The 60,948-nt window shown below is 32.8% G+C and overlaps 1 protein-coding gene and 1 long non-coding RNA gene across 2 annotated transcripts; one reads left to right on the top strand and one right to left on the bottom strand.

Moving 5' to 3' along the window:
- Positions 1-1,731: 1,731 nt before the first annotated feature.
- On the top strand, positions 1,732-37,172 carry LOC129001602 (cyclin-D1-binding protein 1 homolog). Its single transcript, XM_054428956.1, has 9 exons — positions 1,732-1,913; positions 11,237-11,299; positions 13,621-13,778; positions 18,724-18,824; positions 21,814-21,961; positions 23,516-23,602; positions 24,133-24,306; positions 25,606-25,799; positions 36,843-37,172. The coding sequence occupies exons 1-9, from the start codon at positions 1,847-1,849 to the stop codon at positions 36,853-36,855; spliced, it is 1,005 nt and encodes a 334-aa protein (XP_054284931.1). The 5' UTR covers positions 1,732-1,846; the 3' UTR covers positions 36,856-37,172.
- A 3,401-nt stretch (positions 37,173-40,573) lies between these two features.
- On the bottom strand, positions 40,574-43,766 carry LOC128999249 (uncharacterized). Its single transcript, XR_008491260.1, has 3 exons — positions 43,133-43,766; positions 42,348-42,403; positions 40,574-40,782 (listed from the first exon to the last, which is right to left on the bottom strand). It is a non-coding gene; the product is annotated as an uncharacterized LOC128999249 (long non-coding RNA).
- Positions 43,767-60,948: the final 17,182 nt, after the last annotated feature.

The following is a 60,948-nucleotide window of genomic DNA, read 5'->3' as shown; positions in this document are numbered from 1 at the left end:
AAAAATTTATAACTCGGGTTGTTAATACGACACAAAGTTTTTTTGGTCTCAAATTACTCAGACAATTTTAAAATGAGTCATGGACCATAATTTAACATTAAAATGTATTTATTGAAATTTGTCTTTAGTTAAAGACGTAGTATATCCCCAATTCTAAATAACTCCCAAAACTCTTTATAGTCTTAAATAATTCGCCAAATTATTGACTTTTATTTAAGCTATGGATTACTTTCCGGGAGTTATTACGGTTGGGGATATATGTCCTTAAGTAAAGACAAATTTCAAAATAAATACATTTTAATGTTGAATTAAGAACCATGACTCATTTTAAAAGTGTCAGATTTTGTTTAGTGATTAATAAAATCAAAGCTAAACATTCACTGAGTAATTTGAGACCAGGGGCCCATTTCATAATCAACTACAATACAAGTTACAAGTTACAACTTGTAACTTGTAATTTCCATTAGTTTTGCATTGGGCGATCAGCTGATTTACTAATAATATTAGTTTGTACTTTATTATGAAATGGGCCCCAGAAAGAACTTGGTGACGTATTAACAACCCGAGTCATAAATCTTTTAGTAAAAATATATTTCTAAAAAGTTAAATTTAATATTGTTCTGAGGTTCGTAGCTGGTCTTTAACTCGTCTGATTTTAATGATCAAGAGCTAAAATGAAAGCCCTTACATTACTGAATATTTTAAGCCTAGAACGAACTACAAGCGTCAATAAGAACTGGAGATATAAGAAAAATAATTTTAAAACAATTATCAAACTACGAAACGTCCATAAGAAATGTATGGTGGAGAGTTTTCGTTTGAATATATCTTCTAAATGAATAAAGATATTTAAAAACGGATTTCGGCATTGAAATCAGTGTAAAAATGTAGTTGGTAATGATGTGTCACAACACTATCATTACATTGAAAAAAAATTTTCTATGTCCAATATGGCGGATCCAAGATGGCGGCCAAAAACATGATCCCTATCAAAATGAAGTACTAACCACCCAATAAATACAGGCGGTGGTCCCAAGTCAATATCTCAAAAAATGTGTATAACAAATGCATGTGAAATATGTTTTTTTAATTTGTCCACTGAGCTAAAATTATAACTGGAGGTAGCACTGCCATGGCAGAAGTCTGTCAAGAGCGTGTCGCTGATTTTGTTAGGTTGGTATAGCAGTGAGTTTTTTCATCCAATAACATGGCTTCTTTATAACTCACACCTCACGCAAACATGGCGGCTGGCGACACGCATCTTTGACATTCAGTGCTACCTCCAGTTAGAATTATAGCTCAGTGAATTTGTCCAATGTTGGAAAAAGCCGCCATTTTAAATTGTGATTTTAGTGGTTTTCTCGTGCACCGATTTTTGGCAACTTTTAGTATGTCATTCTGCAAACCCAACTCTACAAAATAAAACCATAAAACGTTTTCTTGCAATTTTTTAACGATCCCTATGTAAGTTTGTTTAGTTTGCTTGGACGTCAATCAGAAGCCTCCAAATGACACTGTTGGCAAAATGAATCCTGAAAAACAAATCGTGCCCCCGCAAAAAGCGTTTGTGGCGTCCGCAGGCGTACCAACCCGTTAAATTTGAAAAAGCGCCGACTTCAACTTCACGACCCGACGGTCTGCGTCTGCACTGCACTCGCACTCGCACCTCGCACTGACTCTGTATTGGTATTCTGTAATGTCAAGTTGTTGTTTGTTAGGTTGTTAGGTTAGGTAGGAAGTACCGAAGTACCTAATCTTTTATCTTTTAGGTTGTTTTAACATTAATTTAATCATAGGGTCGTGGTGTGCACGTTTATGATACCGTGGATATAAGAAAATCTTGAAAATGTCCGGGGTAAATCTGATTAATGCTGTCTGCGATCGTATAAAATTGGACAAAGAAAAACTTGAACGTAAGTAACCTAGACCTAGGCATACATAACTTTAAAACCTTGATTTGAAAATTGACTTGGACCTTCTTTCTAAAGTCTAAATGAATCCCTAGAAAACCATTTAATAACCTTTATATGATTATGGTCCATTCATAACCTAAAAATCGTAAGTTTAAGCCTTAACTTAAAGGTTATTTGACTGTATTATAAATTGTCTGTTTAACGTCCTCTTTTGTAGCTGCAGTTCCGTATAGAGACCCTGACGACTGACGGTTTATTATCTGATGAATAACGATATATATCGAAACTTGTTCGGTTAGATATATCGATTAACTAACCTGTAAATTATAATTTTTCTATTATACACATTGATTTCAAAATTTTTTTGTTTATGTTTTATTTGTATATTATATTATAAATATATAACTTTAAAAACAAAAACACAATTTATCACCTTATACCTCCTCCTTCGTCTTTTACCCACAAAGTGGAATTGACAGCGTCATTTAACACGGTTACGGTACTAATCAAAAAACATTATTTACAACTAACTTAAGTTAGCCTATTTATAAAGTTTTTTATGAAAACTAACAAAAAAATAACCAAAACGTAAATCAACGATAAAAAAATTTAAGAAATAGGGTATTAACTTAGCCTAAGTAACTAACATTATTCCGATGCTTGTTTGATTTTGAGATTTGATTTTGTATTTCAGTCGCGAACACGGCTCCTCATATTGGTTAGTTGGCAGATTTTGTGACGTAGTTATCGTTTCACCTGGGGGGGGATGGTTTTTTGGGGGTAGTAGGCTATTCTGCATCCCCGTTTTTTGGTCTGCTATGGTTGGTTCAAGTGGAGGGGATAGATTTCTTTTCTTCCCCCCAAAAAACGCCTACAATTTTCAAGCAAAATTCAACAATATTCAAATCTCTTCCTACATAGTTGGAATGAGTTCACTCATTATGCATACCTACTAAACATAAACAACTACAGTACTAAATATAAACAAATTATACACAGCGATTACATAAGGATAAGACCAACAAGATTGCTGATTATACATGGATACTTTGATACTTAACTTTTGCCATACAACTACATCACTTGCGACTAGCATTTTTATTCCAGTATGATAACAAGAGTAATGTAATTACGCTACTGGAATTTGATCTGTAATACGATACTTGCATAGTAACTCGCTCGCTATATGAAATGCAAGCTAGAATTAATATAAACGTTCCTTTATACTATGAGTTTGGGCCAGACCTTCACCACATCAGCACCAAGATATCTGGCATTCTCGAAATGATCTGCTCTGCAAAACACTGTTTGAGCATCTATGCGGATCCATGCCTGCTGGATCCAGTAATTTATTAGAGTACTACTGACCTGTTTATTCTGTCCCTCATTCCCCTTATTTACCATCTTTGCCCCTATACGGGAAGAATGAGCGTACACCTAGTACTATTGATTCAAGATTTTTTATTTGGTCATTGAACATGAAATACAGTAATATCATAGACCATGTCAGATCATTAAATAAGGCTACATATAAAAATATCACAATAAAACAACTACATAGTGAATAGACATTTTAAATTGATTAGATTTAAGTAGGCTATAAATACTAGCTGTACTTAAGCTTTAAATACTAGAAATAAGGGAAATAAGAACAAATAGATTACTAGAAATAAACGATAAACATGTGAAACACTTTTAGCCTACAGTATTTTAACAGAAAAATGATTTTAATTAGGATGAAAGTACATAAAAAAATCTTGGATATTATAAAATAGCCTGGATACTAAAACCTGCAAAGAGTACTTTTATATCTGCTTTGTCAAGCATTTTCTGGTAGCCTATTTAAACATTTTTATACTGTCCAACCCACTATAGTGAGATTGTAAGTTACAAGAGGAAACCGTTTATGAAAATAGATTTTGATTGCCTCTGCTACTTTTAGTAATAAGTTGATTGATTAAGTTGGATTTATGGTACAGGTAACTCACTCTGTACATGACAAGATAATACAATTGACAAATTTAATTAACAGTAAATAAATAGTTTTTTCACCTAGCCTAACAATAACTTCTGTCTCAAACAAACATAATATCTGAAAGGTAAATGAGTATTGCATTGGAATGAGTATTCCATGTGCAACTTGCGCATGTGTCCTGTCCAGGTTAGATTAATTTAGGGGGATGTTTAACGATTTAACTTGTGTTAAATTATTTCATAGGCTGCCATAAATTAATTTGTCAATACAGTGGAGTCCCGATAATCCGAACTTCGGTAATCCAAAAGTCCGCTTTAATCCAAAACCAAAAATTTAAATTTAATTATTTAATTAATTTTTTTTTAACTCTTAACACAGTTAGCTGTACCTGGTCAAAGTATTCTGTAGCGGCTGGGCGAGATAGACTTTTTTATAGAGTATTTTTAGTACATATTTCGCCCTTTTTTTAATTACCGTAATTTTTTTTAATTTTTGACTCGGGTTCCAATCTTGCCAAATCACAAATGGATTTTATTTAAGTGATAATGCAGCAGTCCCTAAGTCTAGCCTAAAGTAATGTGAAAAACAACCCCGAGCTCGTGCCTAGCGTCCCAAGAAACAAAATCCAAAAAAATTAAAAAATAAAAAAAACCTTTAATTCATAATAGGCTTATTTGGTACTCCAAAATGGGTCCGGTTCCAACCATTTCGGACTAACGGGACTCTACTGTATTTACATATACAGGGTGACAAAAAAGTCTGGAAACGGTTTAATATCTTTTAATATCTATATTAGGGAATTGGTTGTTGGAATTAACCAAGTACATTTGATTGATTTTGATCATTTTGAACGGAAACATTTTTCTAGACATGGTATGCATCTGAATAATAAAGGGAAAATAAAGCTGGCCTTTTCAATAATTCAATTTTTAAACACACTGCAACCAAATTCCAATGAACATAAAATAAAAGTAATTGAATCCCACATGAATCAGGTAATAAGACAAGCTGGAGGTGACAAGCAAACCGCTTTTGCTCACTGTATTTCACGTGACCTCTCGAGTGAGAGGTGTATGAGTGCTGGTGTCGCAAGAAGCTTCAAACATAACTTTGGGAAACCTCTGCTTTCTGACCGCATCAACTCACATTTAACATGCCAAAGGTCAAATAAAGGTGTTTTTGTTTATGGACTAGCTACTAAAAACAAGTTTTATGAGAAGCCATCAAAATTTGACTACCAGCTTGCTTTTCAACAGTTGATAAAGGATTTTAGAAAAAAAGGATTAAAAACATTATATTGTTCACCAATGGGATGTGTCAGGGACTTGATTCCACCCTCCATTTTTATTGACAACATAAAAGAATTTTTAAGGTCTACCGGTGCTAGCATAAACGTCATAGTTTATGAAGAAATGTCAACAAGAAAACTAAGAAATGGCCTTTCATATGTTGAATTTGTTAAGACGCTACAACAATCCTTGGGTGTCCCAAGACAGTCGCATAATTCCAACAATCAAGAAACCTGCCCAAATGACTCCGAAGCTGTTCGTCTTGATGATTCTGACAAGGGAGACCATTCCTCAAAAGATCTTTCCCAACATAACATCATGTCTTCTGAATCTCTTGCAAATTCTGCTGATCTAGCCAACATAGACACTGCAAACATTACATCCCCAACTACTGAGCTGCACCCTGCTGTCTCCGGGTGTTCTCACTTACAGTGAGACACTAAAGCAGAGTAATGGTGTTTGTGCGGGGGTTGCTGTGATCAGCCCAAGTGTAAATATTAAGGAAGCCAGTAAATCGAAATGTCAAATTAATATAGAAAATACCACTGTAAATAGTATTATGTTAGGTGAACAAATTGAGGAAGTTTTTTTAGAAATAGCGAAATAAATAATACATTAGCTGTAAGTATGGATGATTTTGATTGTACTGTAAATAATAATGCTAAAACAAATAACAATGCAAATCAAGAATACTTAAAAATTTTACAGGTCAATATCCAGTCTATTAGGAACAAAATATTAGAATTAGAACATTTTTGTGCCATAGAGCAAGTGCTTGTAATATGTGTGTCTGAACATTGGCTAGAGGAGCTGGAAGTTGAATTCTTTGTCCCTAAAGATTTTATTGTTGCAGATATCATGTGTAGGAAGAGTATAAAAAATGGTGGGGTAGGAATATTTTTAAGAGAGGGGTTAACGGTTACCAAAATAGATGTTAGCTTATTTTCCATTGAGCTTCATTGTGAATTTAGCTGTATCAAAATAATTGATTATGCTCTTATAGTTTTAAGTGTTTACAGATCTCCTAATGGTGATATTGGTTTGTTTCTGGAAAATTTTGAGCTTGCTGTAAAAAAGCTGTTAAAGTCATTTAAATTTGTTGCTATTGTAGGGGATTTTAACATAGAAATGATAAAAATGGTAAAAAAGTCATCTATTGAATTTGCCAATCTGTTGCGAAGTCTAAATTTAGTTTGTACAAATAAAAAACCAACTAGGGGAAAATCATGCATAGATAATATAATTGTAAACTTTTCATCAGATTTATATAACATAAATACAGTAGGAGGTTGTTTTGCAGACCATGAACCTTTAATATTAGATTTTTTACAGAAAACTATAAAACAATGTAACAACTCAACAGGAGGAACAAAACAAATAATACGAAGGCAAAATGAAAGTAATATTAAATACTTTGTTGATCAATTGGTACAAGAGAAATGGGAAATGATAATGGACTATAAAATGGGTAGAATAAATGAGAAACAACTATTTGATAATTTTTTTAAGAGAATAGTATCTTTGTGGCATTGCAGTTCCCCATTAGTTAAGTGTAAACAAAACAATAGACATAAGAAAGGAAAACTTAAATGGTATAATGAAAAGTTAAGGAAACTTAGGGAAAAAATGCTTGTTTGTCATTCTATTTATAAGAGCTTACTCAAACATAATTCAAATAATTTGGAAAATGCCTATAGAACCTACATTGATTGTAAAAAGGCCTACAATCGTGAAATAAAACTAGCCAAAAAGCAAGCTTTTGAAAGGTATATTGATAAGGCCCCCAACAGGTGCAAGGCTGCTTGGGAAGTTATATCACATTAATTTTCTCCTACATCAACTAAATCTGAGGTTTTGGATGCTGATAATCTAAATAACTATTTTATTGAATGTGTTAATGAGCTAGAAAACAAAATTCCTCTCACCAACACACCTGCGCATGAGTTGTTGGGGACTCCCCCTATAGGACAATTACATTTCCAATGGAGGGAGGTATCATGGCAAGAGGTTAACAATGTTGTAGCTAACTTTTCCAATTCAAAAACTATGGATCATTACTGGTTTTCAAATTACAGCATCAAACAAATAATTCATTTCATAAGTGAACCTCTGGCTTTTTGTATTAATCAATGTCTGAAAATTGGTTATTTCTCTGACCTTCTAAAAATTTCTAAAATTACTCCAGTATATAAAAAAGGCGATAAAAATCTTCCTAGTAATTATCGTCCTATTTCAATAGTGCCAATCTTTTCCAAAATTTTTGAATGTCTCATGCATAAACAAATTAATGAATATTTTGAAAACAACAATTTATTGACAAATTCACAGTTTGGATTCCGTGAGGGTAAATCAACAACTGCAGCTGTCTTAGAAGTAGTTAATAAATCTTTAAATGCATTTGAAAATAAAGAAACTGTTTCATTAACTTTATTTGATCTTACAAAAGCATTTGACTCTGTACCTTTTAATATTTTATTCAAAAAACTTGAATTTTACGGTATTACAGGTGAAACTTTAAACATTTTAAGATCCTATTTAACCAATAGAAAACAGTATGTATCTGTTGGAGGCAGTCATTCTGACTTAAGATTGGTTGAAGTAGGTGTTCCACAGGGCTCAGTTTTGGGACCCTTCTTGTTTTTAATCTCGATAAACGACCTGCCGAAGAATGTTGATGTAGACACTGTTGTGTATGCTGATGACACAACTTTGATTGCAACACATAGAGATATCCATGAGCTTGATTTAATTACTAATGAATCAATAACGTCAGCACTAAATTGGTTTTCCTCAAATAAATTGATGTGTAGTCAAGAAAAAACACAGAGAATTCTTTTGAGTCTATCCCCACTTGATAATGAATTAAAATCAGTAAAATTGTTAGGATTCCAAATTGATTCAAAATTAAATTGGCAAGAACACATAGAAATCACACGTAAAAAAAAATTCCAGAGTAAATTATCTAATTTGGAAACTCAGAGATTTTGTTAGTAATGAATACCTTCGGACTACTTATTTTGGTTTTTTTCAATCGCATATTTCTTACGGGATTATACTTTGGGGACACTCCCCCCACACCCATGAAATTCTTTTATTGCAAAAAAAAGTTATACGAACAATCTGTGGGGTTGGCCCTGTGGATAGCTGTAGACTTCTTTTTATAAACCTTAAAATTTTGACTGTAGTAAATTTGTATATTTTTCACATACTCCTCTACACTAAAGCTAATCTACATCAATTCACTTGTAGACAGGGCCGGTTTAACCCATACGCGAACTACGCGGCCGCATATGGCGCCACGAAAAAGTGGCGCCGTGGCGCCAACGGAACAATTTTTTGTTTACGTGAACAACGTAATTTTGTTTATTTTTGCTCAGAGGTCAAGTATTCAAAGCACCACAATAAAGGCATTTATTCTGTTTGTACCAACAGCACTTGAAAAATGTGTATATTTGTACAGCACTACAACTGAAGGACTCGATGCCATTTGCAGTTTCGATTTGTAGTGAGCTGACGCTCGGCAAGTCGGCAGCGTACAGCGCGGCGCCTGTGGGTTTCATTTCACGACTCGCTCATGCTCGAGATAAGCAAGCGCGTAGCGCCACCATCGATGTATATTATACATCGATGAGCGCCACTTGTCACGGATGGGCATACGGGAGGGACGATGGCTAAAGGTATGGTGACGTCATATCTCTAGTGGCTATAATGTCTTCTCTTGAGGCGACATGATTACCGTAACGGGACAATGTGATTCCAGTGGCGTTCGTGGCATAATTGATAGCGCATCGGACTAGTGATCAGGAGGTCTCGAGTTTCAAGACCCGTCGAGAGGCTGACTTTTTGTCAAAGATTTTACTTTATTTGATTTTTATCTTATATCTTTTTTATATTATCAGCAAGTTTGGTTGGTTAGGTTAGGTTATGACAGTTTAATTTTATAATTAAAAAGTTAATTTTATTACTAAAAATTATAAGATTAATTAAAATTTTTCGACTTAGCGGTTCTAGCGGCGAACGCTGGCTGACACTATGTTAAGCCATCGTCCCTCCCGTGTGCCCCACCGCCACTTGACACAACATGAAACTTCCCTTCCCTCCCTTCTGCCTCTGGCTCTGATCCTAGAGCAGAGCATTACGTTGTATTGCACTCTTTTAGTTGTATACGTATACCGTATCGGTATCGTATTGGCATTGTTTTGATGATTCATGATTGTTGATAAGTATATGATTACGAGTGGTTAAAGTTTAATATATAATTAGCGCATTAAATAAGAAGAAAGTATAAACTGAATGAATGAGTAAAACATCTTGCGAGCCGATAGGTACTAAGAAAACAATGGCAGAAAAAAAGAAACCGTCTGGCACTTATTATAGGAAGCGTAAGGCGAATTTGGAAGAGGAAGATAAAAAACAAGCCAAATCAATGAGTAGATTTTTGTTTAAATCATCTGGTGGCGACCCCATTCAGCCCAAAGAAGTCACGATAGAAGACGGCAATGATTTAGGTATTTATTTATTTTTTTTTTCAAGGAAAGATTAACACAAGCAGCTGATCACAAACGGCAAACATTACGTCATTGCCGTCTTCTATCGTGACTCATGCTTGATTAGCATTAAAGCCTTTTTTTGTATGGCCTTGGTTTTGCTAAAGTTTATATGATGAGTAAAATTGTAAAAAAGTTAAATTTCTGCGAATAATAAACAGTCTTTTATTGCAAGTACTCTTCTAACCTAAACTTATTGAAAAATTCTTCCCAAAATTATTGGGAAAAAATTCACAAATACGGTTAAGTTATGTTCATGGTTTGGGGGGGGGGGAGGAATTCTAAGTGGCGCTGATTCGGGTGTTCGCTTAACTCTGAAAAATTCCTAGAACCGGCCCTGCTTGTAGAGATAGTATACACTCTTACAATACAAGAGGCAAATCCAATCTAGAAATCCCTGCCCATAGATTGGCCAAAACACATAACTGCCATAAAATAAATTGTAGGCCTATACGGTTTTTTAATAAATTAGGTCTGGCAGCCAAACTGGTTCCTTTTAATAGGTTTAAGTCAAAAATGTTTGAGTGGCTCACCAAAAATCCATTTTATTGTATAACAGAATATTTACTTTCTAATGTTGACATTGATTTTTAATATAGAACCTACTACTGTATTTTTTATAGTTTTTATAGTTTTAGTTTTGACTATGTCTATTCCTTGTAAAAGGTCAATGACAATAAAGTTCTTGATTCTTGATTCTTGATAACTAAATTCGTTAGAAATTTCAAACTTTCCACATCAACTTACATGTATAAAAACTACTTTTTCCAAGTTTTATCATTTTTTTACCTCTACCAGGGGACGACCCATGAGGAGTAGGTACATAATCTTTAATGTAAGCATAGGTTGATATGCACATCATTTTAAAGGTCTGGTCAAGTCGAGTTCATTGCCGGAAACCACGCCAAAAAAGGTTGATCCGTTACAAAATGGCGGCTGTCCAAAGTTCTTGTTGAATATACCTGCACAGGCCTTACTATTGGTAAATACTCGTATTAAACATTAGCTTGAGAGCTGAAACTGTATTTTAAAGTCAACTAGCTCATAGACTAATATTATTCAATCTTCAAAACAAATTTAAACGGGTTTCAGATTTCCCGGCTAATGTTGAATACGAGTATTTACCAAATCTAAGGCCTCTGCAGGTATATTCCGCAAGAACTTTGGACTGCCACCATTTTGTAACGGATCAACCTTTTTTGACGCGGTTTCCGGCAATGAACTCCACTTGACCAGATCTTTAAAATGACGTGCATATCAATCTATGCTTACATTAAAGATTGTGTACCTACTCCTCATGGGCCGTCCCCTGGTGAAGGTCAAAAAATAGCAATGCTTGCAAAAAGTAGTTTTCATACATATAAGATGATGTGAAAAGTTTTAATTTTCTAACAAATTTAGTTAAAAAGATATCAAGCCGTTTCCAGACTTTTTTGTCACCCTGTATTTTAAAGTTGTTCATCATAATTTTAATTAATATAAACTAGGTTTAAAATCATGTGATTCTTTCAGAAAATGAACTGGGGAGGATAGAAATAGAGAATTTCTGCCTGTCTGAATTTTGGTCACAATTTGGTAAGTTCTGCTATTGCAAAATCTTTTTAGAGGTTTTTGTAAATCCTTAAGTAGGCTACAATTACAAAATTAGGGATGTGCAACAAATCCAAATTGACCTCTACAAGATGGGGAAAAACTGGAAAACTTATTAAATTTATAAATAGCAATTCACTCTTTAACTCTTAAAATTAGTTGGCCCTGTTGTCCTACAAGTAATCTGTTCTTTATAACTACCCCTCCTAGTTTAGCTAACAAAGATTCATAGAACCGTCTATTTCTGAGATCTATCGTAACACTAAAGCTCTGGGAGCAAGCTGGTCTACAGTACTGTTTGAGCACAAGACTATACAGGGTGTTCATAAAGGGGTGTCACAAAATTGAGGGGCTGATAGTTTTCATCAATCTAATCAAAAAAGTTCATATAGGCCTAAATATAAGACAAAAAAATTTTATGCAGCAGTTAGGCGGTTTCTATTTTTTACAAAACAATTTATACCTCAATATTACAATTTTTAGTTGTATAAAATGGGGTAGAATAAGGCTAGGCTAGTCAGGTTTGCCTTATTTTAAAACTAAAAATCCTGATATTTCAGCTCTTCTTGTTCGATCTTTTTCTACTTGGTTTCATTTGATAGGAGAAAACACGTTTGAAAATGCTAAATAAAAGTGTTCTTGTCATTTTTTCATAAAACCAGCCACGCTTTAGTAGGTAATTTAAGTTTAACGATTTTAAATGGCTGCCATTTTGTTTAAAAGGAAATTAGATATTTTTTTTTTGTTATTGCCTCTTGACACAATAAATGTATGTGCAAAGTTTGGTTTCTGTAGCTTAAATAATTCTTGAGATATAAATTGTTTTGTAAAAAATACAAAATGGCAGCTAGCAGCTAAACCATTTTTTTACTTATGTTTATGTGAACTTTTTTGTTTAGATTGATGAGTACTATCAGCCCCTGAAGTTTGTGACACCCATTTATGAACAACCTGTATGTCCTCAAGGTCCCTGAAACCCCACCTATCTATCACCAATTGACTTTATCTAAATGATATTGCCGCAACCCCCAGTACAGCCACATACTTAGTGCTTGTGATTTTTTACTAGACAAAATATACATACGTAGGGTCTTTTGTCACTATCTTGATGAAAAAATCAAAGAGTTTAAAACAAACACTAACCATACGTTGATTTAAGCTGAGTCACAGTAATAAATAATAGCTTGCCAGATGAGCCCTCAGAAAAGTTGTTAGCTTTTTGATTTTCTTAAACTAGAGCCTGCTGAACTTGATCATTAGGCTTTCAAATTTTTAGAACAAAACTTGCCGCTCATAAAAGAAATCTCGCTTATTAAACCCTTCTAGTGTATTACAACCCCTTCTGCAAACATGACAATTGTTTGTGATAGCAAAAATTATATCTTACAATTGGAGCAACATCGGTGGTGAATTCCAGCAACCTTGGAAAAATCCATGAAGATTTCCCACAATTGCGGCCACACCCGTTATGATTTCTCACGATGTCGGACATCCGTGAATGTATCTTAGCGTGGTCGTGGCCACGGTTGTAATAATTACTTGCGGTCACTAAAACGCAAAAATTAAAGCATCGTACTGAGTACCTTAGACGATTGAGGAAAAATTAGTGAAAGTTTGTTGCAATCACGGCACTACATGTGATTGCAATTTTGCAACTACGGCACACACGTGATAATATCTTGGGATCGCGGCAACATCCGTGATCATCTCAACACCCGTGACTATTTTTGCGATTATGGCATAATTTGTGATTTTATTTTCAAGAGTTGTTAGCCTCCGGATTACGTTTGAATATTTATAATGGTTTAAATACCTGCATTCAGTAACCCAAACTGCTGCTTGTGGCAACTATAGTTTCGGATCAGCTAGGAACCATCTTCAGGCCATACCTTATTTACAAGGTGTCGCTTATGAAGGTTGTCATTTAAAATATAAGTACATAAAACACACACGAACACGCACACTGATTGACGAACATTTAACATTTAAAAACAACCGAGTACTCAGGGACACAAGACAGGTGATTTTCAACTATACAAAATGAGAAATAATCTGTAATTTTGGGCAGGTTTTTCCGCTACTATTTCAAACATTTAATGTTTTTGGTTCTTACGAATTGTACCATTTACAGACTTTTAAAACAACTGTTTCTTCTTCTCTGCAACTTTAGTTACAAAGAGTTTGTCAATACACAAACGAGTTATCATGTTTAATGATAACGGTTGGTAAAAAAAAAACTTCCTTAAATGTTGGTTTTAAACATTTGAAGAATTAAACCTAGTTTAAGTGAAAGTTTTTCTTAACAGGAGCTGCAGTACAATCGTTGAATAATCAAGTTACGAAAATAGGCTTCATATGTGGTAAAAAGCCGTTCCCATCAAAGGTTGATCTGGACTCCATGCTGCAGACAATGTCCCAACATTACAACATGGTGAAAGAATTTTTCATGGTGCTACCACCAGATGTAAGTTCAGTGCGATGTCAGTGTTATGTAATATGATTCCTTTTGTACTGTCAAATATTTATTCAGCTGTTTTATTTAAGACTGTTTTGTTTATGTATGTAATGTTTACAGTTTTGTGCAATTCTCTCATGTAAAATGTAGCTGACTATTAAGTTGAATAAAACCATATAAATTTGGTTTCTAAACATTTCTTTTCATAACAATTTATTCAACTTAATCTTTTAACTATATTATTACAAGTTCTTCTATACAAGTTGTATTCTATCTTTTCTATTCAAGTTTATTCCAAGAAATCTAAATGGATAAATTCTTCAAGCCGGAGCGCCTATCTTTAGACCCTAATGATCCCCATTCTGATCGTCAGTGGAAACATTGGAAAACCACTTTCAAGAATTTTGTGGAAGAAATATGTGCTGCAGAAGATGATCTACTAAAACTTCTAACTAATTTTGTGGACTACAACATACATGAAATAATCTCAGAGGCTGATTCTTATACTGAAGCTATATCTATTCTTGACAAACTCTTTATAAAGCCTACTAATGAGGTATATTCACGTCATCAACTGGCCACTAGAAGACAGGAACCTGGAGAAAATATTGATCAGTATCTTCGAAAACTAAAAGAACTTAGTAAAGCATGCAACTTTAAATCTGTCACTGCTAATGAAAATCGCAACGAGTACATAAGAGACGCTTTCATTCGAGGACTAATATCACAGTCCATTCGACAAAGACTTCTTGAAAATCTAACTTTGACTCTTGAAGAAGCTTATAATCAAGCCATTACCTTGGAATCAGCTGAAAATCAGGCGGTTTCATATATTTCAAGCCCTTGTAACTCTATATCTCAGTCAACTCCTAAAGATGTTGATGTTACTGATACAAATGTTTCTCAGGCAGCTTCTGATTCGTCTTCACACCAATTATCCTCGATAAGAAGAGAAAAATGTTTCTTTTGTGGACGGTCACGACACTCTCGAGCCAACTGTCCTGCCAAAGACTCAGTTTGTAACATTTGTGACAAGAAAGGCCATTGGGCAACAGTTTGCAATTCTCGCAACCAAAGTAGGACATTTAAGGGTAAAACAACTCAAAGTGATAAGACAAAAATAAACTCAATGTCTTCTTCTCTTGTTGCTGCCTCACAAAAATGTCTTTCAAAAGCTACAGTGTCACTGATGTTAAACGGCAAACCAGTAGATGCACTCATTGATACTGGGAGTTCCGACAGTTTTATATCTGAAGCTACTGTGAAAAGATTCAATATTTCTAAATACCCAACAAAGCATGAAATATCGATGGCATCAACAAGTCATGTTTCATCAACTCTTGGCCACTGTATTGTTGACATGGTGTACGATGGCCACGAATACCCACTGACAAAGCTGCTCATCTTAACTGATTTATGTGCCGATGTTGTAATTGGACATGACATCCTTCGGCAACATTCTGCTGTGGAGCTGAATTTCGGTGGTAAACGCCCACCCTTCAATGTTTGCAATCTACTTAGGGCTAAAGTATCACCACCACCACTGTTTGATAATCTAACTAATGACGTCAAGCCTGTAGCCATCAAGTCCCGCCGCTACTCTGAAGATGATAGTAAGTTCATAAAAAGTGAAGTAAGTAGGCTTATATCAGAAGGAATAATTGAACCGAGTAAATCACCTTGGAGAGCACAAGTGATTGTGGTCAACAATGGGCACAAGAGACGTCTCTGTATTGACTACTCTCAAACCATCAACAAATTCACACAGCTTGATGCCTACCCTCTACCTCACATTGAATCATTTGTCTCTAAGCTTGCTCAATACAAAGTGTTCAGTACAATCGATCTGAAGGAGGCATATCACCAAATACCTATTCGGAATGAAGATAAACCATTCACTGCATTTGAAGCTAATGGGAGACTTTACCGATACACTCGAATTCCTTTCGGCGTAACTAATGGTGTGGCGTGTTTTCAAAGAACTATTGATCAGATTATAGAAAATGAAAATCTACTAGACACGTTTGCTTATCTGGACGATGTAACTATTTGTGGTCGTAGCCAAGCAGAACACGATCAAAACCTACAGAGATTCATGGAAGCAACTAAAAAGTATAATCTTACCCTGAACAAAGAAAAATCTAAGTTTTCGTTGACCAGCATTCCAGTTCTGGGGTACATTGTAGAAAACATGTCCATGCGTCCTGATCCTGACCGCCTGCAATCACTCTTGAATTTCCCCGTTCCAACTGATAATGCAAGCCTTAAAAGAGCTCTTGGCATGTTGTCCTATTACGCAAAGTGGATTCCTAAATTCTCTGAAAAGGTTCATTGCCTTACTACAGTCAAATCATTCCCAGTAGGCAGTAAAGAAATATTGGCCTTTAAGACATTAAAAGAAGAAATAGCGAACTCCAGTATGTCTGCAGTTGAAGAGAATATTCCATTTACTGTAGAAACAGATGCATCTGAATCAGCTATAGCGGCTACCCTTTCACAAGCTGGAAGGCCAATATGTTTCTTTTCAAGAACCCTAACTAAGAGTGAACAACATCTACCTGCTGTGGAAAAAGAGGCCCTCGCAATATTCGATTCAATACAGAAATGGAGGCATTTCCTGATTGGAAGACGGTTTAAATTAATTACAGACCAGAAATCTGTGTCATATATGTTCAATCAGAAACACGCGGGAAAGGTTAAGAACAACAAGATTTTAAAGTGGCGATTGGAACTAGCACCTTTCTCTTATGACATAGTGTACCGTTCTGGCAAGGAAAACGTAGTAGCAGATGCATTTTCACGAGTTTCATCTTCCATCTCTTGTAGAGATTTCGAAAAACTCCGTAGAATTCATTGTGACATTGGGCATCCTGGAATAGTACGGATGGTTCATTTCTTAAAAAGTAAAAATCTCCCTTACTCTATCGAAGACGTCAGGCGAATGACCGCTTCATGCTCTGTTTGTGCGGAAGTGAAACCTCGGTTCTACCAAAAAAACCCCATCAACACTCATCCATGCAATGGCTCCTTTCGAGAGACTTAACATTGATTTTAAAGGGCCAATACCATCTGTGACAAGGAATAAATACATACTCACGGTTGTTGATGAGTTTTCAAGATATCGTTTGCCATTCCTTGCTCGGACACATCAGCATCTTCTGTTATCAAAGCACTTACATCAATCTTCACCATCTTTGGTATGCCTGCTTTTGTCCACTCCGACCAAGGTTCTGCTTTCATGTCAAAAGAACTGAGTGATTTCTTACACTCTAAAGGAATCGCCACTAGCCGATCTTCACCTTATAACCCTCGAGGTAATTCTCAAGCTGAGCGATATAATGGAACGATTTGGAAGACTGTATCTCTTGTTCTAAGAAACAAGGGACTGAAGACAGAACAGTGGGAGTATGTTTTGCCAGAAGCTTTGCATTGTATACGCTCGTTACTATGTACAGCTACGAATGAGACCCCACATGAACGACTTTTCAAACACCAGAGACGATCATTTTATGGCACCTCTCAACCTCAATGGCTCATGAATCCAGGACCAGTATTAGTGAGAAGGCATGTAAGAAATAACAAATATGAACCTTTAGTGGAACAAGCTCAGCTGATAGAGGCTAATCCAGACTATGCTCGCATCAAGTATAGAGATGGTAGAGAGGCTCTGGTATCGGTGCGACATCTCGCTGTTCCTCCTGAAGCTATCCAACAAGAGGATGAGCCAGTGACTTCGGAAAATCCCAGTCAAGAACTAGATCCTGCTCTTCAAGACCTGAGACGTGAATCAAATCTGCTTCGACCTGAAATTGGGAACTCTATTCAATCTGAAATCGAAACATCCCCTCTGCATGAGACCGTGACCCCAACTTCTGTGAGGGATAACGAAGAAACAAACCTGCGTCGTTCCACTAGAGTCCGAAGACCTCCCACCTATCTAAGGGATTACATTTAAAAAAAAAGATGGGGTGAATGTTATGTAATATGATTCCTTTTGTACTGTCAAATATTTATTCAGCTGTTTTATTTAAGACTGTTTTGTTTATGTATGTAATGTTTACAGTTTTGTGCAATTCTCTCATGTAAAATGTAGCTGACTATTAAGTTGAATAAAACCATATAAATTTGGTTTCTAAACATTTCTTTTCATAACAGTCAGTACGCCAAAAGTTAATTTCAGCTATTAATTTTGGTTTCTTTTTATTGTCTGTAAAGTTTGAGTTATTTTTATGTATTTTTCAAAAGAATTTTTTGCTCTTTAAATAGCCATAGGCTATGTTTTTTTATTACAGTTTTTTTTTATTTCAGGCTTTTTATTTCAGTAAGATAATACTGTTAATACTGTTCGATGAAATGGCGACCATACATAGTAGGTATTTTAAGCCAAGTATGAATGGAGATGAGTGTAGGATGAGTGGCGCGATCTTGTAGTCTTGTTAGTGACTAAGGCCGACATTCTTTAGACACAGCTGTTAATTAATAGCCCATAATGGCAACTAAGGGACCTACAGTTTATAGTGGAATCCGAACCACATTTTTTCCTTGGTATACGTATTGGTCTAATTATCAGGATAGTACTGGGGATAGTCGTAGTACTCACTCGTGCGGACATTAATCCACACCAGGGAGTATCACATCCACAGTGCATGCCTATAAATATCCACAATTCGTGACCTCCTAGTAGCTGGATTACAGGACGACGCCACCCGTCCCAGTCAAACAAGTAATACAACACATAATCAAATAAAATATACGCTTAAACATGAATGTAATATGTTTTACAGTGTCTAGAAAAGAAATAATGGAGTCTCTGAACAGGTTTATCCATTTAAAGTTAAACTGAGCATCCTACAAATCATTCTCTGCATTCTCCAACTTATTGTCTAAACAAGATCCTTGACTATGGGTAAAAGCTACATATTTTGTAATTTGTAATTTGAATTTGTAATTTCAGGAGGGAGCTGTTTTATACAAAGCTGTAACATCATCTCTGGTTTCCATTATGTCTTCCTTGTTTGACTTTGTAAAATCGTTACACAATCTAACAGAAAAAGGGTGAGTACAGTGTTATTTTTGTATTTGAGTACAATAACAATAACCTGATAATGATACAGCTGACACACCTGATAATAAATTACTAGTGTACATGTTGCTCGAATTCGAGCAATTGCAAAGTATTAAAGGAGTTTGTTATGTTTTGGCTGTAATAACCATATACAAAAAGAAAGAGTTTATAAGTGGACTGTATAAATATTAACTGATGTTTGTTACCTTGATGTTGCATTGGTTTTCACTAGGCCTAATCCTCTTCATGTATTTTCCATTTAAAAATTTATTGTCCAGGGGCCCCTTTTTGTGGTTCTCTTCATATTGCATACTGGCAATTTAGTTAAATATATCTTGCTATTTTACTTTATATGTATCTTGCACTGCACTTGATATTAAATGATATTAATTTTGCACTGTGAACTGATCTGATGCTAACTGGCATCAACATGGTTAAAGTAGCACAGTTAAAGTGAGAGAGTGATTGAACTGTACTGTATGATTTTTGGACTGCTTGCATTTACAGGACTGACAACTTAAAAAATGAAATTATCCTGCTCATACCAACTTGGTATTATAAGAAATTAAATCAACTATTCTTTCTTGCTTACTAATTATAAATTAGTAATTTTGACAATATCTTTTGTCATGTTAAATAAAATAAATAATAAAGTAATAATTACATGACAGAGTTATTTCAAAACGAATATCATATTCACAATGAGTTTAAAAGAGTCAACTCAAAGATTACCTGTGTGTAACTCAGACCATGTTTATCTTCGTTATTGATAAACCTAAAGCATTCCAGCCGGTTTTCTCCTTCTCAAAATGCACACAGGCAACACAGGTCATTGATAGAGGGCCAATTGAGAACGAAAAGTCGTTTTGGGGTAGTGTTAGGGCGCGTTTGTAACCTAATAGTTGAGATTGTCTAGGGTCAGGTGCTGACTGTGATGAGTTAAGCCTATTACGCGCCACTGTTCTGTAGCTGCGGTCACATATCACGATTACGCCTCCTGTCTATGTTTCGTTGTCGTCGCGTTGGAGGCATTTAAAAGAAAAAACAACAAATAAACTAATTATAGCTACACAAAACAACGATAAACGCACAAATTTAAGTTATAATCATGCTAACACGATCCTTCATAGCGACACAAAACAACGATAAATACATAAATTTAAGATACAACCATACTTAACACGATCCATCTTGGGGGTTATGTTTACACAAACTCAAATAGTAAATAAATGTACTCAATGCGTTTCATTGAATTGAAAAATAAATAACAGCAATTAAATTATACAGCTGATCAAAATGTAAACAATTATGTTCTCCATAAGGATAACATGGGAACTTTCAAAGCCACTGGGGCAGAGCCCAAGGGACGTTTTCAAAAATGTAAGGCCAGTTTGCAAATCTACGCGACACGCTCTTTCCAATGAGACGTCAATGGATAAAATCGGTTAAGAAATGGTGGAGGAGTTCAACCGACAAAGTTTCATGTAGCGTATTAATTATTTAGATCACAATCTTTGCTCTTCATCCTTCATTATCTATTTATTCCTGTCCTTGATTGTTGAGCTTTAATTATTTAAATTAGTGATCTGGGCTAGAGAAACAGCTGATCTTAGTTACATTGCTATTAGCTCTACAAGTCATCCACTCAATCATGCACTCACTCTTCATTCAGCTTAAAATTCGTACACAGTGATGTGATGCCGCAGTGAAATGAAATGATTAAGGTAGCCTATTTCATTATTTTATTCTTTGATATGTTTCTTGTAGGGATACCAATCAATTGTAGTTTCACTCTGGATTTGTTAAAAACAGAATACAGTGCTAGGCCTACGTCGTTAAGTCGGCTCCCTTTAAGTCGGATCTGTGGTTGAGGATCAATTTCCAATAGATTAACATCCACATGAAGATTATTACAAGATTTGCATTTTGGTGGTGCTTAATGGTTGCTGATATGAGTGCACGAGTGAGCATTGATTGTGCTTTTTCTATTTTTTCACAACCGATTTTGTTTGACGAGACTAAATGGTGAATCAGTGGTTCAGTCGGTAGCGCCACGAACTTAGGAGGCCAAGGCAGTGATGTCGTGGGTTCGGATCCTGGTCTTGCCGCTACTTTTTATACGTACAGTTCACCCTTGTACTGTACCAGCTCACCCCTTGCTTTGCTAGATATGTGCCATAGCCATAGCTTTGGACAGGGAAAAGCAAGATTAAAAGAGGCTGCCAACCTCTTGCAAAAAAAAAAACAAAAAAAACTCATCTGACATTGTTTTTTATATTTTTATTGTGGTATGTAAATATTTTTTCTTTTTCTTTTTATCGTTTTTCTCTGGAGTTGGGGAAATTATTGTGAATGTATTGATGATTTTTATTCGCTTTTTGCTATTAGTCTGATTAGTACGGATTTTCATTATGACAGATTGGCTGTGGTTCCAACTGTACAAACTTAACAAAGACCTTCTAATTTTTAAAGTTTTTTAGTCAAGTTTAACATTATAAGTACCTAGAATAAATATATAGGCAATGGATGATAAGGATTACCTTATTTATAAAATTCATATTTGTTACATCAGTTAGTTAGTATTTCTATATCCTTGCAGTAAAATTCCGATTAATTAAAATAATGAGGGTTAAGCTGTTTTGAATAACCTATTTTTCTGCTAACACTTTCGCTACCGCTCTCCAAATATTTGCGACATGTATCGTTTGCTCCATTTTACTCCCTTGGCCAAGCCGAACCAAGTAACTGTGCCAAACCAGACACTCCACATTAACCAGCTAATTTGAATTTGAATGTTTTTGAATTTATTTCAATTTTGTAATGGGTACGATTAAGCTGAATTTAGGTTAAACTTTGTGCAGTTAAAAGGTTTAGCTGTATTTCTGGAGGTAAATGAGAGGTTTTATTTTTAAAAGTAAATATCTGTTGTCAGTTAGGCCTATAAGGCAGAGAAGATCTATCCATCCATTTTAATTTTAGGGCGAAAGACAGACTGACTTTGACCGGTCAGTTCTGGGACGCCTGCAGTGCTGTTGACATCCTTCCCAAGGATAACTTACAAGCCACTCTCCAAGTTTTGGCCAATGAAGTAAACTTAGCCTCAGACGCCAAGGAGGAGTTGGAAACTGTAAGACAATTCTGTTTCCGCTAATTTACATATTTTAAAACTCTTTTTTGGTCACACTACTCTGTTCAAGTTGACTTGCCGAGCTTGGATTTTGTCTAAAAAATTGCCTGCTTAGTCAAATGGGTTTTTATTAACTTACATATTAGTAAATGTATAGATTTATGAATTTTGCCGGACACCAGCTTATTAATATTATACAGTACTTATTTTTACTTATTGTTTTGTACTAAGCACATGGTCTAATATTTTAATAACAGTGGAAATATAAATAACTAACCTAACAAGATTTTCAATATACTTAGTTTTATAGAAACAAATCCCTATATAAATACTAAATATATGTCTAATTTTCTAGTGACAGTGATTGGTTATTAAACAACAAATAACCTCTCAGACAGATTATTAGTTGGGATTGTTAAGTGTGTATGTCGGTGACATCATTATATACAATTATTCTTTTTTTTTTGTTAGGTAAAGGTAATATGACAATTGACAAAAAAACTGTACCTGTATAATAATCCCAGAGACCAACCACACTCATCCGGTAAACACATAATAATTTCCGGACTAGTAATGTACAGTAGGGTGTTGATTATGCAATACAATTGGGGCAGAGAGGTGTTCGGATAATCGATCATTCGGATAGTCGAACCTTAGTGTAAAATGGCATTATTTATTTGTTAAGCGTAGTTAGAATCCATCAATATTGGCATAAAGTTACAATTTGAGCTACAAACAACATTAGCAATTATTGTAGAAGATTTAATTTACTATTATGCAACTGTCATCATCAGCACAGGTGATATCAACAAGATCTTCGTCATATCTGACCATATCACAATGATCTTCTTTAGATACTGTACATAGAGCAATAAAGCATAGCACACTTAGCATTGCATATAAGCTCAGCATTGAGCATAGTATACTATGCTAGTATACTTTACAGGCTTTCATCCTCATTGTTCAGCACAGACGCAAACTTTGTAATAGATGCATTGTTCTTTTTAATATCAGTGATTGTCGAGTTCTCAACACCAAACTCACAAGCTAATCTTGAACCACTTGCACAGTTTTTTAGTCAATCTAATATTATTTATTTTAAGTTTGTCAAATATCCAAAGAACAAAACGTCCCCTTTTTGCTGACATTGCTATAGCCTACTGTATCAAAATGCAAGCAAAAAATGCCTCTTCCTTGAAAAAATTATCATTGATGTTACTATCACCATGTGAGGTTATGTGTATAGATTTGTGATACCTACAAGACAGCACGAGCACTGTTTCACTGAGTTTTGTGCAAAGCGTTGCGCTGCTTTCCTAACATGGTGTGGCGGTAAATTTGAATTTACCATATTTGGCAACAGTTTTGGTTTACCCACGTTTTGGAAGACCGGCATTTGGATAATCGATGCTCTAATCTCTAATGTAATATACTATTACGAGAGTACAAAACTCTTAAAGCACCTCCAGAGACAACATGCAAATGGCTGCTTGTTATGTTGCTCAACTTACATCAGTAATATAGTATTCATATTCTACTTAAATTTTTTTTCAGACATTAAAAGAAGACGATGAGGGGAATGATGAGTCATGGACAGACTCCGAGCGAGAGCTGGCAAAAAATGCATTAGGACTAACTAAGGTAACAAGATAGTGCTTGTTTAAAAATGATTTATGTACTGTATACTGATATAAATAACAATCACTTGTTTTGTTTGGTTATGTTTTTGATGTTTGAAAATTATTTTCTTGGCTAAATACACCTTACAATGCAGGATATATAAACAAAAAAACACACATAGTTACAAATAGAAAAATAGTGGATATTTGCTAATACAAATAGAAAAACAAATCTGAGCTTGTATTCTTATTATTTCGACACAAAAAGAGTGTGCATATAATGAGGGAAGAATGAGTGTTGAATGGATTGAGATGACAGCTTTGTTACTAAGATAAGCTTATTTTTTAGCCATGACTAATTTAAAGCCCAATTATCATGTACAGCTGGGTCCAGTATTGATCTATCAAACAGTTTTTGACATTTTCAAGATTGAACTTACTACAGTACTTTTTCATTACTAGACGAGTACTAACCCCTCAGCTATCCAAGTGTAGAAGATTTTCTAAAACCTGTTGAATTTACAAACTTGTACAAACGTGTATCATTTTCAGGTAACACATGTTTGTGTCAAATGGTTAAGAGATGCAGTAAGAAAGCAAGGATCATTAGCAAGCACAGATGACCTGGATGTCGCGGCCAGCATCGGGTCTACAGTGAGCCCAGCTTTGGACAATTTTGTCTCAGAACTTTACCATCCGGTGGATTTCCCAACAGTTTATGAAATGGTGAGGGTTTTATAAAAAAAGGGGTGAGGATCTGTAGTAAGTTATAGAAAGCTATTTTAGATTGATGTACATTTTAGCTTGGTCCGAAAGTCAAAAACATTCTTTGGTCAACTGGCTGTTTGGAAAAATGTCAATATTTTAAATGAAGATTAGATTTGTAATGACATTTTTTTGGCTGGATAAAAAGGTATATTATATGGCTTAAGTTTTAATTTTGTGTTCTAAGTGTGAAATGAAATTTTTTCTATTGTTAAATTAATATATTTTTAAGCACACTGATTTATTATTTAGAATAATAATAATAGATATTTTTGTGTTATCCTGTACTCTAAGATGAGCAATGTTTGCTTGCATGTATGTATATATGCTTACACAATGATCTCTAAAACGGCTATGGCTATTTTCTTCAAATGTTGTAAATAATTTATTTCTGACCTAAAAACATGATTGACAACAGCCACTACCTCTGAAAATCTAACATTGGCCTTGTGGGTTGCCAAGTAACTACGTTGGGTGACCTAAATAACAAGGAGAAATTAAACAAAAGACTTGAAAGATGTGTTTATAACCAGCCATCGACAGTATACCAGCAAATTATTACAGTATACAGTACAAAGGGAAAAACATCAAAACATCAGTTATTACTATATTGAGCAAAGATTACACTGAAGATAACTATATGTAGAGGAAAATAGTTCCGATCAAATACTGATTATTTTACTTGGCTCTCTCCTACGAAAACTTAATCCCCAATGTTATGTGGCAATAGCAAACTATAGTTTAACAGTGAAATAAACTTTTAATAATATTAGTATAATATTTATTTTATGTAAATTAGAATTTAGAAAAAAAAATTATTGGATGTTTTAATTTAAACACATTGTCGAAACAATGTTTATCTAAGTATATAAAACAAGTGATTTTTACCATTGACTGTAAAATAAATTGATGTCGTGTGATTGCCGGAAAAATTTTTCATCATAATAAATTGAAAATCAACTAAAACATAAAAGATTTAGGTCAATCAATACCCTGATGTTTCTTGAATTGAAAAACAGCTTTGTTGTTTTAAATCATTACAATTAATACTTTATTTTCAAATAGACTTCTACATAAGCTCGAAACTTTGAGAGTCACTAAGAATAGTAAGAATCCACCTCAAAAGATTTATTTAGTAATCAAGCAGTCATATTATATACAAAATCTTTAAAATCTTCTATTTAGGTTATGATTGATTTACAATAATTGTCACCCTAATTGTTTCACACAAACTTGGTAAGAATATATTTTCTATTGCAGGCAGAAAAACTAGTGCAAGTGTTGCGTTCTTTATTGACGACAATGAAAGGGACCCATTTTGCTCTGGCCTTCAGTTCAGAGAACATAAGCAAGTTGGAACAATTCATCAGCCACAATCACCAGAAAGTTGACCCGAGTGTTGCTGCAGTACCTCAACTTGCTAGTCTATGTCTAAACTCCAGCCATGTCGAGGGGTAAATAAAATCTATTTTGTATAAACGCTTGTAATTTCACCTGCACTCAACCATTTTATCACAGCTTTTTTTGGGATTTATTAGTTGTTTAACAACGGTCCTGCAAGCTTTGGCTATAGAACTAGACATATTGTTGCTATTTTAAAGTTTACCTCAGTAGTCAAAAGTCAAGGATAAAATTTAACTTGAGTCACCAATGATTATAATTTCACTAAGGCCTACTAGTTGCACTCATTTTTGTTGAAAAGATTTTCTCTTACCAGTAAGGGGATAAACCAATTGGGTGACCAAAGTTGAGTTTTATAATGACCATTGGAACTGAATTTCAGTTCTAAATTAGTTTTAGAATCTTAAACCAGTTTCTTCATCATCAAAGGAAAAGATAACGACTAATGGTAAAATATAAAAGTTTATATTGAACATTGGAACCAAATTTCAGTCGTAAAAAAGTTAGAAAACAATAACCCAATGATGATCAGAACTTAAATTTGATAATGCAGATTGAATAGCAATTCCAATAATAAAAAAAGGGTACTTTCCTGTTAAAGGGTACATTCATTATTATCGATGGTGTTTTTCTCGATATATCGACATTAACAAATTGATACATATCATTTGACAACTACGATAAATATTGTCCAGTATCAAAAAACAATAATAAAATGAAACTGTTCTAAAAAAATAACTTAACATAACTAACCAAACTTGCTGTAACATTTAAAAATTCCGTGTTTAACTTTCCTTTTCTATTATCAAACCCATGTTTAAATGGTACAGCAAGTATGGTTGGTTATGTTAGGTTAGCTTAGAACAGTTTCATTTCTTAATCCATATAATAGACTGTTGTAGCCTAAACAAGATCAGTTAGTTGTTGTCAATTTGTAATGGATCGGAAAACAAAAATATCGATATATCGAAAAAAATCATCGATTATAATGAATGTTCCCTTTAACAGGAAAGTACCAAAAAAAGACTTATAGTTGATCAAACAACTGGGAAATGATAATTTGTTCCCTGTGTGAAAATTGAAAGATAGTGTATCACCTGCTGTGATATATGACATACGAGTAACAGTAACGTTGTCTCCACACCACCTAAGAACAAGGTAATGTTTTTGTGACAACGCCATACAACTTGGAAATCCTTGGATTATAACTATGACAGGTTAGTGGTCAAAACTTTATGACTTGAAATTTTACAATGTGAAAATCTTATCTATCTTGTTTTACATTTTAGTTAGGCTAATACGTTTGCAAAAGTTGACTTTTATTTTATAACAACATCTAACATCTAACTATGAGGTCATGTTTTGTTGGAACGAAAACCAATTTGGTAGACTTTTAGTTTTGTTTCACAATAAAGTTTTCTGTTATTGAAATATACTTTACTGATACAATAAAAGAAATCGGGGTAAGAACATTTAAAACAAGTAAACTAACCTAGCTTTTATTGAAGGTAAGAATCCATTCTGTTATATTCCTAACTTAAATTTTTCTTGTTTGACATTACTATCAGTTGTATTGTGGTTTACGATTGTGATCTAAGTATTGTGATTTTTGTGCTTTGTGAAAGGTTTTTGAGCTTAAACCAAAACAAAAGTTCTTAAAATATCTATGCCTCATGTTACATTATTAGTTTCCTAAGTAATTACGCTGTTTGATATTGGAGGTCTTAAAAATATATACATATCTTGAAAGGAGAAGCGTAGAAAAAGTACAGTAGATTTTGAAGTCAGTTACTGTTTCTCACATATAGGTAAATTATTGTACTGAGTTATAAATCATAATCACTCTCTGTGTACACTGCATGAGAGAGATGATTCATTGAACAATCACATATAAACTGACAGTAAATATGAAGTGATGTAATGGTAAGACCTGAAATTAAACAACATGCTAATCATTTTTTCAACAGGCTAATTAATCTTTGGCACTGGTTTTGTTGCTAAAGCTCAAAAAGCCATTTCTCACCCTCATCTGCGGGATACTATCATTTATCTGTTCTGTTGAGTCTGTTTATCACAACATAATCCATTTGTAATGTGTTTTTTTTACCATCATCAAAATCGTTACCACGATCGTGTGGTAGCAAAAAACACCATGTTTTTTTTTTGTGTGGAAGGGGAAGTAGGCCTAAGTCCTATTCAGAGACTCCTAAAATATACTTGGAAAATCTTAAACACTATAAACACAAGGTATTATGAATTAATTTAATTCTTGGTCCACCTATTTTGATAATGTTTTTCACCTTAAAATGCAGTTTCTGGCAAAATAATTTTTTGGTGAGAAAAACGCTCAGTATGGATAAGTAAACACTAGTAAAATGTTAACCAGAGGAGTAACTATAAATACACAGCCTGTAATTTTCACAAGCTGAGGCAGGTAAACTAGTGAGTTGACCAAGGGATCAGAACCCCCAATCAATGTTGCCATCTCCTGATCTGAGCTTGCTTGGCCATTGATCAGTCTACCACACTAAACTGGTCAAGCAAATCCCAAACAGTTCTATATAGAGACTACAGCTACAGCATATGTCAAGTATGGTTATATTTATTGAGAAATTTCCACTTTTCAGTACATAAACATACATTGCTATAGAATTATATTTTCAATCAAAATTACCTTATTTATTTACATTATATTTTTACTTTTGAAAGAAGTATAAGTAAACATTCCATTCCTTAGAATTCATTCACTACTGATCGCCACATATTTGCGACGCTTAAGTCATTGCCACAGCCCGAGGTATACATTTTAACATTACATAGACTGGGTGTCACTTGGTTAACAGTACACACAGACCCCAGGCCAGTAATGCAGCAAAGTAAAAATCAGTTTTGCCAACTATCCGTTACTAATCAAATCATCATATCCACAGACCAAGTGATGCACATATGCAAAAGACATCACTGTAGACCGCTGCAGAGAATTCAGGGTCTTCAAATAGACCGTTATGAATGAAAACCACACATGAATGAACAATTTAGTACTAGTGTGGTAGCGAATGTGTTAAGGTAGTTTTATATCTAGTTTTAGAAAGAAAATTAACATGCATGGTTGATCTACTGACAGAGTGTGCTCATATCATTTACAGTACCTATTTCTGTATTATACACAGACTTTTATCCACGCCTTACTAGAAGGTACAACTACTAACTGTTAGCACCTTCCATGTCTATTAAGGCACAAAATTTATATAACATATCAAAAATTATTAAGGTCTTAAAAAATTAAAATTATTATTACGTCTAAACAAAATTAGTAAAGCATCATACACCAAGGGGGAAAATAAAATGTTGACTAGCACATTGAGAGACTACTTCAAAATCTACATTATGTGTGCTAGCTAAATTAAGACATTTTGAATGTAGTGAAGTAATAGATACAGGTTCAATCAATTTTAAATTCCAAATTACCTTACTGTTTGGAATAACCAACCATAATTATTGTTTACTAACAATACCGTACTGATAAAATCATGACACAACTCTCGCATTGCTTAAGTAATTCTACTTACATACAGTGATGAGTTATCTTATCTTATCTAGGCTACATTTCAATTAGTCAAAGATAGTTCCCAAGTTCAGTACTCACAAATTGAATGATACTGATATATCCTCCAGTGGAGCATTTTGATTGTTCCATAGATAAATATTCTAGGAAGTGGAATCAAGTGGTGATTTGGAGTTCTGATAGTTTAAGTAAGTTAAATTAATTTAATAGCCAACATCCTTCCTAGTTTGATAAGTTTGAGGAGATCAAAATCAAATTTTGTGGGGTGCACGAGTAAATTATTAGTTTTTTATTTAATTTGGGTGTTTTAAAGCCATTGGATTTTTTCCCCTGAGGGACCTGTCTAATCCCTGCTGTTTAACTTTGACCTTTTGTTGGACAGATAAATAGGCCTAATAGATAAATATTCCTTCTTGTCTTTTTCCCCACACATTATTTACAATTTTAATGTAACAGCTCAAATATAGATAAATTAATAATTAAATTACTTTATAACCTGGCTAGAATTTCACTTACATATCCCCATAAACTTGTCAGATTTATGTTCTTTTTAAAACACTAATTTAATAAGTACTTAGGTTTGCTGCTACGGGGAAGGTAATGCTTTTAAGCAGGTAATGCTGGGGAAAGGTGTGTTTTAATTAAAATATTGATAGCTTAGTATGAAATTAAAAAAATTAAAATTGCTAAATTTGTTAGAATATATCCGTAAAACAAGTAAACTACTACAGTTTATTTCCTATAAGAATAACATAAGAACTTTGAATTTACACTTTTTTTAATTTTTGCCGTAACTTTTAGGCATAAAAAAAGCTTTCATATACAAAATTATTTATTTTTTAGCTCTACAAAATGGTTGGAAAATAAATAGCAAAACTTGATTTTAAGAAAAAAAATGGGAAAACCCAATTTTTACCCCATAAAATAAAATCCTGTTCCCATGACATATGAATCCGAGTCTGATCATGCTGGATTGGGAACTTGTTTGAATAAATGTAGGTTTACACTCTTATACCAAATTCCATCAAAATCGGATCAATTTTGCTCGAGTTACAGTCGGTGTTTATGGGACCTCAAAACGAAAAAGCAAATTGGTCCCGGTTCCAGGTCTTACCATCAGACCTAAGGTAATAGTTTTAGCTTATTCCCTATTGAAAATTCGCTAAAACCCTCATTTGAAAAAAATTCTATGATCTATATACACTTCCAGGTTGTCCATCCAACAGAGAAAAGTAAGAACTAAACTTGAATTTTGACGACCCGAAAAAAGCTAGGAATCGTACTTTTTGTACTACAAAATAGTAAATTTGTATGGAATCAGAAAATTTAAAGTTTTTCATGCAAACTACCACAAGCCACCTTTTGTTATCTTAACACGTCTTTGTGTAACTAACGTAAATCTCGTTTGTGGTAAATAACCTCGATGTATCTGTGATCGCGAGAGATTATTACAACGTTGCTGTGGTGGCAGTAGATGATCTAAAACGGAATCTTGGGATAATATGTATAAAAGAGAAATTTTGTACTCTCCGTTGAACTTAAAGAAATGACACAAGATACCTGTGTGCCATGCACAACAGACAAGTTGTTAACATACTGGATCTGCGGCTGTGGCTAGTGTAAAAACACCAACTGTGAAATCAGCTGATTTAGCAAATATTCCTGCTCTAGAACGGAAATGAGCTATTTTGCGTATTGTTTAAAGCTGTGGCTATGTGATATTTTCCATGCAGTGGTAGGAAAAGGTAGTTTACTGTGGTCTCATTTTTAAAATGACTTCTTAAACAGTTTTTTTCTCAAGGAATAAGAATGTCCTCTACCCTAATAGAACTAACTCAAGTTTACCTGGAGATTGAAGTATGAAACAAAATATGCTGTTTAGATGTAATTAAATGGAATTAATTTTTCAGACGGTCTATGAAACACATTTTAATAGGCTAAGGGTTAACATGTTGCTATTACTATTTACCTAATGATGTATTATACCACAATCTTTGCCATTGACAACAGTAACTCAGTATCTCTTACTAAATTCTTAATAGTTTTTTTTTACTTTTAAGTTTAGTTTTATTCCTATGGAAACTATTTCTTAGAACTTCTGTTAATCATGCCATCAAAATCCAAAGTGTTTATAATCTAAAATTATAGTTAAACTTTAAATTCAAGTACAAGTTGAGTTCCAAACATATATTTTAATTTTATTGTTGTGTCAAAAATTGTGATGTTTACTAAAAACACATAGATAAAGCACAATTAAGTAGTGTCATTAAGCTTAACTCTACATTTTATGCTACAAAGTCATTTTAGTACCCTTATTATTTCCTTGAGTCTAACACTTTTTTACTCTTTAGAAGTTCTTGGGAGTAGTTTAACTAGTATAGAATGCGTTAGTTAAAATTCTGTTTGAAGACATTTTGTATTCCACAAAATAAACTTTAGCCCAACAGTTTTCAAAGCTAATATTTTTATGGACCGAATTGTTCATTGTAATACATACTGACATCATCTTTTGCACAAAGCACAGTGAGTTTACAAGATTTGGCGTGACAACACAATTTCCACAATGTCATTTCACCCTTAAGCTTGATGGGTACAAATCTTGTAATCTTCCTCCTTATCCCTAATCCTGTTGGTTACTACATTACCTGATCCTTGTTTCAGGACCCTAAATCTAGATTCCTGTTCAACCGCAAATCCTCCTTCTTATGTTGTCTTAGACATGGACATATGTGATTTCTGTGGAAAAACATGGCCCCCGAATTACCAAGATTGTAAGGAAATATTAATACAATTTTCTAGTTGTGTAGAACTGAATTTAACTGAAAAAAAATGTTCATACGAGTATTTTTACGATATAGGAAATTGGCTTTATACTGTAGGACTCATGGTAAGACCTGGCCCCGGATCGATTTTGGTTTTGTTTTGATATCCCCATAGCCAGGAAACACCATCTGTTCAAATTTACATGTACATATTTGTGTGTGTCTTGGTTAGCACGAAAAAGTTTGATAACCAGTGTGATGTGACTATAGGATCAGTTTTATGGAGTAAAAATGGGTTTCCCTCAAAAACTCAAATTATAAAACATAAAATATTACCATAGATAAAACATACTCCCTTAGTAGATTTCCCATCCTTATGGACCAGCTGAAGCCAATTTTACTGTTAGTTCTGCCCGGTGTACTGTAGAGCTGTGTTTTGTTTTTAATTAGTTTCTTGCTATTTCAGTAATTTTTTTTTTTTTATTTATTTATTTACTTTACAATCTGTTCTATTATATATTGAACAATAAGTAAATACTATGTAATACGAAAAATTGACTTTGGAACATTAAAAATAGCTGTTAAGCACTCTCAACAACAAATTTTTCAATAAAAACACTTTACAAAAATCTGTAGGGCAGGTCCAGAATTTATGGCCTCTTAAGTCTGTAAATTGTATCCATGTTGTTTAATAAGTTAAGAGCTAAATGATTTTGATGAGATTCCAATTTCGTAATATATCGTTCACTTATGGTCATGATTTCGTCCTTAACTGTAGGCATCTTAAGGTCTTGATGTAGTGTTCTATTGCTGACATACCATGGTGCATTTGTTATCTTCCTCAGCATTGTCGATTGGTATCTTTGGAGAATTTCTATATTAGAAGTACTCGCTGAGCCCCATAGTTGCACTCCATATGTCCAGATTGGTTTCAATATAGTTTTATATAGCAATAATTTATTTTCTAGACTAAGTTTTGATTTTCTTCCGATGAGCCAATTTAACTGATTAGATTTTAAATTTAGTTGCCGTTTTCTCCAAATGTGTGTTTTCCAAGTTAACTTCCTATCTAAATGGATACCTAAGTATTTAACCTTAGTTGCTTCGGGAAGTTGGGTGTTGTTTATTGTGACAGGAGGACAAGAATTTTGATTTAGAGTAAAAGAAATGTGGACAGATTTAGTTTCATTAATTTTGAACCTCCATGTCTTGAACCAATCAGTAATTATGTTCAGATTTTGCTGTAAATTTAGAGAAGCTTGAAATGGATCACGATGAACAGACAAAATCGCAGTATCATCCGCAAATGTAGCAATTTCTACCAACTCATTTTCTGGGAGATCTGCTGTGTAGAGAATATACAAAAACGGCCCGAGGACACTTCCTTGAGGAATCCCAGATTCAATTGGACGTAGGTTAGTGAGGACGTCTTGATATTTAATTTGGAAAGTCCTGTTTTGAAGGTAGGATTTTAAAATGCTATAAATTGAATGGGGTAAAAACTTTTTTACTTTATATAACAAGCCAACATGCCACACCTTATCGAATGCCTGGCTAACATCCAAGAAGGCAGCTGAACAAAACTTTTTATCTTCCATACTTTTACGTATCACGTCAACAACTCGGTGAACCTGTTCTATGGTACTGTGTTTCCGTCTGAAACCAAACTGATGTGCAGGAATCACATCTTCGCCAATAAGTTCTTGTATTCTTTTCAGAAGAAGTTTTTCAAATAACTTAGACATTATTGGTAAAAGACTTATGGGTCGGTAAGAACTTACCTGGTCAAGAGGCTTCCCAGGTTTCGGAATGACTATCAATTGTGCTCTTTTGAAATGATCTGGTACATATTCAAGTTTTAACATTGTATTAAATAAAATAGTCAAAAACATAATTTAACACCTCTTTTAACCAAATAAAACTATCTAATCATAAACAATGACTTGTAAAATAATAGAAACAAATTGTAAACAAAACACGACATCTACTAACAGTACACCAGACAGAACTTGAGAACTAACAATAAAATTGGCTTCAGCTGTTCCATAACGATGGGAAATCTACTAAGGAGTATGTTTTATCTATGATATTACATTTCTAAACTATTTATCAGAGTTAAAAAAATAAATAAACAATTAATTAAGATTCCCACAATATTCTTATGGAGAACAAGTAAACTGTTGTGTTTTGCTTGTTTATGAATATTCTGATAACATTTGGCAAATTAAATTTATTAATTTAATCTAAAAAATCAGACTTTATTCCCTTCCCTGTTGCAGAAAACCTAATTAATCGTCTAAACTGATGCTATTTAGAAAGGGAATGAATCTGACATTTAAGGAATTATTTGAATAAAATTCAATCAGGCCATTGGAAATTCGCTTGGTGTGCAGTTTATTGTGGCTGATATTTTAAAATTAGGGGGCAAATTAAACTGGGACACTAAATATCTTACAACTTTAGGAAAAAGTGTAAAAATTGTAAAATCTATATATAAAAAAATATTGGTTTTTCTTTTCCGAGTCGGTTAGGCTATTCTACCCGACCGATCTTTATAATTTTACACAAAGGTATGCACACACAGATTTGCCATCAAGCATCGGCATTCATTTTTCTGACGTGCATTTCTAGTTATGGACAAAAGCAACTTCCTACTTGTATATTTCTTATGGAAGTTAAATTTTCTTTTTCTTTTTCTTTTTCGAGTTTGTTTGGTTCTTCTACCTGACCCATTTTCATACTTTTGGCCCTTAATTATAGGTATGCATCCACAGATTTGCCATCAAGCATCATCATTCATTTATCTACGACCAAAAATCATAAATTTGATTTTTTTTTCTTACTCCAATCGTTATAGATGTATTTCACCAGTTCTAATTGCATTGTCCTATATATTTTGGTATAAGAACCTTCAATGAAATACCAGCTTTCATTTGAGATATTGATTATTAAGATCCGACATAACCTGGAGCACCCTGAATCAAGAATAAACAATAATTATAATTATTTTGGACTTATCTGCAATCAATTATACGTATCTCCATTTTTATTTCAGTTTTCTTATATGTCTTTTGGTCTTAAAATATTCCTAGAAATAAAAGCTTTAATTTTATATATACTGTATTGATAATTTTAAAGATGCTTATTACTCAATCAAAAAACATACATTTGATTATTTCTCGGATATAGAAATCATTTTAGATATATTTACTCAATTCTAATTGCGTTAACCTATATGTTTTCATCCAAGAACCTTTAGTGAAATATCAGCTTCCATTTGCTTTATTGATTATATAGATTAGACGTACCTTAAGCATGCTACTGAATTTACAAACATCCCAAATTGTTCTAAAAATGGAGTTATTTGTTATTGATTAACAAAACAATAACAAACAATTTTAATTGGTTTTTGTTGGGGGTTAGTTCAATGATTTGATTTGAACCCCAACAGTAACCGCTGATATTGACGGGTTTCACCCAGTGTTTACTTAAATTGTTTGCTAATATTCTTACTTGAAAATATGTTTCTTGGTTTTAGAGACCCATAAATATTTGGATAAAAATTACGTTCAACAGAAACAAATTCATCGCTCTTAAGGTGCAAAGCACGTCATTTGACGTAATGTAAATTAATCTTATTTCCCAATCTCAAGTCAGTACCTATTCACAATCCACACCAGTGTGCCAGTATTCTCTCTAAGCGTTTTAAACTTATAGTGCTACATCATTTTATATTTGCCTCTTTGGATGGTTTTATACTGTCTTACAATATCTTTCATGACGTTATATGTAAGAAGAACATCTTTTAATGTTTTCTTAGATTTTTGTTGTGTTCTTTCAGTTCTGCAGCAAACAAATAATTGATAATGATTAGGGCAAAAGTGTGCATTAATATTTTTTTTATGACTCAAACTTTTAGAATGGTTTGTTTTGGAACATAAATTTTGAGGTTAGATTAGGTTGGGTAAGGTTAAAAGTTAGGTTGAAGTCAAATCAGACATCAATTTCGATTCAATCGATTTTTAAAACTTGTTTTAAAGGTTGAAAAAATCACAGTTTAAGTCAATATATTTATTTAGTTTGACAAAATAATAACTAAAATTAAAAAGTAAATAGCAAATCATATCCGTTTCAATAGCTTTAAAATGAGGTATTTTGCAACTTTTAATCTTAATAAACTTGTAATACGCTTCTACCATTAACATTGCCGTTATGGGCAGGAAATCAAAGATTGCCGGCGGTCCTGTTGATCCTGTTGGTAACAATAGAGTGAATTTGTATAGATGTCAATACCTTCTTTTAACGCATCAACTTTTATAACATTATATTCAGATTTGCGATTTGTATCGAGATTGTGAGAAAAGTTGATAGTGCGTGTCTTTTTGATAATTTAAAACAACTTTCCTTTATCATAAGGCTTTTAATAAATAGTCGTGGCTAAAGAAACAGCTGATCTTAGTCGGTAACAAACCTACAAGCCATCTCACTCCATTCATCACTCATATATATAGGTACATTTAAATATGCAACATTTTTTTGTTCCTTAATTAATTCAACAATATGGATCCAATTGTTATGGATACTTTGCTAGCTTTAGTTAGTGTTTTGGATCTTGTTGGAGGATCGGGCTTGATCCTGGCATGTCTACAAAAGTTTGAAGGTCCGTACTGGCACTGCTTTACCTTTACAATTAAAATCATACAAAATGCCACTGGATGAACAAGTAAAAAAAATGTTTACTGCTGTTATTAATCTAAAAATTATTTTAGACATGAAGCCTGATATCAAAACTGAAAAAGAGCCTGCAAAGGATGAAGCAGCCGAAGAAATTGCCAAAGATAAACCTCAAAGTCAGCGGCCCCAACACACGAGGGCTTCAGACATCATTGTACTTACAGTTCTCGCCACATTCCTTCTGCTCTACATTCTCATCAAAGACTGGCTGTTGATAGTAATAAACGGTGTACTACTGTGTCTCTATGTGTTATTTATTCGACGACGACTGCCTCTTCCCGTCTATGGAACAATGGACCTCGTTGAATATCTAAACAAACTATCATGACTGTCAATATGTTTGAAAATACACGCTTTTAACGTTTTGTTGTTTAATTAATCCTGGCGAAAGAGTCAGCTGGTGCTAGTAATATAGCTACATTCTCTCACACATTCTACACTAATTTGTTCAAATTTGGGGGTTTAATTCCTTATTTGTGTGCTTATTGGAAGATTTTATAATTTCAATGTGTGTAATAGGTGTAATCTCTTTAATGCGTGGAGTTGATCAAGCTACTTATTTGTTCCTAAAAATTCTAGTACATGAAAGCACTAAGTGGTTCTTATGCTTATCCACTGTAATAGCTTAAATGAAATACATAGCAGCTACATAGCTGAAATTTGTGTCATTCTGTTCAAAAATGGTGTCAGCAGTAAATGTTTATGAGCCTTATTGTGGCATAAAAGCAAACTATGGATTTATACACGAAACCAGCCCTTAGTTTAACAAAAACTGCCCTTGTAATTCTTACGCTGTTAAGTAGGCTTGCTGTAACCCCTTTTCTTTTATTTTTATATTAGTATATAATCATAATGTAAACTGAGAGTGATAATAGTTTTAATTTTTTTAAGTTGTAGTTTTAATTTTTTTTTGCGTTGTGATGAAAAAAGCGTTGTTTATCATAACTTGCACCGAAAGTGATTTTCTTATTCTCGTCCCCGGCTTTTCCTCATGTGTAAAACATGCTCTGACATGCTTGGCTTCGCTTTGTATGTAAAATTTGGGCCCACACTGGAAAATGCCATTTTTGGTTCTTGCAATAAAATGTACTTATTCCTACAAAGAGTTTTCTCATCAAGTCTCCTTGAAAATCATTAAGTGAGAGAGAGGTGTAGGATAACAAGAGCACACTCTAGCACTACCTAACATTAAACTCAATCATTTATGAACCCAGCACAATATACACTATATTACTACATATAAGAAAACATGTCTATAACGTGTGTTGTGAAAGATAAAATCACCCTCTCTGTAAAGGGATACAAAAAGACACATGATGGAAAAAAAATAAAAATACCCCCGCCGCAGCAAACCTGACGCCTAAGCGAATTTCCATTTGGCTGAATTGATTTTCAATTGATCTATTTAAATAACATTAGGTTTAACGAGTACCTAGGTTTGCTGCTACAAGGAAACTAATAAAGTGTGTGTTTTAAGTAAAATAATTATCGCTTAGTATAAAATGAATATATTTGCCAAGTTTGATCAAAAGATATCCATAAACAAGCAAACTACAACATTTTACAATATTCTCCATAAGAATAACATGGGAATTTTAAATTTACCATTTTTTTAGTTTTCTCTGTAACCAATAACCGTACAAAAACACTTTGATATACTGAATTGTTTGTTTTTTTAAGCTCTTTAAGAAGGTTTAGAGAAAAATTGGGAAATTTTGTGTTTTGAGGGTCAAAAGTGAGAAAAACCAATTTTTACCCCATAAAACCCCCCATAAAACCCTGTTCCCATGGTCCGATCATGCTGGATCGCGAACTCATTCAAGTTTATCCCGCCTTACACCTTCAAACCAAATTTCATCAAAATTGGATAAAAATTACTCAAGTTATCGTGTTCACGGACACACACATATATATATATATATATATATATATATATATATACATATATAAAAATTTGAACGAGTGGTGTTTTTGGCCTCTGGGGACATCAAAATGAAAAAGTAAATCGGTCCCGGGCCTAAGTCTTACCATGAGACCTACGGTAATAGCTACTTCCCTATAGGGAAATTCGCTAAAAAGGAAAAAATATTGTAAAGAACAAATTTCACTTTAGCAGTGCTACACACCATAAAGCTTTCTATAGACTTTTCATTAACTTAGGCCTACAAAATTCCTTTGGCTAATAAGTTAGCCCACATTGAACCCAAAGTCATTTCTTTCCTAATAAAGATAATTCCTAATTTATGTTTTATTTCTGTCTAATGAGGTAAGTCTTTATCTTAATCTTATAATTATGAATTATTCTAAGAATAAATAGATTTGGTAAGTTACAATATATAATTTATTAATGAAGTACAAATATAAGATAAGTTATTGGTTGAATTAGCTACAGGGTAAGTTAACAATGGTAAATTTTCAAAATGGTGGGGGTTCCAAATGGGATAAAAAGATTCTAGGCTTATATTGGGTTGGTTTCTTCTAAAGTACTGATTAATATTTAAATAGATGACCTCTTAATCTCAGGGAGGGGTGGTCGTGCCGGTTCGAATGATATATTAGGCTTCTTTAAAATGTAGATAATTTAATTTAGTTACTATTCTGAAATACTAGGTTCGTGATGCTATTAATATAATAATATTAATGTCTAAAGAAAGATTCCAAATGGTTTCACTGAATTTAATGAAATAAAATAGAATTTGAAGATTAAATTTTGAATAAAAGTTCAATTTGAAATATGTATATCTTGATGAGTTAGGTGAATTGGGCCTAGTAGGCTATGCTGATTAAATGTCCAATGAAGATTAAATTTGTCCTTAGTTAAATAAGATGGATGATGGTTACCAAATTTGGAGTGTCTGTCTTCTTATAAATTGGTACTCTTCAATGCACTTGTCCAATACTTTTGGATGATGAGAAATTTAAGTTTTAGGTTTTACTTTGGGATTATGAATTTTAGTTTAAATTAAACACAATTTCCAACAGAATGATGTTCACACTGTGAAGAGTTGGCAGGATCTGGGGAGAGGCAATGGTAGAAGCTCAGGAAGTCCATGTCCATTGTTGAAGTGATGTACAGCTGGTTAATTTACATGAATGACACTTGCCACAGTAAATTTGATTTTCTTTGGATAATTTTGAAAAATGATACTATATTTAAGATGTTATTATTATATTGCAATTTTCTTACAATTCTATATTATTCTAAATAAATGATTATTGTTGGTTTTTGATAAGTACAGGATAGGTATGGACAGAATTGGCATAAATATTATATTGTAACATAAAATAGGATGATGTTTCTGTGGGGTGATGGGATATTATATAACATTGAACAAAATTGGATAAAATAACACATTAACAAGGAGGAACATATTAAATAACTGATAATACATTATCAGGGGCATTAACAGACATTATGGGAGAAAATACACAAAATAATACAGAAATTAATGTTAATGATGAATGAATGACATGTAATATTACAGCAGTACACTAGCAGGATTTAGGTGAAAATCCTTTATTGAATATTTTATATAAATACAAGTCCATAATACGTATACTGTACAAAATATTTTCACTTATACAGCAATCACATTCAGTACCTGGAAATTGTCTAGGTAACCAAGAGGTAATAGTGCTCGCTTTTAAATCTAAAGGTTGCTGGTTTGCTTCCGAGCAGTGCTCTTTTGTCAATTATATTGGTAATTCTTTCTAACTATTGAAATAAAAAGATCAATCTAATGTAAAAATAAGATTTTATTCACATGTTGTGTATAGCTTTCGAATCGCTAGTAAAATTTGTCATCTCTCACTAAAGTTTGGCAATCAGGATGTATACCATGGTAATCACAAGCAATATAAGAATTGGTGTCATGTTGATTTTCCCATTCAGAAGCATAACAAAGAATGAAATAAACAGCATGAACAAGAAAACGTCAGCTTCATTCATTCTGGCCTCGATCCTGACATTAATTTCTGAAACAGTTTTTTGGGTTTTACATAAAAAGTTTACTTAAGGAAGATTAAAGTATTTGTTGTACAAGAGTGGTCCTAGCCTTACATTTTTTCGTGAGGGCGTTGTCCAAATACACATGTAAAGTTATAGGTCAATTATTTGAGGGGCATGGATTATCCAATAATATGCCACAAACTTACCCGGTGAGAGGGGGTCGGGGGTATCCCAAAAATATTGATACCGTGTAATTGATATTTCAGTGTTTAAAATGCATGAATTGGCCATTTTTTACACTTAACACGTTCGCTACTGCAATAGTACGAAATTTTGCATTCACATGGACCATCAGGGACGCACATATGCGACGGCCGGTTTCCACCCATAGACTGCCGTCGCATATTTGCGGTGGGGTTCTAATGTTATTAAAATGCTTATATCTTTGTAATGGTCTATTTGAAGGCACTGAATTCCCTGCAGTGGTCTACAGAGATGTCTGACGCACAACTGCGTCGCTTGGTCTGTTGATATGATGATTGGTGACGTCATATGATAATTGGAAAAACTGGTCTTTACTTTTCTGCATCGCCTTATGTATGTATGCAGTATTTATGCTGCATTATTCTCTGTAGCTTTTATATTTGTTCAGTTGAAAACTGTTCTTGAATAATCTGTGTTTTTTACTTACTTTTATCTCAAAACACAAACAAAAATAAACTGTCGCATATATGCGACGTTTGGTCTATTTCAAGAAAACTATGATAATTTTCACTATTGTCTTTGCTGTAGACCGGGCGTCGCAAATATGCGACATTACAAAAGGTTGTAAAAAATATAAAAAACAAGAATAAATTATTTAGAAACACGATTGTAGCACATTACAACAATATAAATGATCACTGTTTGACAGGTTTTCACCCGTGGTGACTGTGTGTACTGTTAACCAAGTGACAGCCGGTCTATAAGATTCAAATGTATACCTCGGTCTGTGGCAATGACCGCGGCGTCGCATATATGCGACGCTCAGTAGCGAACATGTTAAATTTCAGAATTCTTTATATAGATATGTTGATAATGTTTTCAGTAGTAAGTTTAAGTAAATTAAAGAAAGTAATGCAAAAAAGTAAATAATTTATCATTAATTTAATCTTGTTTTTGTATATAAAATTCTACATTAATAATCAGACTTTTATTGTCAAAATGAATTCAATTTCAAATAAAGCAATAATAATAATAAATATTACAAGTCACAAAATGTTTACGTTGACGTGTTTGGAATGGAAGATTTTTGCAAAGTAATGACACCTACATGACTCCCACGGTCCTCACTCTCAAGGAGCCCCAGTACCATGGTGAGGTTTCATGGCAATCTATACTCATGAGCAGAGGTTAGAGCTTGGAAGGATAAGTTTTAGCATTGACTATATAACACTACTAGTGTTATATAGTCAATGGTTTTAGTATTTCGTGCCAGTATTGCTGGGACAGTAGCAATAGTAAATCGGTTAAACCATAAACAATTAGTGTATGAGTTAAATTTTAAATTTATATGCTTTATATCAAAACAAGAAGTTATGACCTATCTTACCATCATAGATACATTATTATACTGGTGGACAGCAGTTTTCTTGTTCACTTTTAGTGCTGGAAAAATAGAAAACTTGACTGTCTAATTGCTATTACATTGGAAACAAATTAAGAAATAGATTCCAACCTATTCATATGGGCCCACATAAGAAGTATTAGGTAGTTTAAAAAATTACCTGAAAGCGACCAATAATTTAGAAAATAAAATAACAGTCCGTTGGAAAATACCTTATTTTAGGTAACAAAATATGAAAATATTGTATGGTGGTTTATACCAAATATTAACGAACATGCTTAGCAAAATTAAGGGATGAAAAAAGCTGGAAAGATCTGTGGATTGAGATTTTAAACACTTATCGAGTTTCAACAGAAAGCAATTCAATTTGAAAAGTTTCAGCAATGAACACTGCAGAGAATATCTGACGAATTATTGAGAAAGTGAAGTGATCCATGACCCATAAAGGAAATTGTTTTGCGGGTTTAAAGACTGATTGCCAAGCAGTCCTGTACATCATTTGATGAATAAGAACCTATTTCACAATGCTGACAATTTGTTAATGTTTATATGACAATTAATCAGAAAATTCATTTTATATGTTTGGAAATAGAGGTACCAGGAAGCCATTTCACGCTGATCAAAATACATGCTGTTTAAACAATAATATGTTCACATTAAATCTAGATTTATAAAAAAAATTGGTTGGAGATAAAATCAAATAGTTTTACTGTAACTAGGGCTATAGACCCTACTTATATAAAAGGCAAACCTGCATACTGCATACCTACCTTTTTGACTTACATGACAAATTCTGATTTGCTGTTCCTCTCCAAAACTATAATTTAAATTATTCTTTGTTATTTTATTGTTCAAGTTATTGACATAGTTTCCATGGCTTTTTAATATTTCTAGTACCGGTAGTCTGTAAGTTTATCACTCCTATTGATTTCATGTAAGGCTCTTTCTAAGATGCTATTCTTGATATTATTACTTTGATGTAGAATAGAGAAGATATATTTAATAAACACAACAAAATAATCCAGTTCTCTCTATAACAAGATGGATAAATGTCATTATAAGATCACATTTGATTTTAAAAACCACTTTTTAGCGAATTTCCTTATAGTGAATAAGGTATTACCGTAGATGGCACCGCACAACCTAGATTCCTGACTAATGATTTTCTTTTGCATTTTGTTGTCTACAGAGCCCAAATTATAAAATAAAATAAACTTTACAATAGAATTTTATTTATAAAATAAGTGGTAGATGCCTTACTATTTCATTCAGCTAAATTTTCTTCGTTATAAACTCAAAGCACAAGTTTAACTGCAGTAAGCACATTATTCGCTTACAAGTCAACCAAGCCCCGCGTATTCTGCTAGTAGGAAATAAATCTAGTTCCCGGAAGTATTTGAGTAAAAATCCAACCACACAAATGTTCCCTTAATCTGCAGCTTTTCTTCAACGGGGATATTTAAAAAACCGGTGAACTAGAAATATTTAAAAACAAGAAACAGAAAATAGTCATAATTCTTTTAATGCTTAACTAAGAGAAAATTTAATAAAAATAAAAGATTTTTATTCATACAAAAAAATCATTAACAATAACAAAAGTAAACTAGCTGCATAGTCATATACAGTAGTTCATTAAACAAATATATGGTTTTAGAATCGTCACTAGTTAGTAAAACTACAAAACCATTTAGGCTATTTGGTATGATCACAGGTAATTATTTACTGAACTTAATCACTGATCTGTATCCTAATTACCTCATTCACAAACACCTGATTCTGTTTGCAAAAAAAAAAAAAAAAAAAATAGATACACTACACTAGCCCACAACAGTTTATATCCATGGCTTATTGGTGATTACTTCCACTCCAGCAAATGATCAGAAAATAGTGCACAAGTACAAATACAATTCTTATTCATTTTTTAGCTTCTTTTCCTTCGTTGCATGAGAAGTTGATACAGCACTAACCGTACATGAAGAGGTAGAACACAACACAACAGTAAATTTTCAAAGTTCTAACGGTGATGCAGTTTTTTTCTCTTGTTCCAACAAAGTATCAGGAGGTACTACCGCCACCGCACAAGAGCTCATATTCACATTTCGATTGGGAATCCTGAATATCTCCTAATATCTTTGTCCCACCGATACATCAGCAAGTAGTAGACAAGCCACAACAATCCACATGACACCAAGGCTTCTGGCCTGTTGAAAATGAAGAACAAAAATATCAGATACAGTGAGCATAAAAACACAACAATATGAACAGCCTTCATGATCCACTTCAATATGATAGCAACACAAGTGAAATTACTAATTGACACAGGTGGTTTTGACAACACTTGCTTGGCCTTTTGTTTGTTTACTCGCATGAAAAATATAGTTCATCTGTAGTAGATGTAAAAGTTTTGAAATGTGTCAACCAACATTATTGCAATATTTTTGTTATTGTTTTTGTTTACAATATATATTAGAAAAATATATTAATTTAAATACCTAGATTAAAATTTAATCCAGTTTAATCTAATATATGATTATTATTATAGTGTGAGGATTCTTATGCTATTGAAAATATGTTTTTATGTGCGTTTCACGTAGGCGATTCAGTTCATGGGCGTACCCAGAGACGATCAGAAGCCAGGATAAGGTATAAAAAATTGAGATTCAAGAACAATTTTATTAGTACGAGAAAAGATGAGTAAGATAGTTCACAGATTTTTTAACAATATTTTTTCATTAGTTTCTGAGTTATTTCTTTAATAAAATAAAAATTCCAAAAGTAGTAATAAACAGACCAATTTCTTGCAATATGTATAAACTAACAACTTTGTGTAGTATAATGAACAAATATAAACCTATTTTTAGTATTTTTGTGACATTATTTTGTTTTCTTTTTTCATTTGCCTTCAACAATAATAATGTAACGAAGAAAATTGCTCTACGGCGTAAGTTACATTTCTGGGGTTATAAATGGATGTGAAAAGTTGGCATGGACACAAAAAATACAGTTAAATGTGTATTGTAAAGATAAGCAACCTGACCTGTCCCCATTGGCAGAAATAAAGCCACTTTATAAACTATGACTTTATATCACTGGATTATCGAGCTAGGTTTGTTATATTAATGTCTCAAAATAGCGTAAAAACACTATTATCAGCATATTGTTTATAAAAATTTTCCGTGAGGGGGTTGGGAACCCCCGGACCCCCCTCCTTACTGGGCCTCCCAGGCCCCCCCCCCTGGTGGGCCACCCCTAGTGACTCCACTAGGGGTTTCATGCCACTAGGTTTCAAGTACGCTCTTGCCCTCCCCCCTAGTTTCGATCCTGGGTATGCCCTTGATTCAGTTTGCTGATGTCTGTTTAGATATACATATTTTATTTTATGCAACATTTTACAATTTGTTTTACACTTTGTATGGAACACCAGATTACAAAACTTTTGTTTAGGCCAATAAAATTGAACTATTAGATTAAATTTGCTGTGTAGCAAAAAAAATAGTAGGACAACAACTAAATATTTTCTACACATTCCCGGAAGGACTTAACTTTTGATAATTTAATTCATTCATTTTCCATTGTAGATTTAAAATTCCTGTAAGTGTGTATACCTAAAAAATAATCTTAAGGTCATTTTTGTCTGTTTTATGCAGATGACATTTTTTTACGGTTTCTTCGTGTTAATTATTGGAACTGTTCAAACCAAATTTAACAATCCATTTATAAACTTATCACTATAAAAGTAAATCGAAAAATGTTAATAATGCAGCCTAAAACAACAGAAATACATCTAGTAAACGTCGGCGCACTCAAATGTTGATACCATAAGAAACAAAACTGGTTTAAGATTTTACAATACGGCCTAGGCTATAAGAAGTCTAGACCTATTTTAGGTGTGCAAAGTGAAGTAGGAAATGTAAGTGCCCTTAAAATATAAAATAAACTATACATTTATGAGAATATACTACTTTAAAACATTTAAATATAGGTTCTAATATAGCATACACAATGTTTGACAAGTAAATACCAAATTCACGTCTTAAACCAAATCTTCAATTATGATGATATATTTAAAAAAGCTGATTGTAAAAGGTTTTTACGTTATAAGTAGTGTATTCAGCTCAAATTGAACTACACTACTAACTGTATTAGCAGCAGGTATTCAAGTGGACATCTGCAACTGAGTGCTAACAATATGTGTTGAGTTGGAACATTATACCCTACTTCTCAAATTCGGTGTTCAAACATCATCAAAGTTTTAGGTCTGGTTCTTTGTTAATGATTATTAAAAAGGTTCCAAATTAGTGATTTAAAAACCTCATATGTATGCGGAAACCGCAAACCGGAACACTATATTCAATTAGCAGTAGTCTATGCCTGGTGTGTAGTGCAGTAATTAAGGCTAGAAATAACAATCAAACCAGTTATCAGCTGTCTTATATTTGCTGGTAATCCTATACCAATTAGCTATGCATTGTCGCTTTACATAAGAACACGGGTAAAGGAAGGACCAATCAATGACAGCTGATTGTTTGATCAAATGCAAAAGTTAAATGCGTTTAGTTCATTAACTGAAAAGCTACACCATTAATAATTACACTGCAGTAATGTCAACTACTATTGCAGCTCGTCAAACATTAATGAGGCTGACTGCAAAAGAGCTTACAGAAACTGACAGCTGTGCCCTACTCGGCTTTGTCTCTTCTCAATTTTTGTTTCATCATTTTTTGCAATAATAAAAGCAAAATTACAAATTTTCTAACATTATACACGTTTTCATGACAATACCATATATAATTAAGGCCTTAAATGACTATTTTCCGGACAAGAGTTAAAGAAATTACTGATTTATATTGAATACACCTTAATTTGAACCAAGTGAAAGTGATAGGTACTGATTGTAATCTGTAACATCTTTTATGTCACATGGCATATCTCAGTAACTGTAAATAAAAACATTGTAAATCTTAGCACTTTCTGTGAGTGTTTTATTCTACGATATTCTTATTAAATAAACAAAATATCACAGCTGGCATATATGTAGATGCGATTTCTATGTACTTCAGTGAAAAGTCAATGGTGGCTCTTAATTAATGTTCAAGATACTATGTATTAACTATCTGTTTTGTGTATGTTGTTAATTGATGTTTGATTTTATTGATCACATTTTTGTACTGCTGTAGTTATTTTATATTTCATCCAGGCAAGTGAATATTTTTGGTATTAATTATCTCCATCCAATGTCGTGTCTATTGAATTAAAATTCAACACAGGTAATGTTTCCAATAAAAATACACTTTTTAGTAAAAAAATAATTAAATCATATAGTTAGAGCCTCATTTTAGTGCATTATCGTCATTTATATACAGGGTGTCCCACGAAGAGGTTTACACTTTTGATTTTATATTACTTGCCCATTTATGGGCCAACAGTTCTGAAACTACACAATTTATAAAGTAGGGGTTGCAAATATACCGAAAAAGTTTCAGCTCCCTAACCCTTGTAGAAACAAAATAGTGGCATTTTGAAAATGATACTTTAGGATTGTGTTAATATGACAAATAATGACTAAACATACCTCGTCAGACAATCCTTAACATGTAGTTTCAAATTTGCTACATATGTTTCGGCGGTTATTTAAACATCTCCGCCATCGTCAGGGAAACAAAAGGATCCACTTGGTGTGTCGTCAGAATAAATAAATAAAACCTACATTTTACACAAAACATAAAAACAACAATGATTGGCGTCAATAGGCACAATATGCCTATCATTGTTGTTTTTTGTTTTGTGTAAAATGTGGGTTTTTTTATTTATTCTGTCGACACATCAACTGCACACCCTGCCGTGGACATGGCAAATGTACACTGCAATCATTGCAAATGTACAGCATAGGTACAAATAGGTGCATATTACAAATTAATATGCACCACACCCGTACCTTGTAACTCTGGTAGTATAATATATTTTCCAATGCTATTTGAATAATTGTACACAATGTTTTAATTTTATGAACATTAATAATTTATTTTTGTAAAAAAATTCAACCGACTTCAAACGCTCTAAAAAGAATGAAATAATTTCAATAAAGTAAACTTTTGTATTAGGCAAGCTCACGTATTTTAAGTCGGCGCGGCTCTATGATGATTTTTGATACAAAATTGAAAGAGGGTGTCCATATTGCATGTGACTATAACTAAAGGTGTTAATCTGCATGTCTTTTTCATAGTTATGCGTTAAGTGTTATTTTATTACCGTAATCAGAGATCGGCATTATAGTGGTATTAACGAGTATCTTTAAAAATATTATAACGCATTTAAATGTTTCTAACTTGGAAAAGTAACGTTTTAATACTAAACTAGCTTCTTTTCCCTATCATAATATCAAACTAAATTATTTTCCTATTCATATAGAACATTTGTGTGTGTTATTTTCATAATGCATTTATTCGGAAGTAAACATAAAATACAAGAAAATATTTTCTTTAATATATAAACAAATCAGTTCAGTGTGTTTTTTTATATATTTATGTTATCCAGCTACAATTTATTGATTTTTAAAATACACACACAATATTTAATTTCAATTTGCAGTTTGAGCGCCGACTTGAAATACGTGAGCTTGCCTAATACAAAAGTTTACTTTATTGAAATTATTTCATTCTTTTTAGAGCGTTTGAAGTCGGTTGTATTTTTTTACAAAAATAAATTATTTCATGATTTTTAGTGACTGTATAATTTTTTATATATTAATTACTTGAGGTTTTTTGGCAAGCAAAACTGTTTGAAACAATCAAAAGTTCCACAGAACAATCATTATTTTAAAACTGATTGAGTCACCTGTTCAGGTTACATAATCAACATTTTTAGATATTCCTTAAGAAAGAAAGAGTAAGTAAAAAACTAATTGTCTTTTCTAGATACATTGAAATGTCAGACATCATCGTTTCCTGCAATCGGTGTACTTCTACATTATAAAAAGAAATACAGTAACGTCTCGAGCCTTTTGGAACAATATGAAAGTTATTCCTCAGCTACCAGCGCTAAAAAATCTCTCAAAAGTGGAAAATTGGTCGTTAACACGTATAGTACCTTTGGAAAATATTATATGAAAGATTGGTTCAGCTAAAAGTGGTGTAAGTCATGTAGGGGGCTTTGTTTGCTCAAGATATAGCCTAGTCGAAATTGCAAATCATCTTCCTCTAGGACTTTCCGAAGCAGGCATAATAGTATTGATATGTTATAGTAACTGGGTAGAGAATATTAATAAACATTCCACATCTGCAAATGAAATATGTATATGAAAGGTTGGTTCAGCTAAAAGTGGTGCAAGCCATGTAGGTGGTTTTGTTTGATCAAGATATGATGGATATAGCCTAGTCGAGATTGCAAATCATCTTCCTCTAGGACTTTCCGAAGCAGGCATAATAGTATTGATATGATATAGTAACTGGGCAGAGAATATCAATAAACAGTCCACACCTGCAAATGCATGTTTAGTAATTAAAATATTTAACACTTTTAAGACAATTGACGATTATGTACTGTCACACTTCTTAGGTTGTGTAAGGAATAATTGCATTTAATTTATATTTAGACCTGTTTTACGAATGCTTTGGTTTTCACAATACACCTTTATTTGTCAATATCATACAGCTATTCACTGAAACATATATGTTTTTGTAAGTCAGAATATTCAATACTAAAAACAGAATTACTGTATACACAAATCAGGTCAAACGTTAAAATACATGTTTTATAGTAACCAAAACAAAATGCATTTTTCTCAATGTAATTAATTAAGGCTCCACGGCAAGAAATATTTTATTGATCAATATGAAGCAACTGTTTCAAGAAGAATTGTCTGTAGCTTCATTTAAATGGTTTCAACTAACAGCTGTAGGAATGTTATTATTATTTATTGCATTCTCTGCACAAATGTAAACAATCTGCACAAATGTAAACAAAATAAATGTTGAATATTTAAGGTTTTCAGAATTTTTCACCGAAACAAATATTATACTTAAACATAATATATAAGGTACCTAATAGAAACTCTCCTGGTTATTTTGGTGGTGGAACCACACTGATCGGTAAAAGAATCACAGAGAAATTGGTGAACATACATAGAAAAAAAAAAAACATCGCCACAAACAAATTGAGAACCTCCTCCTTTTGTTGGTAGTGGGGAAGTCGGTTAAAAACCAAACAGTCCAAATATTTAAAATCCAGGCTGTGAAGTAGCATTCAACTCCTTTTAAAATCATTTTATTCAGAATAAAACATTTTAAAAATAAGTTTTGTAAGGAAAATTTGTGTAAAATATTTTAAAAATTGTGGTCAAATATTTTTAAAATAATTATCTTGTTTCAGGTTTAAAAGGTTTTTAAAATGTTTTTAAAATAGGTCATGTTATTTTTAAAATATTTTTTTAGTTCATGTTTAAAATGTTTTTAAAATAGGTCATGTCATTTTTAAAATATTTGTTAGTTCATATTTAAAATGATTTTAAAAATATTTACCAGAGAACAAAAATATGTTTTAAATAATTTTTTTTCGATATGAAAATTTGGTGTAACATATTTTGAAAATAATTTTTAACATTTTTGATTTTTTTATATAAAATATTTTACCTTTTCTGTTAAAAACCTTTTAATAAAGTTTTTGGCACTTAATATTTTAATGTTAAAACATTTTTGAAAAAAAGTTTTTATATGATATTTCGTGTTATCAATTATTTTCAGAAATAATTCTCAGCCATAGGATAGTATACACAAAAATTGTTGTTTTCATCCTCCATCAGCACATGAGGTATGATACATAATTTTGAAGTAAAACAATTGTAAACGTAAAAAGTATATTTGGAAAACTGTAATCGCAAATGTTGTTGTTTCAGGTAACATAAAATACTGTCTTATTTTACAACGCGTGATTGATTTAAACTTATTTTCGGGCCTATTTCTTGATACATTGATGATACATGAATGCGTACACTGCACTCCATATACTTTTATAATTGACGTAAAACATAAAAATGTATTTTTACTCCCAATATACATTAACCATTTTCCTGAATTCATGCCAGTACATTTTCTTAATCGATTTGAGAAAAGGGATATTTTTGCCTAGAGAAAGTTTTTCTTAGAAGGAACAGTAGGAATTTACAAGGGTAGACCCTTACTGCGCCAGGACTAAATAATCCCTCTCTAGCAAACACCCGTACTGCGCCAGCACTTGTCCAGGTAGGCGAGGGGGCGCCTTCTGGTCAATCTACCCATTGGAATTTGGGATGTAAACAAACCACACACCCTTACGCACCATTGGTATTGCGAATGTAAACAAACATCACAGCTTTCGTTATTTGGAATTCATATTTTCAACTTTGTTTTCCCCACTTATTATTGGTCACATATGTTTATATTGTTTTATTTGATCCCCCTCCTGAAATAATTTCAGTTGTTCGTTAGTTGTCAACGTGAGGAGTTGAGTTGTAGTTGTTATTTTGTTTCAATGTGTTTTTAGTTGTTGAGTTTCGTTTTGTTAGCGTTCTATTTATTTATTTGAATTAAAGTGTTTAGTTTTTAATCATGAAGAAAATTTTGAGTGAACGGGGAAAAACTTTGTTAGTTACATAGTTGAAAACTTATATAGTTACGTCAAAGATCACCCTAGAGGAACGGTGGAGATGTCCAAATAACAACTTATTGTATTTTCTTTATACTTGCCGAGCTCTTTGTTAGTTTTTTTAGTTATTTATTTAAAGTCTCCATATACATACAAAATTAAGAAAATTTTTTTAATGCTCTTAAGTCAAGAAAAATTGTTGAAATTAGTTTAAAGTCAGGGACATTTACATTAATTTTGCGGTATGGTTTGTTATGTTGAAATGAAATAGTTGCTGCAGAGATTAACAAAAGTTATGAAAAATTGGTGGCATATAATATGTAATTGTTATTACCATTTTTCTTATTTCATTTAAAGCTGCAAGTACATAGAATTTGATTTCTTACTAGGTATTGTTTTAGCATATAATTAGTCATAAGACCATAAGATATTGGGAACTAATACACTTTTTTAATGTTTAAATGTATTCTGGAATATCATTCGCCTTCCCATTAATGTTAGCCTATATATAGTATACTTATAGAAAATACAAACTGAATTTCGACATATTATTATTTCTATTATGATTGTGACAGAATTATTCACTTCAAAAATCATAATTAAAATTTTATTCAATTATATTTTATTATACCAACAACTAGAAGCAGATATTAATATTTGGATCAGCATTGTTACTCAAGTTTTTATTTCATAAAGTATGTTGAGTATTGTAGTAATAGGTTTTAGCACAAAATACAGTAGGTATTATGATTGTATAAGTCACAGAGTGTTTATAAATAAGTGGATAAATAAGTTTGATTTGATTAACACACTGAATTTAGTTATACGGTATCACACTGAATAACTCATTATTACGACAGTTTCTCTCAGAACTATTATTACAAAGAAAACACCGCTCTGGCGCAGTACAGTTCTGATTTTAGGGGGTAGATTTAAGTGCTGGCGCAGTGAGGGCCTTCTACCTAGGCCTCTGGCGCAGTAAGGGCGCCCCGATTTACAATAAGGGGGTGGGGCAGGTGCGAAGGTCACTTCCACTTGCCGATTTTCTTCTCCAAGGAGTGTAAAGTTTGGCACCGGTTTGCGATTGGTTTGGGGTTGCTGCAGCCGGACTTGGATTGGATGCGAATAAAAATATCGAAAGTTCAAAGAGAAATATCGATAGTAAGTGTTAATACAACATAATGCTATCGATAGTCAATACTAACATCGATTGTGATAGGCTCGATATTTCTATTCTAAAGTTTACCTGCAGTCTAAGGTAGAAAATAACTAAGTATGTTAATAATAAATAACTAATAATATTATTGTTATTACTATGATATAACCGTAATACTCTTTTAAAAAGGAGTATCTCTGGTCTTTCGATATGCGATGAAAATCGTATTAACACGATAGTATCGAATGGGCCGGACCGTAACGCCGAATAGCCGAAGCCGAGGCCGCCACTCCGCCAGCCGCCATTATTGCTGTTTTGTTTAGTTGTGTTGTGGAAGTTGCTTCGCTTCAGTCCAGTCCAGTTCAAGTTTTCACTTCTTCTGTCTGCCTGCGCTACGCTCGGTGCGGTCTTTCGGTTGATTTAACTTAGTATTTGTGTGTTTCAACCGTTTTATAAAATTTAGTTTTTAATTAATCAGTTTTTAAGTTAGATTCAAAATTTTAGTTTATAGGTTGTAGTTTTCGCTAAAAATCAAGCTAGGTTAGGTCTATCTTCAATTCACCAAATTTTTATAACCCTCAAAGGTAAGTGTTCTGGTTTATTTGTTGTTGACCTTAGTTTTTAAGCATTGGGTTCACTATAGTTTCTGTGTTCTAAACTAAGTTAAACTTTTGTTAAAACGTGCAGTAAGCTATACGTGAGTAAATGTAGGATACCTAGAAACTAAAGTAGCCTACCAGCCAAGTTGTGGATTTTTAATTGGCTGTTAAGTTAGGCCCTACTGTATATCTTCATTAATCTTGGATGCGATTTTAGTTCATTATTTCACTAACTTAAATACAAGACCAACTTGCCTATAAGAACATTTTATTAAAGTTAAATGGCTTTAAAATTGGGCTAGCTTAGATTTTTTTAGAATTGAATTTCCAACTTAGGCCTTAAAATAAATGTAGCCTAGCCAAGGCTAGCGTTAACTCATTTATTCCACACTACACTATTTTGATAAACTTCCCATGCCAGTATTTAGGCCAGAAAACAGCGGTTTGCCGCCAGCTTAATCAAATGGGCTTTCATTAGGTAACGGTACGTACTAGCCTACTGTACTGTAATGAGTTTTACCGGACACCAATTAGCTGATTACACTGTATTTGGTGATGAGTGCTTAAGAACAAAAATATAAACTCTCTTAGGGGTTATGACTAGTGATTGTTAGGTAGCCTAATCCTTTAGTCTGTGGGTAATTTAAGCTAAATAAGGATTTGTACAGATTTAGTAGTATGGCGTAAAATATCATACGTCACTTGTCCAAAACTAGTTTACCGAACTCATTTGGTAGTCCCGTCCGGTAAACACTTATTTTCAGGACTAGTAACGTATATACTAAGTATTACGTAATTTTAGGTCTTGTGGTTATGATAATGGAATGCAGGCTTTGCCTTCACTAAGATTATATCACAACTACCTTAGTTAGGCATAGGCTTAGCCGTATGTTAGCTTATCAAGTATGCATTTTTTGGCTACACTTTACTTTACGTCCTACACTCATTTGAATGAAAAAATCGATCGATATATCGATTATTAGATAAGTTATATCGTTTGGTTAGTTAGGTAAGGTTAACCTAACCTAACTAACCAAACGATATATCAAATGAAACAATCGAATAATCGATATTTTCGTTCGAATTAGTGTAGGACGTTAAGTAAAGTGCAGCCCATTTTTTGGCTAAGGGTTGTTGAACAAGTCTTGTTTCTGTCTAACAGTTTGTTTATTCATATGGAATACAACATTTCACCTATCATTTATTACAATAGTATATTACGTTACTAGTCCTGAAAATAAGTGTTTACCGGACGAGTGTCGTCGTTCCCGTGCGAGACGAAGTCGAGTACGAGATTACCATACGAGTCCGGTACACACATTTTGGACAAGTTATGTACGATAGTTTACGCCATGCTACTAAATCCGTAGAAATCCTTATATATTTCCACCAAATAAAGGTCTAAAAATCACTAGTCATAAATGTTTTTGTTTATAACCACTCACTGCCATCTAAATACAGTATAGCCTAATCAGCTGATTGGTGTCCGGTAAAACTCATTGCAGTACAGTAGTACGCAATGAAACCCCATTTGAATAAGCCACTTACTGCTGACGTCACTTTGAGGGAACACCAATACCGCAACGATACGGTTTAAGCCATCGGCCCCGGTGGTTTAGTGGATAGCGTGGCGGGCTGATAATCCGAATGTACCGGGTTCGAATTCCGTCGGTATCACTATTTTTTTTTTCAAAAAATTTGTTCCATATCAGCAAGTTTGGTTGGTTTGGTTAGGTTATGACAGTTTAATTTTATAATTAAAAAATTGTAAAATTGAATTTTTGGTATTTATAATTTTATTTTATGAACAAAACTATTTTTTAGGTTAGTAAACTATAATTAGATTTTTCCATTATCAGCACGTTTGGTTAGGTTATGACAGTTTAATTTAATATAACAAAAATTTTAACATTTTCTGTTTCTTCAAACGCAGCAGTCAGTGACGTCAGCAGTTAGTGACGTCAAACGGCACCTGAGAAATCTTTCGTGTGCCCCACCGGTTAAGGAGATACTGAATTACATATGTTAATTTAGGTTAAAAACCGTAGGCCACAAGTTTAATGTTATCTTATTTTGGTTATAGGGAACCTGCACGTGACGTGACTGGGGCATCTAACACCGAACCAATGTAGGCCTGACATCAGTGCGTACCTACATCTTATTTTGTTTTACTTTTTAAAATGCATGTAAAAAAGAAAAATAAAAAAAATGGTATTCAAATTTTAAAATGTGTCTATGTTAATTGAGCCTTCAACATCTTACTCTCTAGCTAACCTCAGGAGATTATGTTGTGGACTTTCATGGTCTTAGGAGTTGACCTTGACTCAAAGACAGTTCTATCGACATGGACTAAAAGGTAATAAGTGTATTAATATACACATTTAAACAACAAATTTTTAAAGATAAATACAACAAACTATACTCTCATCCTTTCTAAAATCATTGCATAAAAATTTAAATTTTTAATATAAAAAAGTTGATAAAAATATTTTTTTAAATTGTTCAAAATATTTACAAGTTATGATAAAATGTTTTTTTAAATGTGATAAGTTAGCATTTTGTCATAAGAAAATATGTTCAAAAGTTGATATAACTATTTTTAAAAGATTTTAAAAAGATGTTTATTGTAAATTTATAATTTGTGATAAACATATTTTTAAAATATTTTAGAAATATCTCTATCAACTTTTTAACATATTATCCTATGAAAAAATGTAAACTATCATATTTTAAAAAACATTTTGAAATAACTTTCAAATATTTTTAACATTTTTTAAAAACATTTTTTCACCTCGAATTTGCTACTTGGGGAATTCTAGCTATACTGAGACAAGGTAGAAATCTCTTTGCAATCTTATAAAAGTATTAAAAATTAAAAAGCATAGTGTGTGAAATCCAATTCAACCTTTGATTAAAACTTAACATAGTAGAATTTTCCAGTGATCAGTCAATTACATCTTTACAATAATCTTTTTCCAAAATGAATAGTACATTGGCTGGATTAAATGAATATTGGCCAATATCTATACAATGTGTGGTGCACAATGAATTGTGAAGAGAATTGATTAAAAACTCTGTGACTTAAACGCTTATGCACGGATCCTGTTTTAAACTCTTGAAATAATCAATCTGTAAAACGGTTCCAAACAAGTTCCCTCTCTATTGAAGAAACCACTCAAGAAAATAGTTTGCGAATTCAATTATCTCTGAATCCCTCATGAACATTCTCGCATATTGAATGGATTACCACAACATACCACCAAATCTCTGACAAAACTTTATGTTTAACCCAACTTCGCGGTGTTCCTTGAATAAATATTTTACTAGTAAAATAATAAGTGTTATGTGAAAAGTAAATTCATGTAAAGATAAAGTGGGAGCATTGTGTATATAGATGTAATATAGATGCATGATTAATGTTTATGTCTTCCCATTACAAGATATTCTTTTCTATTATTTTGTGTTTTACTCAAAAACAATATTCAAAAGCAATGATTGATTAATTTGGACTATATTCATCTAATGTTGTTATATCTTCATCATCTTTCCTGTAATTCTTTATACGAATGATGACTGTTTACTAAATAACGTAAACACTTAAATATTGAATCAATATTTCACAAATAAAATTTAATAATTATGTTGTTTTACCAGTTTTCCTATGCATTATATAAGCATTACTTGTTGGTCTTTTTGTACATAATAACTGTTAATTTATTACATTAACACATGCGATTCTTGCCATTTTAGAAGTACAATACTTACGAGTACAAACGGTAGTTGGCTATACGTTTAAGATATGCATTAACTTATGACAAACAATAACATCCAGGTGAAGTCCTTTGCCTCGCATGCAGGTTTCAATCAATAATAAATAATGATCTAGGCTATCATAATATACACTGTATTCGTGGTTACCCTGAAATTAGCTCGAAACTTACAAAGCTTGATAATCAACAACAAATTTACATTTCATTACTGCTTTTAGTCTAAAAGCTTTTAGTCGGTTTTAGAACATTAACCCAATTATCTAAATTACAAAACTCATGTTATAACTAATACACAAAGTGATTATAAAACTCTAAACATACTTTGTATAACCCGCTTGTATTATGCACTATTAAATGTTATTAGCCTAAAGGTAGATTTTTTTATATTAAGTGAATATCCGTTTTAAATTTAATTTTCCTTAATCAAGCCTGTCTTCTTCTAATTCAACAGTGTTCAATACAACGACGATAAATTTTCTGACATAGTTAAGTTGTAATAACATTGCTGACTAAAAATATTCGTAATATATCAATATTTAACAGACTTCAATTTCATTTCCATGAAAACAATTAACAAAATGCATAATTTTACCAATAATTAAAATGTAATCTTGCTTTAGGCATATCAACATTTTAGACATTATATATTGCTGGAACTAAACAAATGCATGTTATGAAATAACTATTTATGTAGCCTCGTATGTAAAAATGAAAACACACATTGAGATACTAGACAATTATTGTAAATTGGCTTATGTATCAAATCAGTAAGCTTAAAGTCTTGCTTTGACAAAATTAGAAAATCTTTTACCAACACATTATTTTCCTTTGCTACTAAAAACATTAAATATCATAAACTGGGTCTAATTACAGCGAAGTAGACAGTTCCAGTGAATGGGTAATAGCTATTTACCTTACAAGTGTAGTAAGAGCGTTTTTACATCACGCAGGTGAATGTTGTGCAACGAGCGGAAGCGAGTTGCATAATTTACCTAAGTGATGTAAACACGCTCTTGCGTAACGTGTAACGTACAAGATTTTACCTGATCCGGCAATATACAGGAGGTTACGAACAATATTTTTCATTACCCATTTCACTCATCTTCTAACAAACAAAAGCTAGGTTAGGAAAATTCTTCAAAACATAACAATAAAATCCAAGCGCACAGTTGATTTCTAGCGTTAAACGTCGTTGGCTCCATAGAGGTATATTTTTTGAGTTAAGCACTCAATGTTATTTAAATGGGTTTCATTACCTCACTGACTGAGTTTTTTTCAACTTTACATCACTTGAGAAGTAAAGAAGTTGTATACAACACGCTTGGGATAGCGAAGTTTAACATGGCGGGTTAGGTAAACAGTTGAAACACCTCAATCTTGGAATTGCTCCCTGTCAACCTAAGTATGCCAAGTTACCGCTGGTTTGGTAATCAATGTTAGTAACAGATCATGTTCTCTCTTCACAAGGGGTTTGTGCAATCAACATTGATTTAAACATGATATTAAGACGAGAGTGTATTTGTTGTTCAATCAGCTTACGACTCAAGAGGCACTTCCTTAAATTAACCTAAGTAAGTGATTCTATCATATTGGGCTCTATTAGGGTAGTGTGGGACAATTTAAATATTATATTAGTTATTTAACAAAAAACAAAGAAGTGTGCCATTTTATCGTTTTAATGTACACGTTTATGTGTCTGTTTATGTTTAAAATATACTATATGCCAATCGTGGAACTACATAAAGTGATTATGAAATCCCTCAACACCTTTTTAGCAAGCCAAAACTAGTTGCAACTCAATAAACAACAATTGTATTAAAAAGAAGCAGGTATTTATACCAATTGAGGAGGTATTTTAAACCAACACTACACTCAAAAGTTGAACATGAGTAACATGTAGGTACAAGGATTTCAGTAGTTAAAATAAGCTTATGAAAATTTCAGGTCTTTACTACACCCGAAATATTGTACCTGTCCAAAGTATATGTACAGATAATATTGTCATAACAATATGGAGATTATAAAATAAATAATGACTGATTAGGATACATATAAATGTAGCTACTCTACCAATGTTTAGGAAAAAGATATAACAATAGAATATTATTGAGTGTTTAAGTATTTATTAGGACGAGAAATGTTTAATACTTTTTTGTGAGATGTTTTACATAGTTTGACAATATTTGCTTCAAAGCTTAACAACTTTTCGCAAGAATGCTTTTTGTAATGAATACTCCACTTCACTTTTTAATTATAAACTTTTATCCCAATTCTAAGAGCAAATGCTGTTATCACGTTTCTTGGTATTGTAATCGACTGGAATAATTAATCCTATCCAAATAAAAACTTTTTACGAAGATAAACTATTTATTGACATACATTATTACAGATTTTTTAGTTTTCCAATAGGCACATTGATTATTGCTTTTAAACAAGTTTGTAACTTGCCCAATTATAAAGTTTAGAGAGCCGTGGCATTTCTGGCCAAGACTTAACTACACAAGGACTCTATGAGAGTAGACTACGTAGAACTGACTCCAAACCACGGCCTCACTTTAAAAAATGATATTTAAGGTTGAAAAGAAATTGTTGCTGTTATTGTTATTGTTGTGTTCAGAAGGACTTTTAAAGTAGAACATATTTTAAACTTTTAATTATAACACTTGTACTTCTTTACAATGAAAAAGTCCTTTAGTTCACATTTCTGAGTTTCTGTATACACTTGTACCAATCTAACCTAATTTAAAACTTAATATTTGCACCCCTAACATCAACTAAGCACATTAAATCTAACTAATTTGAACCTCAATAATATCAAACTTCACTGTGCTTTTAAGTTCCAGTGTGTAATATGAGGGAAATTCAAATCACTAGCAAAACACACTTTGCTTAAGAATACTTTGACACAGGTGAAAATACACCTTTGTATCAAAAACATAATTATTTAATGTAATTTTAAATGTAATATTTCTGTTTCATCGACAAATTAAAGACGATTTTGTGGAACTTCGTTACTTGGTTAAATGGAACTCTTTAAATCTAATGAATTGCACAGTTATTTTATCTGGTGAATGAGTTCTCTAAACTAGTTTAGTTTTGGTTTTGATATATTCTTAAACGCATTTAGGTTCTTTAGCTCAATAAAAACAGCTCAATAACAAATTGAAATGAATTAAAAATAGCGAATCTCTATTGGATAACCGGATTAGATTAACCTCTCATAAATTATTGACTTATTTTTGGCTTAAATCCCCTACTCCTTGCGATAAATAAAACAAAAAAATAAATAAATTTGAACCAATTAAATTCAAACCCAATTCCGTAATTTTGTTGAAATATTGTTTATAGAAAATTCCCCTGATGTTGGGCGTAGTTTTTGTTTGAGTTACAATCAATAATTAAGATTTTATTTTTAATAGTATTCATATTAAATATGAGAAGAT

Source organism: Macrosteles quadrilineatus, unplaced genomic scaffold (genome assembly GCF_028750875.1).
Source record: "Macrosteles quadrilineatus isolate MER2022 unplaced genomic scaffold, UCM_ALF_1.0 Scaffold_8__2_contigs__length_117827958, whole genome shotgun sequence".
In the NCBI taxonomy this organism is placed as follows: domain Eukaryota; kingdom Metazoa; phylum Arthropoda; class Insecta; order Hemiptera; family Cicadellidae; genus Macrosteles; species Macrosteles quadrilineatus.
This window is presented reverse-complemented; position numbering and strand designations above follow the sequence as displayed.

What these genes read in the sequence shown, in the direction of transcription:
- LOC129001602 (XM_054428956.1), top strand. Translation starts at nt 1,847, where the DNA reads ATGTCCGGGGTAAATCTGATTAATGCTGTCTGCGATCGTATAAAATTG. An exon ending in GGACAAAGAAAAACTTGAAC is followed by an intron (nt 1,914 to 11,236) that starts GTAAGTAACCTA and finishes TGATTCTTTCAG; the next exon opens with AAAATGAACTGGGGAGGATA. An exon ending in CACAATCTAACAGAAAAAGG is followed by an intron (nt 18,825 to 21,813) that starts GTGAGTACAGTG and finishes TTTTAATTTTAG; the next exon opens with GGCGAAAGACAGACTGACTT.